Here is a 72,089-nt window from a genome sequence, read left to right as displayed (position 1 = left end):
TGGCACGGCCGCTTCTCTCGCTGGCTGGACCGCGGCCGCAATGAGTTCAGGGTGTGTGTGAAGGTGCTGTCAGTGGACCCAAGTTTGCCCAGGATCATTTGTTTGTCGGATCTGCCCTCCTGGCCCTGCAGCACCTGAGGTGGGGATGAAATCTCCCCATGCACATGGGATTTCAGAGAAGAGAGTAGTTTAATTATTCAGTGGAAAAATTTTAATTATTTCTTGCTTAACCTAGCATTAAGGTATTTTTGTACCGTAACATTGACAGAGCATTGCTAGTGTGGGTTAGTAGCATGTGTTATATTAAAAAAACACCACATGTTGAATTTTAATGGGGATCAAGGGTGAAAAAATTCTAGCAGTTTGCGAAGTCTGTGCCTCACGTTATTTTGCCATAGAGTGAAATAATCCCACACGACTAAATATTTTTTGCTGCCTGACGTTTCCTAGAGTTAACTCCTCCTGAGAACCGAAGGGATTGAAACAGGCAGGTATAAGCTCATCACTGGTGTAGACAGGCAGCATTATTGTAGAAAGCTGAAGTGGTAATGGGGGAGGGGGGGGCATTTATACTGAATTTGCTGCTCTGGCTAATAAAAGTGCTGAGGCATCGTGTCAGTTGTCAAACTTACGCTGGTCCTTCAGCAACAGTCCTGCATGATGCACACTTCCCAAACCAGCACCTGCCCTGCGCACCATGGCATTCATGAAAACTGTGTTGCTTGCTCTTCTGCAAAGACAAGACAAATGGCTTGTCTGCAACAAAATGGCTTTGTCACTTGCTGATGTGATGGTCCCGAGGGGACACTGCTCTGAGTAGGCCAGGGAAGCAGACTGCAATGTGCTGAAAAGGGAGGATGCTGTGGAGACCTGAATGGCAGGCATCGCCATGAACCACCCACCCCTGCAGGCTGCGCTGCCGGCAGAGGCTCTGGCTTGCAGCAGGCAAAAGAGACTCTCTGGCTTGTCTTCTTGGTCCAGACACAACACTTTCCCAGCTTTCCGCTGAAATAACTTGCCTTTTCTATGGTCAGTTTGTCAGCAGTGATGGCCACCTGAGGAGCAGCAGTCCCCTATCCGTCTGCAGAGGAAGCCTCAAAAGCAGCTGTGCCTTCTGGAGCCACCCCAGTTCCTTCAGAGGGCTGTACACCCAAAACCACTTGCTCAAATTACCGCAGTATTGACCCACTAATCCCAGATTAGATACACAGGAAGCACAGCGATTTTCAAGAGAATCTGTGTCTGCGAGTGGATTCAAAGTCACTTGGGAACGTCACCTCTCCGGACCTGTGCTGGTGTGGGGCCACGGCCCCACCAAACACACAAAGAGCCTTAAGTTCATTTCTCTCTGTGTCTCTGCGTGCTCACCACATTGTAAATATTGTGCTTATACCCTGCAGCTATTATGAACCTGGGGCTTTGTTCTTATGTGTAATATTTTCCTTTCCAAGGACAAACATAATAAGCAGGTTTCTAACATGCTGGAAATGTTAGGGAATAGTCTGTGCTCAAGATAACGGTCCACTTGTGTTGAGTGCCGACCATCCTAAATTGCTCCCTCGGCTCCAGGCTGGGTAATGCTCACTGATGCTGGGGAGCTCCAATGCCAGAAGAGTGGCAAAAGCAGGGGACCTGCGTGGCATCGATCCACCCTGATAGCACAGACACCCCCAAACTTACCCCACTCAGAGAACCACCTGCAAAGTCCAAACATGGCAAAGATGCACAAGTTTGAGTGGGATATCAAGAGACGGAGATGTGATGCTGGAGATCCTCCCCACCCATGTGGCCATTCAGTAAAGATGTAATCAGCAGGTCAGAGCATCTTATGTACGTAAAAAAAGGCTGGCCAGAAACAGCCAGGGTCCAGCTGCCAGACAGCTATGCACTGCCAGTTACGACATGGCCAACAACATGCCCCCGTTATCTTGCTTCGCTATCTGCTGTACAGAGTGAACACTGAAGCAGAACAAAAATTAAAATTTGGACCTCAAACTAGGAATCTCAGGAGGCAGATGGACTAAGCCTGCCAAAAATGTCGGTTGCTTTGTCTGGTGTTAAAATCTGGCCAAACAAGATAGCAATAAACTTACCAGCCATCGTCACTTGAGCTGGGGATCAGGGAGGAGAAGGCAGAGGCCCGCAGATGAAAGCCAGGGCTGGCGAGCACCTTGCTGGCCAAAGGAAGCCTTCTCTCAAACCTCATGGAAATGTGAATTCTGCCACTGTGCAGGGCCTGAAATCTGAATGTTTCCTGACATCCCACGCTGCTATTAAAAATAAACTGAAAAAGTTTTCAACAAAGCAGCACATTCTATATATGCCAGGAAGAAAATGAATTAAAAATGCATATCTTTGTTTCTTCCCGACAGTATCCCATTGATGCAAAGCAGTGAACAAACTAGAGCAACAATCAGCGCTCTGCAAAGAGGTACCCACAACCATGCAAGGAGGAGGTTTTTGTTCCCCATCCTTGCACTCCGCTTACTAATAATCTGGATTTCCAGGCACATGTCCCTCCCCACCATGGGGAAATCTCAAGGCCTATTTGCGTGCAATGGCTCTTGAAGGCAGTAAGCTCTTTAAACCATCCCTGACACTGGAAAAATCAGGAAACTTTAATTAAGGGAGCAAAACCAAAAAACCACCCACAAGGCATTTTTGTATTTACTTTCACTAAGTGCAGAAAAGAACTTCACAGGAATTTCATCCCACAGGAATTTCCAATATTTTAGTATTTGTTTCCGTTATGACTTGGGACACAATGTTGAAATATCAAAGCAGTTTCACAGAATGAAGTGTTCTGGGAAGCAATATTTTTTACGTCATTTTGACGTGTTTCAGACTTGAACTTGCACCTGGATGAGCTGCTGAGAGGTTGCCATGCAAGTGCCTCGTGGTCCCAGGATCCTTTATAGACCAGCCCCAGAACATCCAAGACTTTCCACCTAAAATACATTACCAAGTCCCACAGCACAACACAGAAATGTAACAAGGCAGAAGTCAGTAGTTCACCGCGGGATATGTAGTCTGGCTAATGACTTGGTCTGTCCAAGAAATTGGGCCATCAGCTCTCCATCCTCTGTGAGCTGAGCATACATAAATGTTGAACACAGCTGACCCTAAATGTCTCATTTCTGTATTGTTGGCTTTGCTTATTTTTTAGCGTAAAAGATGGACAATTCTCAGCCAGCTGTAATAGTGTATTTCTCTGTCAGCACTCCAGAGATGTCCCCACCTCAAACTGTGTAGTTGAACTGCACACCTGCTGTCTTCTCCATGACACAGATGGGCAGGAGAGGGGGGCTGTGGTGGCCAGCGCTGGGAACGCCTGTCCACACCACCATGTCCTTGGCTTGGATCTGTTCTAGGGGCTGGATCTGTTCATCTCTTCCCTCCATCACCATCTTCAAGAGATCAATCTTTTCACTTAAGCTTGTTGCTTAAGAGCTCTCATTAAATCTGTCCTCCTTTTGTGATCATTTGTCCCAGTCCTGCCTCACAGAGTTTCCCAGAGGACATCAGGGTCGGGAAGCAGAATAGCGAGTGAGGCTACTGGGAAGAAAGTCACCTTTGGAAAAAACTTCATTCTCAACACAGAGCTGTAACAAAAAATCCCAACAGTACAAGGGCCCTTGTGCCTTTTTCTGTTGGCCAGTCTCAGCACCAGATTTCATATCACCTGGCAGAAAAGGATGGCAGAAGTGATTGTGAGTTTTAATTTTTCAAACATGTGTGGCCTAAGAACTGCTATTGTACATTTTCCACATCTGAGACTTCCTCACATATTGTTTTGTGCTCTCCAACCATTGCCTTTCTGGGAATTCAGGTGACCTGTGGCTTGTGCAGGAGTTTCCTTGCCAAACTTCATTCTTCCAGACATTTTTGGTATCAAGAAAAATAAGCCCCACTCCACACGCACACCCTTTTTACCTTTGAAACCTCGATTTCTCCTGGAGCAAGCATAGATGAGGAGCTGGCCAGGACCACACACAGCTCTTCTAATATCCAGGCCTGATGAACAAGAGGGGGATGGAGGAGACAACCAGCACACTGTGCAGAAAGGAAGGAGGTGAAACCCAGCCGTAGCCATCGACAGGAAAAGACTGTGAAGCCCTTGCTCAGATTGAAAAACCTGTGAAAATGAGTGGAGCTTTTCACAGAATAAGGACAGACGCCCATGATCTGCGTCCTAGACCTGTGCTTGAGAGATTCCTCTAGTCATAAGCCCCATTTCGGTCAGACCATGCAGGCTGGCATGCCCATTGCTTCCTCTCAGACCCATTGCAGGTCTCTCCATGGGACAAAGTCTTATGGGCAGCCAGGGACAAAGGTGGGCTTCTCACTGCTGGCTCAGCCCCAAGGTTGGTCCAAGCTCCTTGCAGAGATCCTGGTGGGGTGGGGGGCTGTCCCCAGGGCTTGGCTAGGAATAAACAAGTGTTGCATTCCTGTGGGTTTCCTGGCAGGCCGAGCAATCACATCCTGCTGAGTTAGGATCACAACCCTTCGTTTACTGTGGACTTACCTTCTGACGTAATGGAAGGCTTGATTCCCACCGTAACTCATAAGTCAATATGTCACAGGCTGTGAGGATGCGTCTAGCCAAGGGGTGGAAACAATGCACTGGACAGAATTCTTGCAGAAGGTCTTGCAGACTGGTTTGTTGCAAAGGCAGGTCTTCACCCAGCAAAATGTTTTGCCAACAAATGCAGCTCCTTCCTGGAGCCCACAGCCCATCTCTTGCAGCAAGTACTTTCTCTACTTACAAACAAGTCTTGCTTTTCCCAGTATTTTCAGGGTGCAGGAAGATTTTTGATACACAGTCTCCATGGCCTCAAACACACTGTGCATGTTGTGGGCTTAATAAACAAAGAGAATTTGTTATGCTTTCCATCAGACCATTTCCACTGAGATATGACACATTCTCAGGTCCAATCAGTGGAAGTTTTACTTACGAAAAGACTGGGAAAGATGTCTGTTGTAGGAAATATCAGCTGATATTAATTAGGAGAGGACCTTTATCTCCTTTAAGGCTATGCTAATTCAAACCAGATCAGATTTCCTTGGACACCATGGTGGCAGGCTCAGACTGTTCCAAGAACCAGGACTCTCCATAAGAGCAGACTCACCCGACCAGACCTAAATCCTAGAAATACTGTAACCTGGCCAGAAAGCACCTGACTTGCTGACAGTGTAGATTCAACTAGTCCCACTGCTGTGAGGTCTGCCCGTTCAGATGTCCGATCCTATGTCAGGCCAGGACTTCACCTCTTTTTCCTTGCCATAGTGTCAAGAACACTCAGTCCTCTGCACTGCAAAAGGCTGTAACACGTAGCTTTCTTTCCAGCCAAGCATCAAGGAAATCATGAGTTCTCAACCTTGCAGTGACCTTTAAATAATGCACAATTTAGATAAGTTGGGACAGATCCTTTCATTTTGCATCATTGCAAATTCATCCTACAGCTGCCCAGTAGGAACTGATGATGAGTCACTCCATGTAGGGAGTAATTTGCTGGTGTCAGGGCAATAGAATTGATTACTTCCCACTCCTGCAGAAGCATGAAAATACTTATTTGTGGCATTGGATTGAGGGCTTTGGGGTCCAAAAAACTCTTGTCTCAGTTTGCTCGAGACACAGGGAGTGACTGAAGACACCAGAGAGCCAAACAATGTTTCCCAAAGCGATTCTTCAGGACTGGAGGAATCAGGATTTCCAGATGCAAAGTCCTCTCACAAACTCCAGGAAAAAATGTCCAAACACACTTACAGGCAGGGACAAGAGCAGCCTGAGCAACCCAGCCTGCTGACTGCTGGACCCAGCTTTAGGCAGGGGTCCCCTTTTGTTCCCAGCCATGCACAGAAGGGTACCATGCTGGTTGACAGATCGGGTAAAATCACTCTTGTGATCTGCTCCCTAACTATGCTTTTCCAGCAGAATTTTACCTCTCACCTTTTTTACTCTCTCCCAAACTTATTTGTTATCTACACAGTTGTTTACTACTGCTGCTCCTAGACCTTACCATAGCCTCTCTTGCAATGATGCTGAGTGCCTTCTTTGGTGCTCCATGCTAAATGAATTCTTTCCCTGGAGTCCTAAATGACACTAGGAAAAATATTTCCCAATTTTTGGGGGGAGGAATGCCACTTTTCAGATGTGCTGGCTCCACCATCATAGGGAGGGTTAGCCTGAAACGAGGAACACGTCGTTTGCAGAGGCAACGCTGAGAGGCAAGAGCAGCATAGATGGAGGGGGAATGGGAAGATCTCACAGAAATGCTGCCCAATGATTGAAGGTGGCACCAATACCTCGCAGCAGCAACTTCCACAGGTCAATGGCAACATTTGTAAGAAAACTCTGTTTCCCATGTATTTGTCACCTCTGAGTTCAGGTATGTTGGAGGTAGCCACAGTTTTACAGCTAAACAGAACAGAACATCCTCCAATAACTTTAAAAGTGGAGCCCTTTGACTCAAATATCTTTTTATCTGTCATGTCTTCCTATAACATCTGCAAAACTGAGAGTCTGTATACAGCAGCATCTACCTGCAGGTGGGTTCGCTCTCTCTGCAGCTTCAAAAATGAAAATAAAAAAATAAATTCGCAGCACAGGCACAGAAGCACCAGAACTAATTTTCCGGCAGATGCAAGAGACCGTCAACTAATGTAGGAAATTAAATGTTTAAGGAAATTATAGAACGAAAATATAAACTCTTGAACAGGAGCCAAAAAATACAAATTCCATCATTTATCAAAAAAAATTCAAAATGAGTCTGAAACGGTGTAGGGATGGCTGAATGAAAGGCTATATTCAGGCAGCAGCACTGTTTAGCTTACTTTTTGGACCTTTTCCCTTTATTGATGCTGTTGGGAGGCCCTCATTCCAAAACCCCTAATGCTGTCGTGTTTTAGGATGAGTTACTAAAAGCAACTGTTCTTCTGCATATGAAAACATTTGATTATTTGCATGTTCGGTGTCTTTAATGCCTCTTTTGTGCCTCTGCTTTTGAGGGAGAGGCAGATGAGGGATCTTGAATTTCAGCAGTATTCTGATATAAACTTCCTCTGAGAGAGGGAAGGCAAATAAGAAAAAGTCTTTGCAAGCCTGAAATGGAGCCGAGGAGGGCTGGCTTTCTTGATTTACTTGAAGGGACTGATGAAGGTGTTTATTCAGGATTTGTGGAGTCCTTCCAGTCCTTAAATAAAGACTCAGCCCTGAAGTCTCAGCATTACCTAGAGTTCCTTGAGCCATGTGATTAAAAAATGCCCGATGTGAACCATCTCAAATGGCTGCTGTAGTGGCATGAATACTGGCACTGTGCGCAGGACAGATGAAGGGCTCAGAAAGCTGCTCCATAAGCATCTCCACACAGAAAGGGGTGAGGGTGTGCAGTGCTAGGCAAGCCTTCTGGGGCAGAAAACCTGCTGGCAGGTCACAGCAGTCAAGTCCCAGCCTCCATGTTGTCGTCTTGGCTCTCTCTTGCATGGGCTAGAAGGTTACAGGAAAGCTGGAGGCACCTGGCCAGCTGTAGACATGTTACCAGCATTAGGAAATATTTTAAATACTCTCCAATTGACCTGTGAAACTCTAGTGCTGCAAGGCATTACCAAGATTCTGGGTACAACAAGATCATGGCTTGTTCCCTAAATCATTGGATGATGTTGAAACTGTCTGGTGCTGGGGGAGATCCTACCCTCCTGCAAATGCAGGTTAAACTGCTGCTGAGCTCTGCTGTGCAATTGCAAAGGGCTAAGGGCTCACAAATGGCCAGTGGCCACAGCTCAGTGGAGAAGCAGTAATTTATTGTGCCATGATAATTCAATTGCTTGTGATTTTCTTCCCATAACTAATGAATCTAGCAGGAATCCAAAAGAGAACTGCTTGCATTTATAGCTAATACGATTAGCTGGTCAGAAGAGCCAATATTAAACAAACAAAAAAAACGAGAGGTTTGGAAGAAATAAAAATCCTCAGGGCTTAAACCAGTGAATGGGGATTAGGAAGAAATTTCTCCAAGGTTCAGTTATTCCTAATCTCTTGCGGCTTGTTACATCTCTTGCCCAAGCCTCTAGCCTTTGCCCAAAAAGTACTGGCCTAGACAAAGCACTATCCTGCTTCACCATAGGCAGGCATGGGTCTGCAGAGGCCAGCTGAAGGAGAACACCTTGTCCCCATGAATTGAATCCCACGGTGGTCCTCGATCACTTGACGCCATCCCTCTGCATCCCGTTTTTGACTCATCAGCGTTTGGCACCGCAGCTCAGGATTTACCCGTCAAGGTGCTCCCACAGCTCGGAGCCGCCCTGCTTTTCTCAGTCCCTCTGTCCCTCTGACTTGCTCATTTAACACCGCTTTTTTTTTTTTTTTTTTTTTTTTTTTTGAGCTTTTATTATCGGCGAGTAAAGAGCTCGGCTTTGCTTTCCTGGGCCAGCAGCACCATCTACAGCCTGCTCCGACATGTGCACGCCGCTTCTGCCTGCCGGAACCTACCTCCTCCTTCCATCCGCAGGTGAGGGGCAAAAAAAAAAAAAAAAAAAGAGACAAAAATAATTTACACGTGTTAAGGTGGAAAAGAGAAGGTAGCAGACTGAACAGCACTTGTGAGGCTAGAAAAGCTAATATACATTCATATACAGCTGGTGTATTCTACAAAAAGAAGGGAGGTAGGCTTTGTACAGTTAGAGGAAAAAAGGATGTGATTTGTAGCTAAGCACGTTGTCTGCTGTTCTCTCATTCTCAGGTAGCACTGTATGTATTTGGAGAAGAAAGCTCTTCAGCCAGGAGGTATATGAGCCTTGTATAGTGCTTCCATGATGTAAAATTGAAGAACCAACTTGGGCCGAATTATAAAAGCAGCTGGTGACAGAGCCAGGCCTGGGGCCGCTGCTTACAATTTCCCAGCCAACAGCAGGGTCATTGCTACTTTTCTAAAGGCAAACAAAGAGGGTCACTGCCTTCAGTGTCCTAAAAACTTCCACTGGTTCAGAACAAGAGCCCATGGCACGGTCCTTCCATGCACCTTGACATGCAGTGGTGCTGTGCAGTGCTTCCAGGGGCCACTTACAGGGCAAACTTATAAACCTGCAGCAGAAAAACATGTGAAATCACTGTAACATGCCACTGGAAGAGAATGCGAGAAACCCAGGGCATAGCCCCTTGCAGCTCTCTGCAACAGGAAGGAATTTGTAAGATAAAGCTCTGAGATAATGCTGGGAAGCAGAGCATGGCCCGTGCTCACAGAGGAGAGCAAAAGTGAAAAAAAAAAAAACACTTCCCTCTGTCTTCTGGTCTAGGGGAAAACCCTTCCTCATGACCCACCACTTTAAACTCACTAGGCTGGCCTTTGAAGGACTCAGCTGGATAGGGGACCCGGTGCCCTAGAAATTAACAAGGGGTAGTGTGCTGCCTTCCCCCAAATGATCCAGAAACATCATATCCTGAAAAATGAGTTAGCCAAAGCACTGGGGTTTGTACAGGAAAGGATAGCCGCGGTGCTACAAGCCATCACTGAGGACATTACAGCAGCTGCATACATCTGCATCACGATGCACACAGAAAGGCAGGAGGAAGAGCTGGGCGCACAAAAAAAATGGAACAAAATGTCCTAATCTATCCTGTCTGTTTTGCAACAAATCTGTGCTTTGCTTTGCTGTTACAGGAGCCATGGACTAGCGAACCGAAGGGAACAGATAGATTTCTCCCCTGTCTCCTCTTCCTTCCTCTCCTCCGCAGAAGGCAGGATCTGCTGTACTGGCAGCAACTGAGCTAGAGCCCACCAGCACTCGTTAGACAAAGCTCTCTGGAGCACAGATTGTACCTTGTGGTTACATCCATACAAGTAACCAAGACACAGTCCATAGTCCCATGGGTGTCCGTGGCCTCCCACAAGATGCTGGGGCACAACAAAGCAACGTGGGCCAGGAACTGCTTTCCCGGTAGCTAGTTTGGATGGAACCCTCTGCCACTCCTGAGGAATTGCTTTAAACACTTTGGGGAAAGCTGCTATACACAGTAGGATGCTGCAGTGTCGGGTACCCAGGAGTAGCAACAACCAAGTCCCAGAGCCACAACTGCAAAGGAAAAGTTCCTGGCAGGAGGGAGCAGAGATTTCCCAGGAGAAGCTGAAGTGCCAGGACCGTGCGTCTTTGATCTTGTTCGCACTCTCTTTCTCTCCCCCTGAGTAACAAGGGACTGTAAGGGAATAAATCAGCATATTAATGGGGATGCTAATTGCAGCTGAATGTGGGATGGACTAAAATCTGCACATTCCTTTTAATTATGAATTCTATAGCCCAATTTGAACCACATTTGGAACAATTCATGAGAGCAACTATTATTTTAAAGATCAACCAACCTTTCAATGGTTTTGATATTTAGATTAAAATATAAAGGCAGATAACAGAATAGATCCCAAGCTCTATATCACAGCATAATGCAGACCGCCTGCCTTAGAGTGGAGGAGCCATTCCGGATAACTGAAGTCAGGATAGGGCCCTGTATTTGAAAGTGCGTCTTTTTAATAAGAGGCAGAAATACACTTCTGTTCCCATTTCTCCTTGGCTCAGCAACGTTGCAGCGATAAGTAACTGGCATTTCAATGCCTGTGTGCAGTGACCATGTTCTTGGGTGAGCACAGACCTGTGAAGTGTCTGTAACTACGAGCCCTATACATCGGTGTGTGTGTATATATATATTTATATATATATATATATATATGCTGCTTTGTTACTACTCCTCCCTGTGCAGAAGAGTTGGGGCTGTTACCAGTTTTCCCATTCCAATTTCCCCAGCCCAGGAGGACATCATGATGGGGTTTAAACACCTTTAGCTTTTTCTTTTCTTTTTAGGAAGCTTAATGAAGGCAGCCTAAAAGAAATGAAACGTTCCCTCACACCCACAGTGTTATACGTGGCCCAGCACCTTGTCTTGCATCTGCTACCACTGAAGACAGCATAAGCAAACCAGTATCAAAGATCTCTCCGTTGTGGCAGCCTGTCTTAGGAGGGGATGATCTACAGCCACAGTTATGAAGGTTAATGTCTCTTACAGGACTCTTTTGAGGGCAAGAGGAAAGGCGAGAAACCAGGTTCTGGATCTTGCCCACCTCCTTGCACGCTCTGCTAGTTTGTTTCTTCAGGCTGAGCCTCCAGCCCTCATGGTGTCTTGCAGCAATGAGTTCCACAGGTCACATCAGCACGCCTCACTCAGTCCAGTATTGTGTATGAATTATCCCCAAGCTTTGGGTTTTTTGGTGTAGTTTAAGTGCCCAGTCTGCCTTCACTTGTCAGGCCATTCCCCTGCCAGTAGCTTTTTCTCCCCCTTTGTTGTGACGTTCACCATTCTGCAAAGAGTGAGGGTGCACCCCACTGGAGACCAGTCAAGCCACCAAGTCTCATCTGTCAATGCATAATACCAGAATTTGCATTGACTGAGTATTTCTTGAGCTTCAGATATTTCCAGTGGCAGAGAAATTGTGATAGCCCTTAGGAAATCATTTTAATTAATCACACGGTTTCCTTTTTTTCTGCTGTCTTTCCATTAAACCTTCTGTAGGTCCCAAAAGCACCTCACTCAGTTCCTCTTCAGCCTTTGACTGCCTGAGGTCTCAGCCCCAGGCCAAATACTGGTCTCACTGGCACAAGAGCAGTATCCAGAGCTAATCCATCAAATTTCTCCAGAATGGCACCAGCAAAAGGCTGCTTCAAATACCTCCTTCCCCCACCTGCACATGGCCTTGTCTTCATGGTTTTCTGTATTTGTCCCAGACACTTCATACCTTCATCCACCCCGAAACGCTTGCCTGGAAAGGAAGCAGTTTGGCAAGTTCCCCTGTTACAGCCTATTCTCATTTCTTTATGGTGCTTTGTTCAGGAGAGACTGGAAAGCTCATGGGGCTTCTGTCTTGGGTCACAGCTCAAACCTGAAGATGATTTAATTGTGGCAAAGCCCAGGGCCCTTATAGCATCTTAAATTGTGATATTGCTCTACTACTAATAGAAAAGCTCAGAGACTAGGTCCAGGCATGCACACACTTCCTTCTATATGGACTTTAATTTATGGTGTGTTGTCATATAAAGAGCTGTTAAACAGAGCGCTGATCTTCTTCTTTAAGAGGGAGCTGTAATAACACTGGGGTATGAACAGGCTTGTGCACTTGAATCAGCTAAGTCACATCTCTGCAGGCCTTCTCCCCTGTAGAGAGTCAAAGTATGAAGTTATAGCACTGCTAATGTCAGTGTATGAAAATACGTATTTTCTGATACATTAGATATGCATGCATAGGAAAACTTGTTCTTCGGTTTTGTGATACGTAGGTATATGCAGATTCTGGCTTTGTTTCTTTGGCAGAAACCTTATGGCTGGCTGAAGCACCCAGGTGGGACCAGAGAGTTTCCAAGGACCCCCGGACAGGGGTCCTCAGTGACACTGGTGCAGGTACATGGGGCACAGTCCCATGGGGACATGAGAAGGGAAAGGCTAAAGGGCAAGAGGAGTGCTGGGATGGCTCTGGTTTCCCCACCACCAGTCTAACCTCATCCACGAACAATTTGCAGGGATGTTTCACACGATTAGGGGAGTCGGGCCTGCCTTGGAGCACAGGATTGCGAAAAACAGCTTTGAGTTTCCCCTCTGCCCTTCTGGGGTTGTGATTCATCCCATCCTAAACAAGGATGCTGAGCAGGACGAGTCCCCCTCAGGAAATGCCTTTCCCTTCCCAGTGACCAGGCAAGGGGCAAGACAACTAACTCATGTCAAGCATGTACCCCACATTAAAAAAGCTGCATCCAGCAAGATCAAACTCCCTCTCATCCTCTGTGAGTGCGGAAAGACCCTCTAAGCGAGGTGTCAAAGGAGGGGGAATGTGTCAAATTCCGGGTGAGGACACAAGCCCACAGCAGTTTTTAACACCAGGAGGGGTCTTTAGCAGTAAGCCCCAGGTCCAGTAGTCCCTACACGGCTGTGGGAAGATGTACGTATCACTTGACTCCAGCTGGAGGTCAGCAGGTTTCTCCACACTTCAGCATCAACATGGGCTGAAAAGCGTCTGAGTCCTAACATTGCACTATAGAAAAACTTCAGCTGCTAAAAAAAATGAAGCAGAAGGACCTCACCTCCAACCACGGCTTCAGGATCCAACCACGGGCAGGGCTGGAGAACAGGCTCCCTCCTGCACTCAGCCCACCGCTTCCCCCAGCCCCAACAACTCGGGACCTGTTCACAACACAGACATACCCTGAGCACTCCACCAGCAAAGCGTGGGCAGAGCTCCCCGAGCAAGTGGCTAGTGATTTAACCGGGCAAGCATGCTGTAAAGTAGCAAATAAGTGGGTCAAAAGTAAATAGTGGCTTTTATATAGTTGTTATATTTATTCTGCTGAAGTGTTTTGATGACAGATTCAGGGGGAAGGGGGGAAGAGAAGTTCAATTCACATAATGGGAGCTGGCTCCAGTATAAACATCCTTTCAAGCTTTGCCAGTCACTGTTATAAAAGAGGGTGGCAAGGTGGGTTAACATGCCAGCTTTTCAGTCCTGCAGATTTATGTTCAATTCACAGCCATGCGCTGATTCCAGCTCTCACTAGTTTAACGTGCACTTTGACATGGGGCTCTGCTCCTCAAGCTGCAACACCTGCAGTCAAGTACACAGCTTGTGACAAACAGCAACAGCTTCAAGACATCCCAGTGGGGTAGAAAGGCTCAAAAAAATACACAGTAACAACCCCACATTGATTATTTCTTTAGACTCTAGGAGTTTTTAGGTGCATCTGGAAATTTCCTGAACCTGGTACAGGTTTAAACGAATGGGCAATCTCCGCTGGAATAAAACCCCCACGGGTGAGCCCAGCACTCCTTTTGGGGAGAGGCTGAGAGAGGGTATGTATGTGCAGCGAACGCTGGTTGCATGCTGGTTGCAGCGATGGGAAATGCACGCATGTGAGGAGAGCACTTTTTCCGTAGGTTGCAATTTTAAATATTCATGGGTTGGCAGTTTTGGATTCTTCAAAGCCACAGACCTGACCAGGTGCTGTTTATAATGTCTATCAACATAAACACCCAAGAGTAATGTATTGTACTGCAGGATATTATACCTCTTTAAATGAAAGTCAGTAAAATTTCTGTCTCCTTGTATGTCTGTCCCCTGTGATGATGATCTCTGCGCTGAAAATCAGGGCTTCCCTCTGAGATTTCCACACTGCTATCATTTTACCACAGATGCACTGGAGGGGGCACAGGAATGATGCTATTTAAACACATATACATCCTATCCACCACTACTGAAAGAGAAGTACCAATATACAAACCTACCAGTCACGCAAACTTTTGCTGGTGAGGGTTTCCTCGTGACTACTGGCATTTCTGCAAGAGGAAACACAATAAATACAAACAGGCTACCATTTACTGCAAAAGCAGAGCTTTTAACCGATGGCATGCTGCAGCACACAAAAAAAAAGTCAGCAGAGCTAAAGATCCTAAAAAATGTAGCCAGGCCCAAGTCTACACAGCAAAGCACCATGGGACTTTAGTTCCGTTTAAACCTTTACCAAAGAGGTAGAGAAGCAAGTGCCTAAATTATAGCACAGGCCAAAAGAAATATGACAAAAATATCTGAAAGTCAATGGAAACACGTTGGGAGCTGAAGGGCCCCTTGCCCAACATTGGCTGCTCCCTAAGAAACGGTTTCTTCTGTTTTCAAACATGCTACAGAAGCAGCCAAAGAAAACCTGTGGATTTTCATAAAGAAAACCAATAAGAGCAAATGTCTCTCCTCTCCTTGGTGCTCTCACATGAGAAGAATTTTGCATTCAAAGCCTCGTGATAAATTCTTCACGTCAGGTGCTTCCTTCACCCTTTGGATGGCAGATCTCCAGCTGTGCTGCCCACAGAGAGATCAGACTGGCCAGACATTTGTGCCCCATGTTGTCTAAACAAGCCCTGGGTGGAGGTTTAAAAGAAGGTGCTGCTCAAGCACAGGAATAATGGGTGTCTGCTGAGCCATAGACTACTAACCCCAGTTCCTCTGCTCTCCTGGCCATGTTCAATGGACAAAAGGCATCACCGTCTATCCTGGAGCATCTACCCACTGATTGCCTTGCTGATGGCCCTCACTCAACATGCATGGACTCTGGGTGCTCCCTGCTTTCTCCTGGGTGGGTCCTTTCATTGTCTGGGCACCAAGACACATAATGAGACTCCTTGACCAGATCTGGCAGCTGTGTTCACAGCGTGTGCTTACAGCAACGGAGACACTTCTGCATCTTCAGAGAAATCCCATCAGCTATGACACATGAAGATCTAGCTCTGTGCTTTTTGGTGGCTTAAAAGACACCGTAAATGACACAGAAACACACCTCAACAGAGTCTGGTCCTGTGGGCTGCCTGACTAGGTGTGTTGCCATTGACCTGGCAGGGAAGAGGACCAACTCCACACATCAACACAACAGATCCAAAGTCTGGGAGCAAAACCCTGCGAGCTGTGGAGAAGAAAGGAGGAGGAGAGCTGCTCAGTGTGCAGCTGTGGGCACCCCAGGCACACCTCAGTGCAGCGCAGCCAGACCAACATCAGAGGTCACCAGTGTGGCAACAGCTTCCTCTCTGCTGTGACTGCGTTGTAGATGGGTAAGGGGGAGAAGCATGGGGACGTGACCCTGCTGCAACAGGTCTGTGAGGAGCGGTCTTACCTTGAAACAACCCCCTTCCAGCTCTGCAAGCCATGGGTTTTGAAGATAAACAAGAAAGATGATCTGGCAGAACCGGAATATTACTGGAAAAGTAAAAGGGTGTCACCAACTGACTGCTGCAGCAGCCTCGGGTAGCAAACGGATGGTCAGATCCTGCAAACAGCAACTGTCCACCCAGAAATGACAGGAGGAGCACGGGTTTCCCAAGGGAAGAACTCAGAGAAAGGAGTAGGAATTCAGCGTGTCCATGCTTTGAGTTGTAGCTACAGCCAGCACTTTGGCAATTAATTCTCCTTATAAAGATTTGGCAGTGTTTTTCATGGCTCCAAGTCCTTCAACAGGTATTGCCTGTAGTCATTGGCTGACTGTATCCTTGCAGAGCCCTGGAGATCGACCCGCTCCCCCACAGGGCCAGATCAGAGCTGGCCACCTCGCTCTGTGCCATGCCACCTCTGGGTGGTAAACTACCCCAAACCTGAGGAACATGGTGCAACCACACTGTGCTCCTTCCTTTTCTGTCCTGAACACGAGACCAAATGCTGCACTGTCAGAGCAAAAATATTGCTCCTAATACAGAGAATAAGAAGGAAATGAACACAGAGGCTGCAGCAGAATATAGCAATGGTGACAAAATTTTGTAGACCTACTTTTTGAGTTAGATCAAAAAGAGAGGCCAAGAAGTGCTAAGAAAATGGGTATAAGTAGAGGGAAAAGAAATGAGCTTTCCACCTCCACAGCTAGGAAAGACCGCAAAACAGGGTTAGGTCATTTTAGGTAGCCTAAGATAAAAAATTAAGGTAAAATCAGAGTGGAATCTGTCCAGAAACAGAGGGATAAATACAGCTGTTCCATATTTGGAATAACACAGCTTTATATGAGTGATGAGCAGCATCCTTCCCGCTGACCTTCTGTCTCCACACTGCAGTGGGACCTTATCTCCTCACAGCTGGACTCCTGAAACTTGAGCAACACTTAGTCCTAACCCACTGGCACCCCAGGGACAGTCCTTAACCTCTGCTTATCACAGAGTCACAGTGAAGCTCCGGCGGGAAGGAACCTCTGGAGACCCTCTCATCTAAACCCCTGCTCAAGCTGGGTCAGTTGGAGGAGGTTGTTCAGGACTTTGCTGGCACCCCTGTTCATCTCATCAGCATAAGATGTCCATGTTTGGGGATGGGATCACTCCCTCGCTGTCAGCAGGGAGTTCACCATCCTCAGGGAAGCTCCTGATGCAAGGACTGATCTGCAGACCCACACAAAGTGGTTGTACTCTGCCCAGGACACATGCAGAAAGGTGAAATCTAACCCCAGTTAAAATCTGGGTCTTCACTGCCGTTTTTACTCTCTTTCCTCGGGTTTAAAAAGAAAAATCTTCACTGTAAAGCACATAAGTTACATCAGCCTGTGTGTCTGTGAGATGTGATGATGGAGGTCGGGCCAGAGATGAGCAGCGTGTTAGCAGGCAAACCACATGGAAACAAAGCAAACCGCTGCCAGGACTCCTGGGAGTAATGGATTTCTAGAGAATAAAAAGTAATGTTCAGACCAATGTGGAAGCAAGTACAGTGTTCCTAATGGGCTGATGGTAAGATAAAGCGGAGAAAACAAAAATGCAACCAATTTTACTGTCTCATTGTGATGAAAAGCATGTGAATTGAGTGGGGCATTGAAGAATGATGTCCAAAGGAATGCAAAGGCTGAGGATTCATTTGATAAACTGAGACACCAGCAACTGGAAGAATTAAAAGAAATTCAATTGTTTGGGGTGTGGGTTTTTGTTGGTTTTTTTTTCACTTGAAACCAAGGAATGGAAGAAAGAGTAGAGAGTTCTGCTCCTCAGCTGAGAACTTTGGCATCTGCCTAGAAACCAGGAAGCACAAACGTTTCCTGGCTCAAGAGAGAGCTCTTCATGGCACTCAAGATTTTCAGGAGGAATTACTGAGGGCAGCGGAGCTAAAGTCTCGCAGAAGTGTCCAGGGAGAGGATGAAATCGGCACCCACTCGAGCTGAGCAAGTACACAGCTTGAAGCGAAGGGAGGCTGGGAATCAGGACGGAGAGATGAATGGGGAAATCATCTATCACAGGGCTGTGCCGTGATATAAAAAAGAAAAAAGTTCTTAAATTTTGGACAACAGCACAGGCGCAAAGAGGCTTACTTTGTGTCCCCAGCTAGTCCTTCCTTGCCAGAAGTCAGGAAAAAAGCAGTTTTGGTGTCTGAGGCTTTGGAGCTCTCCAGTGTAACGGCAGGTGTCCGAGCAAGTCTCAAGGCTGGGTAGAATTAGACAGGATTAGAAGATTTTCCCCTCCAGTCCTCTCCCTCTCCCTCTCCCTCTCCCTCTCCCTCTCCCTCTCCCTCTCCCTCTCCCTCTCCCTCTCCTTCTCCCTCTCCCTCTCCCTCTCCCCTCCAGTCCTCTCCTTTCCCCTCCATTCTGTTACTCCAGAAGAAGGATAAGTCAAGGGAGGGGCGATACTGACCCATGGTTCTGCAGCTGTGCTGCCTCCCCCATGGAAAGGGACAGAGCAGGACAAGCTGACCTCTCATCCCCCAGCATCCTGGGCACTGAGGGAAGAGCCTGCACCCTAAAGAAAACATAAATGTGAAGCATCTGAAGGCTGACAGCTCTCTGAACATATACTCGGAGATGACTCCCAAAGAGGTGTCACGGAGACAGTTAGGAACCAGCAAAGGATGTCCTAAGCAAGAGACCAGCCCTAAACTACTGCAACGGTGCAGGACCAGAACCAAGGACCAGAGTGGGGAAGAGGCATAAGCCTCAGTGTTTGTGGGACTGTGAAAGCACTGCCAAGTGTCAGTGAGGGCAAGCAACACCTTTCTGTCCTGGCACCTTTTGCGTAGGAGCAATCACTGGATGTTTTCAATTTTTAAGCCTGGCTTTACCCAGAGTGAGAAGTGTTTTGTCCATTAAGTTGCCAGGCAAGCGCAGACCCCCAATGTTTGTGGGCATTTTCTTTTTTGTACTTGCTCGGTGCACAGCCAGCAGCATGCAGAGCCTCAGGCAAGGATGGGGGACATCCCCATGAATGGGTTGAGTCTGTTGGTTTCATGAACCCACGTTAACTCTCCGCCATGCCAAACATGAGACACGAGCTTGGCTGACACAAACAGCCAAATGTCCCGGGCGCCGCTCCTCAGGTACCCACAGATAACCACCCAAGGAGCTGGTGGTGGCTCCCATTGCTCAGCTGGCTACCTCCTCCCTTTCTCAGATGTGCCCGCTCCAGGAGACCTGCCAAACCCCCACATTTCCCAGCACACTAGGCCAAAATTGCAGGTGCCAATTTCCCTAGCATCCCACGCTAAATAGCATCACACTGCAGAGGAGCAGTAGCATTACTGTGGTCATCCTAAAGCAAGAGTGAGACCATGCTTTGCCCATTTGCTCCTCGCGGCACATCAGCTGCAGCACGTCAGACCGAGGACAACAGTCCCCAGCATTGCTCAGCCACTTGCTGGCAAATCTAAGGCAGCCCCATCGCTGGATGGCAGGAAGCATTTTAAAGCATATTCAGCTTTGCTATTTGACAGTGGCTTGCCATGCACATTATGGTATAAAGGATTTTATTTGTTCCCGTTGTTGCAATGTTTATTCCCCCAACTCTTTTAATAGTTGGCTTTTGACAAAGTGTTTCCCCAGCAGTGGGAACGACATATACAGCACAAAGCAAACACTTGCAAGATAAATATCCCTCACATCCCATGCTGGTCCTAACCCCTTCGGAGCTCGCCATTACCTCCCTTGGAGCAATTCAGCACAACTTAATCAAAGTTAAAAATGATACTGTGTGATTTTATTTTTTGTACTTGCTCAGTGAGCTTTTATTGGCAGCTGCTGCCAGGATCTGGGACTCTGCCAAATTCCCTCGTTATATTGCTCTAGTGTGGACAAACAAAGCAAGCCCATTTAAAGTTTCTTGGACAAAAATAAGGTAAAAACATAACAAAATAAAAAACAATGTGTAATTATTTGTTTCCTTTATGAATGGCCTCCTTTGGAGTCCTTTGAAATCAGTTCTAGTTTCCACCTATGAAAGTCACCCAAGTGTACTATTCAATATTAATAGACATTCCTGAACCAGAATGTTACAACCAGAGGCACAAAATCCAGGGAAAAAGGCTATCTACCTTTGCCTTTCATATTACAATTCCTGAGCCAAAATAATAACTTTAGCTCCTTGCCTTTCTCAGTAACATTTGCTGCTTCTGATCAATCATGACTCAAAGCAACTTTGTATTTAAATTATTTAAGCACAATTATATTAATTAAGGATTTTATATGAACTAAGCATTTTATATTAATTAAAGGTTAATGCTCCCACGAACAATGCCTGCCTTCAGGTGCATGCATTGATCTCCTGACCTTTGGTGTTTCTGCATCAGGGCTGGCACCTTCTCATGCCATTTTGCAGGCAATCGCTGCTCATGCGTGACACTGAGGGCCTTGTCACCTTGTTAAGGTCACTGCCATTGCACTGGCTCCTTCAACAGTTAAAAAGTCAGAAACACAAATGGCACTGCTGAAAGCACAGGCTGAAATTCATCCTTTTGCACAGAGCAGCCTCTTGCCCCATATCCTGTATCAGAAGGAGAGAGGTGCAGAGAGGACAGGAAGGAGAAAGAGAGGGAGAAGGGGGGAGAGGGACAGAGGGAGAGAAGGAGAAGGGGAAGGGAGAGGAAAATCTCTCCCTGTTTGACAAGGCTATCTGGCAGTATTTAGGAGTCAAAGTGCCTCCTGTCAACAACACACACAATGTGCTTTTGAAAAAGCAGAAGTGTACAAGCAGTTCCTTGGCAATTGGAAATAACAGTCAATATACAGACAAACAGGTTTTGGAGCATATGTTTTTTTAACTCCCAAGAAACTGCAGCTTATCCGTTTTTTTTTTAGGTCGCCTCCGATTTATTATGCAGAGTCAGTCACTTGCTGGTGTGCACAGTCCCAAATCACAATAAGCATAAGAAAAAAACCCCACTCTCTCTCCCAACAGAAAAGTCTGACAGCAAAAAAGGGCTAAGAACCCAAAAAAAGCTTCTTGTTTCCTCACCAGTGGCCGCAAAAAGGAGATTAGGGAGGAAATAAAATCCCTGTTTTGTTTCTCCCTCTCACTCAGCAAGTTTTGGTCTGAGACCCTCTTAGAAATCATTTAAGCAGCTTGAAAATTCCAAGTCTAAGTAAAATTCAGGTCATTTTCAATAATTTCTTGGGCTCAGGAAATGTCTGAATTCCCACCTATAACAGAAAGCAGGAGCTGAGATGTCTGCCTTCCTTGCTAGACCACCTTCCCCGCCTTTACTCCGCCATGGCTCAGCAAGTCCAACTGCATGAGGACTTGTGCCTGTTACCCACGGAGAGCAGCCCCGGCCAGCCTGCCCAGGCGGGGAGCCACCCACCAGAAACTGCCTTTGCTCATGGACACACCATGTGCTTTGGACAGTCACAGGGACATGGGGACACGGGCTGGAGACCACAGCGCCTCAGATCTTACTGCAGCAATTTGGCTTCCTCTGCTCTTAGAGACCCTGATACCCTGGCACCTATGGTGTCTCTGCAAGGGACATGCTCCAGGACACACATGGCTCTATGGAGCCATCCTGTGGCTCATAAAAATGCTGCTATCTTATTCTAGCAAGGTGAGTTTCTTAATTCCATTTATTTCTTTGCGAGGAGGTGTTGGATCTTTGTTGGTTTTGTCAGGATGGATGTGATTTGGAATAGGATGGAGGGAAAGAATTGATACTTCACCCCACGGAGCTCATGGTTCATGTGTCAGACCCTCAGTCAGGTAAGAGCATTTGGAGTGAAAAGTCCTGGGTGCATTCTGCAGACCTTTAACATGGCCCCAACCTGCCAATCTTTAAAAGTCAGTCCTTAAAACCTCCCAATTCCTTCCTACAATTCATTCTCTGCTCCTGCTGTGACCCATCAGCGGCTCTAATCCAGGAGGATTTCTTGTGTCGCTTCCCTAGTTCTCTTTGTAAAGGAGAGATCACCTCTCCAATGGCCTAAAAAGACAGCTGAGAGTTGGAGGTGGTCTATTGATCCATGTGCAGAGCTGTGATGAGGGAGATGAAAAGGCAATTTGCTGTGACACCAGACTCCTGCCCTGGAGAAGTGCATTTTGTGTTGGGGGAAACGGCTGGGAGGAACATTAGCTCCTGGCCAGAGGAAACGTTTGATTCCACTGGAGTGACACCAGCTTGCTTCAGCCATACCTTTAGAATCATAAGTTATATTAAAATGTATTTCAGCAAACAGAAATTGCAGCAGAGTGCAGCTTAGTGGCAGGGGTTGATCTGACAACTGCCATCTCCCCACAGGCAACGCAGAGCATGTACAGGAGGAATAGGGCTCAGGTCTTCAGCATGAGTAGATGCGTCATTCCCATCAAAATCCATGAGAATAACATGTCTAAATCCCCTTGAGGATCTGACCTTATAGCACCAGGGTATTTCTAGCTTCCCCTGCCTGCGCATCCTGCTGAAACATCCCTTGGATTTATTTATCACTACTATTGAGGTGATGCTGCTTTCTGTCAGTGATAACTCAGTCCTACAAGATTTGCAATGGGAATAAAGCAACTTGAGAACGCACAGTTTTACAGTCAAAGCAAAAACCTAACCTTCCCGCACCTTGCTGCAGATGGTGTGGATACGCTGCCTCGCAGTTTGATCTGTCTTATCTTGATTGTTCCAAAGAAGGAGGAAGAAGCAATCTTGGTTTCACCTTTTCTTACTTGCAGACCTCCACCAGCACACCAAAGCAGGTGTGAACTAGTAACCGGAGAATCCAAACCCATTTGCAGCATGTACTTACCTCTCATGGAGCCCCAACCTTTTGCAAACCACAGGCTGAAAATCATGCTGGCTCGTTTTGCCCTATGTCCCACAGACAGCATGCTGCCAACGGCCTTCCCTCAGCTCTGGGGTCTATCACCATCGTCTCCCATGAATTCATGGCTCTGACCCCTCTTGGCATGCTTGTATAGACTTGGAGACAGGCTCGCTGCTAACACAGTGACCCACAACCCCACCTGAGCCATACCATAAGTCCTGGAACTCAAACTGGCCCATCCAGTTAATTTCTTCTGCAATCTCTGTGTTACAGCCTTTTCCTTTATATTTTACTCTTTGTTAATCAAACTAAAACCCAAGCTGGAGTTCATTTTACTCGCAAGAATCCACAATGTAAATCCCTTTTATCCATTTCTTTAACATCCTCTGGGTTTCAGTGCCACAAACCACAGCAGAGTCCAACTGAAAGATGCAGTCTGAAGTAATTACTTCATTAGTTGCCAGGAGGATAAAGTTCCCATGAATGATATTCCTTACAATGCTGAGAAACTGAATACCACTGCGAGCAAAGCAAGGAATTAAGTGCACAGCAGTTTCACACTTGGACAGGCAGTACAGGTAGCCTGATTCCTTGTCTAATCAAGCTGCTTTGCTTCCTGTCCATCCACACTAATCAGCAAAATGTTTTCCTGTCAGTGAATTGGGACTTTTGTTTAGCTACGGCAGGACTTCTCCAAGCTGGTAAACCCCAGAGGTGCTGCGAGGGGCACTCCACATCCCCAGGAGTGCAGGGCATGGGTAGCTGAGACCGGGCTGTGCGACAGGACCACTCTGATTTTGCAATGGGACCTCTGAGAAAAGGTTATCATTGCCTGCCTGTGAACTACTCTCCACAGCGCATGGCTCAAGGCTAGTGGCTTTCAGCACATGAAGATTTTGAGATACCACCTCTAGGGTCAAGAAGCTTGGCCACCCGTATAAGCTCACAAGACAGATGGACCCTGACTCTAATTATAAAACAATAAAAGTGGCACACTTATTTCTCACATATGGCTTCGAAGACCTCTGTCTTGAGTGAGTTAAGCTTCTTGTGCAAGGGGGGATAGTCAATTCTCTGCAGCCAGCCTCATCCTCATTGATCCCCCAACAAGGATACCAGGAACCACCAGCTCCAGCTTGGCATAACACTTGCTGCAACAAGTGGCCGCTTGTCCAGCTAGAGCTGGGATACAAAGGAACAGATGGATAGGGGGGCTCAAGAGAGCTGGTTGATATTCAAGTATCACTTCCTCCAAGCTCAGGATCAGTGCAACCCTAAGAGCAAGAAATCAGGCAAGGGAAGAAGGAGACCTGCATGGTTGAGCGGGGAGCTTCTGAAAAAGCTCAAATGGAAGAAAGAAGTTTACAGTATGTGGAAGAAGGGGCTGACCACTTGGGAAGATTACAAGAATGCCATCAGAGTATGCAGGGATGAAACGAGGAAAGCCGAGGCCTCCTTGGAATTAAATCTGGCAAGGGATGTCAAGGTCAACAGGAAGGGTTTCTTCAAGTACATCAGAGGCAACAGGAAAACTAGGGAAAATGTGAGCCCGCTGTTGAGCGAGACAGGTGCCATGGTGACAGACAATGCAGAGAAGGCAGAATTACTGAATGCCTTCTTTGCTTCCGTCTTTACTGCTCAGGCCAGCCCTCGGGAGTGCCAGACTTTGCAGGTAGCAGGGAAAGTCTGGAGGAAGGAAGACTTTCCATTGGTTGAAGAGGATCAAGTTAGAGATCAGTTAAGTAAACTGGATACCCACAAGTCCATGGGTCCTGATGGGATGTACCCGTGAATGCTGAAGAAGCTGGCAGAAGTCATTGCTGGGCCACTCTCCATCATTTTTGAAAGGTCCTAGGGAACAGGTGAGGTGCCTGAGGACAGGAGGAAAGCCAATGTCACTCCAGTCTTCAAAAAGGGCAAGAAGGAAGACCCTGGAAACTACAGGCTGGTCAGCCTCACCTCCATCCCTCAAAAGATGATGGAACAGCTCGTTCTGGGCATCATCTCAAAGCATTTGGAGGAAAAGGTTATCTGTATTCAACATGGATTCACTAAGGGGAAGTCATGTCTGACTAATCTGATAGCCTTCTACGATGCCATGACTGGATGGATAGATGAGGGGAGGGCAGTGGATGTTGTCTACCTTGACTTCAGCAAGACTTTCGACACTGTCTCCCACATCATCCTCACAGGCAAACTTAGGAAGTGTGGGTTAGATGAATGGACAGCGAGGTGGATTGAAAACCGGTTGGCAGATAGAGCTTACTATCAGCAACTTTGCTGATGACACAAAACTGGGAGGGGTGGCTAACATGCCGGAAGACTGTGCCACCATACAGCATGACCTCGACATGCTGGAGAGTTAGGCAGAGAGAAACCTTACGAAATTCAACGAAGGCAAGTGTAGGGCCCTGCACCTGGGGAGGAATAACCCCATGCATCGGTACAGGTTAGGGGCTGACCTGCTGGAAAGCAGCTCTGTGGAAAGGGACCTTGGAGTCCTGGTAGACAACAGGATCACCATGAGCCAGCAATGTGCCCTTGTGGCCAAGAAGGCCAATGGCATCCTGGGGTGCATCAAGAAGAGTGTGGCCAGCAGGTCGAGGGAGGTTATCCTTCCCCTCTACTCTGCCCTGGTGAGGCTACATCTGGAGTACTGTGTCCAGTTCTGGGCTCCCCAGTTCAAGAAGGACAGGGAACTGCTGGAGAGGGTACAGCAAAGGGCTACAAAGACAATTAGGGGGACTGGAACATCTTTCTTATGAGGAAAGGCTGAGGGACTTTTTAGTGTGGAGAAGAGAAGACTGAGGGGGCATTTTATCAAGGCTTATAAATACTTAAAGGGAGGGTGCCAGGAGGATGGGAACAGTCTTTTTTCAGTGGTGCCCAGTGATAGGACAAGAGGTAATGGGCACAAACTTGAGTATAGGAAGTTCCATCTAAACATAAGGAGGAACTTCTTTACTTTGAGGGTGGCAGAGCACTGGCACAGGCTGCCCAGAGAGGTGGTGGAGTCTCTGACTCTGGAGGCATTCAAAACCCGCCTGGACGCCATCCTATGCAACCTGCTGTAGGTGACCCTGCTCTGGCTGGGGGGTTGGACTAGATGATCTCCAGAGGTCCCTTCCAACCCCGACCATACTGTGATTCTGTGTTTGGCTGGGTCCTGAAACACAACCAACGTTTACTCTCAAGTATACACAGATAATTCTTCACTTTTTCTCATGCAGTCTGAATTAACATAATATTCTCAGCCCATGCCAAGGACATTTCATGGCACATTCACACCTAGTCCAACTATTGATCAGTGACACACATTTCTCAGTTACCTCATCCTACATCAACAGCTGGTGTCACAACCAGCATCCTCCTTCTGTGCGCTGTCGTTATCTAAGCTGAAAGCACAAGTGCTTTCCCAGGGCTCCTCAGATGGGCTTTATGGTAAAAAATGAGGGGAGGAATGAATAACAGAACGCTGGCGGACAAACTGACTCCAGGGTCTGCCTTGCAAAATTGTCTCTGAAAGGACCTCCAGCACCAGAAAGAGGCTAATAACACCCAGTGTTCATGTTGAGTCACTCCAAGTATTGAAATGTCACGAGTTTGAGCAACGGATTTGTTGGTGCCAGCTAAATAAATGATGCATGATAATGTGCCAGCTACTGTGGGCTCTGTAATGGCCAGTCCTCCAGGCTGCCCACAAGGTGCTTCTGACTCGCTCCCAGCACTGACCCCTCAGGGCCCTAACAGCAGCCACCATTTACGGACTACTTAGAAGCCCTTGTTTTACAGAAAACATGGGGCTGTTTCCATTTTCATTTAGAAGCAGCCCATTTTTCTCATTATAAATGGGTGATGTTTACTGTGCTGTCTCATTTAGAGGTACCATCATGCTATGAACAGAGACAGCTCCTATATCGCTTGTCATGGGTAATGCAAAAAGTACCACATCAGTTTAAATCAGGTTTCTATTTGGAAGCGGGAGTTCTTGTACATCACCTACTTTAAAGAGTTAAACTCACAGCAAGTCCTCCGGCCCTGATATCCCGGATTCCAGTGGGACTGGATCTCAGCTGGAGACTTTAGATTTGGGACCCAGATATAAGTTCCATTGTTTGGAAACAACTGCTGATCAAAACACTGTTTTGGAAAGGATTTTATTTATTTACAGAAATCTCCATAGAAACTACAGCAGAGATTTTTCAACCAGATGTGATACTTCATTGTTAATTAGTTCATTTATCGGAACAGCTTTCCTATCACGAGATCTGGGCAGCTAAAATTTGAAGTGCTAGCTCCAGGCTGCCCATCAGATGGAAAATATTAGTAACACAACTTTTGGAACTGAAAATCTCCCAGTGTGTTGTGTAAAAGCAACAGACATTGCTAATCTCTAGCCACCACCGTGGAAACAGAGGCGCAGAGCACTGCAGTGATTTCTCCAAGAGCACGCTACTACTCAGCCCTCAGATCAACTCCTGCCACCCAGACCACTATACCCTGCAATGGACTAAACCCCATCTTTACTGTAAGATGCAATAAACAACACTATTGATCGATATTATGGATTATATCCAATGACTTTCTGCATCTAGGCTCTAGGGGCCATGGTGAATAGCAGCAATAAAATCAGGGTAGCAGCAGATCATACTGGGATTGGGAAAACAAAGCAGCTGTCGCATCCCTGCCTCCTCAGCTTTGTTGAGCACAGTTTAGGAGCTAGGCTAAGGATCTATTTTTAGACCAGCATTTACCTCTTTTCCAACCCAAACATAGTTCTCCCTTGTCATACCGACAATGCTTTCAAACAGAAGGGCGAATTGTGGCGCCATGATTATAAATAAAATTATCAGCTGTCAGGCACAGGCTCCCACACAACTCCTTGGCGCAAGCCAGGGTAACGGTTGTCACTTGCGTCCCAAATGCAGTTCTGTTGGGTTTGCTAATGGAAAGAAAGGCAGGGGATGTTGTTTTAAATGCCAAAAGACAGACAAGAGGTGAAGCTTTCTGCACGATGAGATGTTGCATAACTGACTTCTCAAAAAGTGTTCAGTTCCTGGATCTACCATCCAATGGTGGATTTTTTTCCTTAATGGTACCTGTTCACTTAAGCTGTGGACAAACCCCAGACAGGAAGTTAATGTAAAACATTTGTATTCTCTCACTACTGGGGCCTGTCTGGCACCCTCCTGCCCATTCACACTGATGAATATGTGCTGCTTGGTCCCCAAAGCCAGCATCACCTTTCTGTTAGCTTTGCTCTCTTTTTGGCTGGTGCATTCCCTGGGGTGAATAATACAGAACCAGCTTGAAGAACTTGCACAAGATGAAATGGGTTGATTGAATTTGAGAAGCACAACATTTACTTGTGTTGGGAGGGAGCGATGCAGGCTCTTGATTTGGAAAAAAATAATAAAAAATTACATGGCACTGCAGGGAAACTATTTCTTTGAGGATCAAGTTAAATCAGACAATAAAAATAAGTTTGATTTCTAAAATATTAAAAGAAATAAAAAGCAAAAAGTAAAGCAGTTAACTGGGCTCCAGGATAAAATATTGCTCAGCAAGCTTGGAGAACAGAAAGAGAAGAAAAAGTTTGATTCATTGGATGCTCCATACCATCCTGCCACATTTCCTCCAGAAGAGTCTGAAGTCAACCCTGGCACTGTACAAGAGGGCGAGACACCAGGTTTGAGACTAAGACAACAGAGATGTGAGTATTGGAAGGGTCTGAAGGTCTTCCCCCTAGTCTTGCACTGCAAGTCTAAGTGGATTTAAAGAGATGCGGAGAGGAAGAATCACCACACGTTTGTATCCCCAGTGGCTCTTTCCTCAAGCCTAACAAGCCATACAACACACACAAGCACACTTGGTGCTCAGCTGCAACCCTTAACATGTGTTAGCCCCATTAAACAGTCACAGCTGCTTCTGGGCCACTGAGACCTATCATACAAACATAGTCAGACAAGCTGGTCCCCAGCTCCATGAAGTCCTGTAGTGCTCTGACAGGTGACACTAGCCAAGGGACTGTCCTCTCGCTCACCAAGAGCCAGAAGAGACTCCATATAGCTGGATAAAGTTACACCATAAGCGTCTAAAGGACAGCAGAACTTCACCACTGGAAAACTCTCCCAACTGAGAGAAAAATCAGGGTCTGACACGGGTTCTGAGTCTGCAAACTACTAGAGACTTTCAAACAGCAAGACATCATGGGCAAAAACCTGGCAGCAAGCACTGAAAAGCAAATATCCGATGTAAACTGCAGTTAATTTTACTGGCACTACCATCAAATATAGGACAAAACTTGCAAGGAACTTCCTTCCTCTTCACTTGTGCAGAGGATTTAGTTTGTCTGCATTAGGTGTACTGAAAAGGAAAAGATGCTGTGACTGATCTGATTGACAGTCAAACCACACAGGCCTTTCAAAACCATGAAAAGATTAGTCATGTCATGATCTAATGACTTCTGAAGAGACAGAGAGCTCCTCATGCAGCCAACAACAGGGTGCTGAAGTTAAATGCTTTATATAAGTTTGCTTTCTAATGGAAAAATAGTATTAATTTCCCTTTTCTGTTTTAAAATGCTCTGTTGTTTGCTGGTTTAGGTGATAAATCCATCCTCCAAACTGAGGAAAAAATAGGAGATGGTCCATTATTTCTCTGGTTTTCTTCTATACAATTTAGTTTTTTACAACAGGGAGGGGGGAAAAAAGATGAGTTATACATGCTTTGAAGGTATAAATTGCAGCCTTAGAAGTGAAGCTATATGTTTCAATGTCCAGCTGAAGTCACAGAGTTTGACTCAGCCCTTGCATGGTTCCAGTTTCACACCAAGATGACTGTTGAAATTCCCTCGTGTCAAACTGACATTTCTTTAAATACTTTCTACTGTCAGAGTAGCATAAAAGGACTAGAAAATTGGTCAGAATCTAACCCACTGACCCTAGGATCAATCTGGAGACATTCCATGAATCCAGCAGGGTTTAAGCCATGGCTTCTGAACCAAAGTCTTTAACTATGCAAGAGAATAAAATCTGTGTTTGGACCATGATGAATGTTCTGCTGAAAATTGGTTTTGGCGGAACAGGAGTGGAAATGACTGGGAAGAAGGTGACTTTGGACCATGTAAGGCAAGGTTACACAGTTATTTTTGGTTTGAAGCCCAAGAGAAGAAAAAGTCCCATTGCAAGAGAGATTGACCAATGTTAGTGCAGGTACATGGCACAGATTGCCTGAGTGATAGTATGGTCGAGAAGAGTCTAAAGGTACATGTGTATCCTGAAGACTTCCTGGCGATCCCAAGAAATGCCAAGGTGTTAAAACCACAGACCTGTGGAAGCCCTTGATATAATCAGACCAATGCTGTTAGATCATGCAAACAGGTCCTTTGATCCACCCCAACAGGCTCTGAAATAAAATACATCCTCCCATATACTTGAACTGGGAACAGGCTGCCTGGAGCAAGAACTGTCATCTTCTGTTTGTACAGCACCTAGCAATTGTTCATATAAATAATAAATAAAACCAAGCAAGCAAAGGCACCAAGCAGTATCAGTTTTCCCTCCTATTATCTGCTTGCAGAGACACCAATTCACATCAGATGAGGCTCAGTAAGTGGTAATAACAAACCAGCCAGCTTGATTCTCACATTAGTAAGCGTGCCTTAACTAATTCCCCTGAAACACACATGTATTTTGCATACAGCAGCTCACACAAGTTCATTAATGTGCATCTGGCCATCTATATTGTATGCTGTAAAGGTGAATGGGGACTATCTAGGCTTAGATGGATAATAACAAGAACAATTCTTTAAAATAAAGAAGGTAACATTTAAGTGATACTTTTCAGCTAGGAATTACAAAATAGTAAATTCATACAGATGGTGTGAGTGTTTAGTTGGAGGTACACATTGCACCTGCAGAAAAAATAAGCCATCCCTTCTGAGCAGTTTAAAACTGCAGAAGCCCCCAGCTCCCCAGCCTCTGGCAAGCAAAATACAGTTATCCAAGCAGAAAGCTGGGTAATGCTGTGAAGTTAAGCCTTGGGGACTCACACATTCAAAAACTGCTCACTCATCCTCTTCAGTGACCAGGCATTTATAGCAACTTCCATTCAAGCATTGGTTTTCACATATTGTCAGTCTTCTCATAAGTACTGACACAACCAGCAAGCAGGAGAGCCCTGAGCAGATTTCACAGGCAGTAGTCACAGATTACAGAAGAAGTGCGGTGTGCTGTCTTTCCACATAACACTGAAGTGCAATTGCCATTATCCAATATCAACAGGCAATAAGTGGCCACACAAGGCCACACCATTCTTGATAACATGTGATATCAGACCAATTAGAAATTGTCAGACACCAAGACTACTATAGCACCTGTAGTTGGTATGCTGGTGTCTAGTGGACAACTTCTTCTGTATCCACCCCCATCGGCAGACTGGGGACAGTGTGTCTGTAAGGTTGCTATATTCAAGCAACAGAACAAACCAGGTTGAAAGTCTCCCCTTCCCTTCTCCACCTAGCAGCTCTCTTCCATTCACCCAGCAAACTGCTGGACCAGATATATTCTGCATAAGTAGTCGAAAGCCAGAAGGAATAGTAGAAAGCCATTTCACCCTGAAAAAATAGGAAGGTAAGGAAGATACCAGTGCTCCCTTAAGCAGCAGTTGCCTAAAGGCACACACAGTGCAAAGCACACTTCGGCACCTGTAGCACAAAAACTCCCGACAGCATTGTCAGTATTTACACACAGTCTGTTGGCATACATCACTTTGCAGTTCTTTATCCTTTCCAACAGGAATCTATGAAAACAATTGTCTTATTAGTGTTAAGAACAACTAGAGAGGCAGTCTCCACCACTGCAATGTGCTGAAGCACAAGCCAGTCTGGTACATCCAATATTTCAAAGAGCAGCAGCTGCACCTTGTGGAAAGATTTAGCATTGCAGGCTTATCCCTAATAATGAGAGTTAATACAGTTAATAATGCAAGTTAAGCTTTGCATTAATCTAGCCAGGGATTCTGCTGAAATGCTCTGCCCTTTTCTACCCCTCTTTTTGTGCAAGATGTGCAAAATTAACCTGCACAGCACACTGATCCACTGCAAACCAGCAGTTTCATCCAGTCAGCACCCTTCCCCCTGGACCAGTTTGGCTGGCTCATCACACCGCTGAGATGATCCAACACCGGGGAGGAAAGAGCAGGTCTAACCTTTGAGATTATATGCTGAACCTTATCTAATTGTAGGCTACCGTCAGCCTGCAACCTCAGTACTCTTTAAGAGCTGTAATAGAAATCAGTTTCCATAATTAAACACACATGGACAAGACAGTTCACAAATTTGACCAAATACAAGATTTCTCATCTGTACAGTTAAATCTGTATACAAAGGAACATCCCAAGACAGTCTGGAGTAATCCCTGCTATCTGAAGTTGAGACGGGGAGTAAATTTGTTTTGTACATTCTGTTTTGTGACTATTTTTTTCCTCTGTTACTATCTGGAACTTTCCTAAGCTACAAGTTAAAGAAAACAGAGCAGGACAACTTCTGCAGGAGACAGGCATTCAATATTGTTGCTACTCACGTCATACTGACACTCTCAGGTTAGTGCAGAAATCAAAGAAAACCCCACATACCATGAACTGGTAGTTAACTGGAGACCTGCTCTGCTCTATAGGATGTTCCTACTATATTCAGTTCCCAATACACATAACAATACTGATCAACAGCTACCTAACCAAGGAGTAGACTCCAGACTCCTAAGCACTACTACTCCTTTTTCTACCTCCCCTGACAGACCACCCTTACATATAAGAGTAGGGCTCCAAGTACAGCTAAGAGCACACCCAGCAGCAACAGCCCTTCCAAGAGGAAGGCACAGCTACTAGTCAGGCAAGTGAGGGAATGACCTCCCAGTAATATTGGAAAAAGAAGCTGTAGCTTGCAGTGAGACAATCCTGTTAATGTCTGTCAGATAATAACAGCTTATCTGAGATGTCTGCTATTTCCCTCATTAAAGCTGACTTCATCATAACCTGTGACCTGCAGCCTACATCTCTCAAGGCTTTCCATTACAGGCAAGCGGCCAGGAGTTCTCAACTGGTGACTGGAAAGTCAATAGCATCAGACAGACTAATGACATTAAAAAAAAAAAAAAAATCATGGAGATAGATTAGTAAGCAATCTGTCTTGCTATTCAGTACTCTGCTTGCCTTGTCTGCAAAAACAGAATCACTCCAGCTCCTCTTAAAAAAAAAAAAAAGGCAACCAAAACACAAACACACAGCTCAAGATCCAAATTTTTTTTTTTTTCGCTACTAAATATTTTATAGCATTTGTGACAAGTCAAGTTTTATTGAAATCTTGTAACTCTGGAATGTTTTGATTTAAGTGAGACAGCAGGAAGTGAAAAATAGCAACAATGGTCCATCCTGACTCTCACTAGCAAAGCCAGGTCATGAGTACAGAACCTTGGTGTTCTGACACAGGGAAAAGACTGAGGGCAAGCCAATTAAAAGTTTTTTCCTTTAAGTGACATGTGAAAGTGTTATGCAAGACACTGCTACCTACTAGAAGTGGCAACTGAACTCAAGTTTGACATTTCCTACAAAAGATACTGCCAATAATATGCAAGACAAGTGCAAGTCAAGAGTTTTTATTTTCCCCACACATACATAATTAAAAAAGTGAGTGAACACACAAGACAGGAAGTCAGAGACTAGACATATTTACAAGACAGTTAAACTATCAAATTTTTTCCATCTTCAAGATCAAGTCATCACAGATTTTCGTTAGTTCATCATTTTCTTTAGTCTGTTGAAGACAAAAAAAAAAAAAAGAGTTTCAGGTATGTCTAAGCTATGCTACACCCATGTAGTAAGCTGAGTCACAAGTCATATTTGCCAACACATGGAAGATAATGTCCATTTACATGCTAGTGACTCGTGCAAATTTACTCGAAAGGACAGTCAGCTTTGTAGAAGGTCACATGGCAACCTAAGAGCCTCAGGAAGTGAGCCAGAATCCATTATATTGTCTCTACTTCTTCCAGACTACACCATTATACATGGAGACCAATTGATCTAGTGAAATAAGACTTTTCAGACTCAAAGTCTTTTTGTTAGATACACTGAAATTCAAGATAATGACAGTTTAGATTTTAATCTTCATAAGACAGACAACTCTGTAGGATGATGCTTTGATACTTTTACTGGCATGTGGCAATAATTTCCAGTTTGTATAATCCCTTATATGGTCAAGCGATTTTAATAAGAGTTCTTAACATAGAGTGTTACTGTATTTATAACAGGAAGAAAACTAGTTCTGCGTTAAATAGCTTGTCTCTCCAGTTACGGGCCTACTGTTTCTTCAGCTATGCAAACCTTAACCATAAGCCTGGAGACTAACACAAATACAGGAATTCCCTAACAGGAACGTGTCAGCATTATCTCTTTTTAAGTCTTCAATGCTGGCAAAGACACAGCCATACTACAGTAAAACTAATAGCATGCATTTCCAGCAATATGACTTTTAACCCTCAAAAAGCTTTTTCTTTTGAAGGGTTCCAACACAGGAAAACGATCTTTACAAAACATTCCAAGACTTTATCTATAAAACAATATCAAATACAGGGATTAACGGTCTGAACAATATTGAAAGAGTTCAGACAATACTGTATGAGTGCTAATAGTTTAACAAATCACATCTATGAACAAGCTGAATCAGACAGTCAAGATTCTTTCCCAGATCCTGTTCTGGGACATGTGTAAGTTTTAGATCACCATCTCCTTCAGTAGTTTAGATAACCTCCTGACACAGTAGCCTGTGTCACAGTACTGCCACAACCCACCTATGGGAACAAACATTTGCTCCAAACAATCTAAACATACAGATGAGTCTTGACATAAGAGTTGTGCCTTAAGTTTCAATGCCTATTTCCTAAAGCCTGCCAGGACAGCAGCCATCAAAACCAGTACAGTTCACATGACTATTTCTAGCACTGGTACAAGGCAGTTCTTGACCTAGTCTAAAGCAATAGCTTGAAGAGACTCACCCATGACATTTTGACTAACCTTTTGTTCAAGCGTCCTCTCTAAAGACTGGATCCTCATTTGCTCTTTGCGGAGACTGGCTTGTAGTGCTGCAGTCTCTGATTTAGCTTTGCTTCGTACCTGGGCAATTTCTTCATTTGCTCTAAAACAGAAGCAAGATGGTGTTTACATCCCCTTCAGAGAGCACAGCAAAACCGTTCATACGATCACACTAGATGCTTGTGCTTTGGATTAATCCCCAAACTAAAATTTTTTTAAGCCAAGTTTTGATATTAATGAAACACATTTTGCAACAACTGCGAAAACTCTGTATTTCACTCCCTTCTTGACATGATACTTACTGATGCAGCTTTTCTTCAGCATGTGCCTTCAGTGCCTGGTATCTCTGCTCCTCTTTTTTAATTCTAGCCAGGTATTCTTCAGCACACTTTTTCAGAGCTTCTTCATTCTGTCCCAAAACCAAGCAGCTTAGTTAGCTTTTTATGTGCTAGTAGATGTAAGAGTCTCTCCACTTCACAAATGGCCCATTTGACTACACCAAAAAGGCAGTATTTGCTCATCAGAATAACAGGAACAACTGTGAAGTCCCATAGACCTACATAGGAACTAAAGTTCCTCCTTTCAACTCTCTTAACTTTGCAAAGCAAGACTTATTTGCCCCATTTCCTCCCAATATACTGTTTATAACTTTAATAAACTTTACTAAAGGGGAAAGGTCACTAATCAGTTGTGGGGGTTTTTTTTGGGGGTATTTTTTTTGGTTGTTTGTTTGTTTTGTTGTGTTTTTTTTTTGTTTTTTTTTTTTAAATCAGCTTTGTCTTAGTTTGCAATTGTCCTAAGAACAGTTAGAAATCCAACTACTTCAGAGAATCCATGAAAAGATTCCGGCTTTGGACCCTGACCTAAATAAATCCAACATTAACAGCAAGAAAGTTACCTTTCAGACACTGACAACTTATTTTATTAGCTATTATAGCGAGTTGGAACTGTTTGAAACAAGTGCTAAAGACTCCCTACTAATTCCAGCTCTTGAATTTAGCAACTCTGTTTCCAAGTGATGCCTTAACTCTGTGCTCCAGAAAGGGCTTCTGAACTTAGGGTGGAAAGATGGAATGGACACAAGATGAAGGAAGACCACTGCGTTAGTAAAGCAGAAACTTAAATTGTAACACAGACATTATGCTTGTTTCTCAAACCTAGACAACCACAAAACTTCTAACAGGATACTTCTAAGCTTGATTAAATAACAGACATTAAAAGGTAACTGAAGGAGAAAAATCTGAAGGCACTTTTTTTAAACACCAACTGAATCAATTTTTATGCATGTCACACATTAAGAAACCATGGTGTATGCTCAATAGCTTCATCCTTCCAGTCTCTGAATATGATGCAGAATGAAGGCCTGACTTTACCAAGTTTGTTTTCTTTTTGGTTGTTTTTTTTTTTTTTTTTTTAAGCTAAAGAATACCCAATAAACTATTATCATTCTGACTTGTAATAGCAAATCCTCTTCAGCATCCTCTTCAACATGATGTAGGGGAAACAAGATACCATTTTGCAGCAGTTGCTACGTGAACGCCTGTCTCTATGATTGACAGAAAAATGATATGCATGCAGCAAGAAACAGCTCATTGTTCTGTTTGAAGAAACTTTAGCTTCTAACAGAGAGATCATAATCATACTTTAAGCCAGCCACTAAATACAATAAACCAGTAACTTTTTAGATCTTTAAATAAACAATAACTTAGCATCTGGTTTTAAAGATAACGCCTATACTAGTTAATTAATGGCTGCTCTAGAAATTCATCATTTCCTCTCCACTAAGCCTCGTATATCTTGGAAGGATATTAGTCACATTATAGAGTCTTACTTTACGGTAACCCTCTAACACTTCTTTCTGTTTTTCAAATCTTTTGAAGAGTTCAGAGAAGGATTTCTCCATGGAGTTCAAATCTGAAATAACTTGCTGCTTCTCCTCCACCATCCTCTGCATTTCTTTCTTTGAAAGTTCTTTCTGCTTCTGAGCATCCTCTAAAGAAAGTAGAATTAAACAGAGTTACGCTCATGATAGTTATTGCATTAGCATAAAACTAGTTCCATAGTATGGACAGATAACCCACACACCTTCAATTCTTCCTCTGAAGGGAAAAGGGGGTTTCATGATGTAGCCTCTCCTCTGAAAGGACACCATATATCTGCTTTTAAGGAAGCAGTAATTTTTTTTATTTGCTACATACTACCTCACACCAACCCTAATGCCATGAGGTCGATTATAAAGTTCTTGCCTAAAGCATTGTTTCTCTTGAAACGTAGTCAAAATACTACACCTGAGTTTACCATAACAGGAGCCTCAAAGGTTGTGATAGAAGCAAGGAATAAAAAAATATTTGTTTTTATTAAATATACACAATAGCTGGAAATCTGGAGGAGACTAGGCTAACAAGCCAAACCAGCACAGCAAATTCTTTCAGGACAAGTTTTACTTAGCATACCTGAGCTATGTTTCCCATAGGCTTAAAGAAGCACAAAAAGCTGACAATATTCAGTCTCCTTAAAGAACTACATTTAAGAAAGGCATAGATTTGGCTATTCAGCTTTGAACTAGGAGAAAGTACCTACACAAACAAGAGTTTCATTCAATGTCGTCCCAGCTTTGAAGCCACAAATATGACTGAAGCAAAGGCCAGATCTGTGCAGCAAGAACTTCTATTGACATCCTATCACTTAAATGAGGTCAGATAATAAACAGTTAAACACAAGGTGCAGACAACTGGATCTGCCAGTTTTAACAAACCAACAGCTCACACTCCACTGGAGAATAAGGAGTTAGATGTGTTCATGCCTGATTCAGGAAGTCATCATTACCTACCAAGTGATATCACGTCTGTCTGAATACACTTAAAAGTGTTACTCTACCTTGTCTGAAACCTTACACTCACCCCAGAAGCACTTGAAATATTAATGCCATCAGAAGTGAAAGAGTACTACCTTCAGCTAGTAACCTTTGGCTAAGTATGCACCAACACCCCCTACCCCGCAAGCCACTCAGTGTAAATATGGAACTTACCCATCATTTGTGTTATTGTACTTTCAAACTCAGCAACTATTTTTCTAAAAAACATGAAAAAAAAAAAAACCATTGAACATAAGTTAGGAAAAGAAGCTGGAGTAAATAAGTAGATATAAAAAAAAAATCAGGACAGATTCATACCCCATTTCCTTGTATTCCATATGAAGCTTTTCATATTTATTTTTCCATTCCTGAGTCTCCAACTGTTTCTCTTGAACCTTTGAGGGAAAAGGGAAACCTTTATTTCTTGCACAGAAAGAGATACAAGATTTGATACTCAGAACAGTGTGAAGGGCAACTTGGGTATAATTTGATATGGAAAAAAAAGTTCTAACTGCTTAACAGAATCAGAATTAGGTGCTTTATTACAAGTTTGAGTCAAATAAGATATAGATTAATATGCAGGTTTCACACACACAATTCCCACTCAATGTTATCAATCTCTCTTCAAAAGGCAAGATCAGGGTCAACTCAGTCAGCCTCTTGGCTACTCTTATTCATCATATATGTAGATCATTGCTCCTTGGCCAGTTATGTTCTCTCAAGAATTAATATTCTCTCAAGTGACATATTTCCCTTGTTATTTATGAGGCAGACAAAAAAAAAAAAAAAAAAACACGCAACACAAATCTGCTAATAACACAGGAAAGAGCAAATACCAGAAGCCTATTCCAGTCAAGATCAAATTGCTGTTTGGAATAATTTATATTCAACACTCAATCCTCCCCCTACCATGTTGCTGAATTTAAAGACACTTCAGTTCTTTTAAGAATAACCACACCTATTTCACATCAGCTGAATTAAAGCAAAGCTTATAGTAACAGTATTGGGCAGTATAAGCACTCTTTGCTAAACGCTTTTTCCTGAGGTTTCTATCAAGAACTAACACTGATAGTTGACTGCAGTGTGGGAGGACTTCAATGACAGAAGCCCAAAATACATAAGAACACCTGAAATTTTAAACAAGACAAGGTGAGAGCACACGATTACTGCTGATTTCCCCTCAAAGTTGCACAGTATACTGTAGTACGCTGATTTTCAGTATTCAGAGTAAACTCATTTTAGACATATTGTAATATTTCAGATGCGAGGAAGTGGGACACAAGTGAAAAAAAAAAAAAAAAAGAATGTACCAAAATATAAAGAGAAAGAATTAACAATAGATAGACTAGAACAAATGTTACAAAAGCAAAAAAGTGTGACAATGGAAACCGGTTAGAAACTTTAACTTGCAAACTACAGAAATGGTTCAGTAGACCCAAAAAAGCATGCTTCCATGAAGTGCTGTATTTAATCTTAAAATTTAGTCTGTCTTCCTTTCAGATTAATATAGTAATTCTAAGCATTTTTATTTGTGTAAGTGACACACAGCTGGAGTCATCCGGTCACACCTGTCTTGCTACAACTATGTTTGCATGTTTAAAATAGTTCTTTGAAACAAGAGATCACAGCACCAATTTCAAGATATTACAAGCTTTACTCCCTGTTATTACATAAATTCTTCATTTTAGATCAACGCATTAAGAGCTGTCCCCTGTCAAAGTTTCACTTGTTTTCCTGTACTAGACAACAGGCTGGGTAAAGGTGTCCTCCTAAATGACAGAAAACAAGAGCTACTCCTAGAAAAGCTAGTATCTTTGTACTCTAAAGGGAAAGAATAACTTAAGCAGCAAATAACCACAGGTCATCTTCATTTGGTGTCCTCAGTGTCACTGCCTGCAGTATAGCTTGTCAGGAATTTTGAATGCTTTATTTTCTCTTGAAGTTAATTTTGGCATGGCATGATAGCTTTAAGGACATTTATGTTAAATTACTGCTCTTACATGATTTAGTATGTGTGAGGTTACATAACTCAGAAACCATAATTAATCAATTTATTTTTTTAAGTGAGTGGACACATAACTTTTTGCATCAGTAAGAAGACGGGAGTTCACAAGCAATTTCTGTAGTGATACAGTTACAGAACGCACCTGAAATCCCACTCACTACTTCTTCCCTGATCCACTAATGTTTTTCTCCTCCACACTGAGCTCTAGATCTTACTTTTATTTTATAAGCTGGAGATACCGTTGTGCCTCCCCATCCCACAAAAAAAAAAAAAACACCAACTGATCACTGCACTGAATTGTCATTAGTTTTATCTGTGCAAAGTTCTGCTTTGGAAGGGTCACCATACCTCTTTTTTAACCAGCTCAACAGCTGCATCCATGTCTTTTTGGCTATATTTTAGTACATCTATAATAGCATCCACTGCAGTGCTTGTGGAAGCAGCAAGAGAGAATGGAGAAACATCAGCAGTAAGAGAGTCTGGAATTAGGGGATGTGTGTCCTGTGAGGAGACAAAAAAAAAAGTAGAGTTTCAATAGATTCCTATTTTCATGCCATTGATTAGCTATGTGCAGATTATTTGATGGTAAATCAACATATTTTACTTGAATACTCAAAATACCTCCGTAACTTTGTTACCATAACTTTCTTATAGCTACATAGCTCTAAAAGAGATCTACAACATCTTTTAAGCATGTAACAAAAACTGCTACCCACCAATTATAGCTATCAAAGCAGATGACACCATGCTGTTCCCCACCAGTAAAAAAGGCACCGTTTCAGGATGAACTGCTGTGTGCAGACCTGTTCATAAAAGGCTGTTCAAACTATAAGCCTTAGTTTATAAAGTATCAAGTTTAATCAAATATGTGCTCTTCATGCCATCAGTGCATTTAAAATACAAGTTTGTCTTATTTTTGTGGCTTCAGCTGCATGAGAAAGGTTGCTTGATTAAAGCATTCTTAAATACAGCTCAAATTCTCCTAGACCATGTGCAATGCCACCAGTTTCCACAAAACAAAAATTTAATACTTCATTTTATTAAGTCCATCAAAAAGTTCAACTTTGATGTGAGTATCCAGCCTGGTTTTTAAAATAACAGTTTAAATGAGCATTAAGTATTCTGCAATCCTTAGAATATCTGTGTAAGTCTTAAGTCCAGAACCCAGGCAATCCCTTTCCCAAAATATCAACACGAAACCAGAGACCATTCCAGACACCCTTACAGAAGCTGTGAATGTTCCCAGAAGATCTAGTCCTTTTGGTTTTTCTTCATTTTGAAGACTCACTGCAGGCTTTTCAGCTTCCTCAAGCAATTTACTTAAATCAGCAACAGGGCTAAAACCAAACAAACATACACCATTACAAAGAAAGGCACTGCTTGAATATAAAGTTATGTACTATAGCCTAGACAAAGTCAATACCTACCCACACTGAAGTGGAGCTCCTGTGATATTCATATTTGTTTCAATAGTACCAGAAATTGGTTTTCTTGGACTGTCTCTCAACAGAGGGTCAAACTTCAAATATAGTGACTGCTTCCTCAAGGCAGACTCTTTGAACTGAGGGGAAATAGGCACAAATTGGCAGATATGCTGCTTCATAGCACAACACATCCCACACACATAAGTAATCCTCTGGAGAGAGGGTGAGCCTATTCTTCAGTGGTCAGAGCATTGTTCTCAGGAGAAAAATTACGTAAGAAATCAGTGCCCACACACTTCAATCCTTATGTAATATCAAGTGAACTCAATCTGCTCACAGACAGAAACAAAAGGGCAAACATTTATGAACTATACAAAATGAGCAGAAGACACTGAAAGGGAGAGATAGCATCATAAGATGAATGAGCAGTGTATGTCATTCTTGGTCTTTGCTCATACAATAAAGACAAACACAGCACGATCAAAACCCGATTTCTATTCGGTGTATTCACTGTATATTTAGAGCCACTCCTGCTCCGGACCAAAGTAGAAGAAAGAATAACTAAGCTGAACTGATTGAAACATGACATGCCCAATTTAGAGACAAACTTCCTGAAACTGTCCATAAAACAGAAGAGCTTAGAAAAAAAAAAAAGTATTTTCAAAACAATGATCATACGCTTTCAAAGCATTATATTCTTGCAGTTTTGGCAAGCAGAGGGCTGAAACATCATCCATCTCAGTTTCACCACTATTAAAGAAAAATAGCACCTTTGCAAATTGACCTCTGATCCTTAGCAGAATTGCTTATAATTATTCCTTCCACCACCACCCCCTGCCCAGCCTTGTGGACATATTCGTTTGGAATATAACCTATATTTCTGTGGGCACATTCAAAGTATTTCATGAAAACATTTAAGGCTTGACAGTTTCATTTTCCTTTCCTCTCTGCTCTGTCAGAGAGGTAAACAAAACATTGCTGTCATACTTACTGATGAAGTCCCAAACTGTTCCAGATAGTCTACTTCTATGCCCATTCCTAGAACTGTAAAAGAAAGAAATGGTACAATGAAGACACAATATTATCATATTGTCTTACAGTGAAGCACCTGGACAGAAACAAATAGGTACATGTATAAAGCAAAAAGATCCCTGCTCCCATGTCATCAGTTCTAGTTTTTCATTTAGTAACAATATCGTATTTGTATCTGGACCTGAAAAAAAAAAAAAAAAGAAATCTTTGCCTGATTTTTTTATTTTTAAAGATAAACGAACTTACAGCTTCCATTTGTCCCCAAATACTTGTAAGAATACATAGAATTTAAACACACAGTTGAAGAACTTCTTCTGTTGTTTTATGGTTAAAGTGGCAAACACTCAGATATTCTACTCTTTTATACAATGCCCTATAAAAGAGTAAGGTTGGCAATCTCGCCATTAAAATTAGCACACAGCTCAGATTTGAACAATGAAGTTATAGCCATTTCTCAAAACCCTGATTCCACTTAAGATAAGTGACAGACTGCACTGCAGTCAAGTCATTAGCTCATCCTTCCACACAATGCTCCTACACAGAATAACCTTTGCAGGTGGTTAAGTCACAGCTATGAAGTAAGCATTCAAGACAGGCATGCAAGTGCAGAAAGACCATCCACACTGCAATATGAAATCAATATTCAAGTAATGCTAAGGCCTGCAGTAATCTACAAGACTCAAATACAGGCAGTCACATTGCTCTAGTGCTCTCAATTTAGAAAGTGCTTAATACCAGAAGTGGTTTTAAGGGAGCATTTTTTTTTTTTAAGTACAGAAAGCTGCCACAAACTCTAATTGTATGTGTATCAGCCTAAATTTCATTCTTCCAGGCAACTGAATGCTAATCACCAGCTTTCTGAATTTAGCTTAATCTAGAGAAAGTTAGAAATACGCTGAGGTACATTTCCCACCCCTGCTAGTCATTGCAGGTTTTACAGTCCTTTCAGAAGAGCAAAGTGAGAAACAAAAAAAAAAAAAAACTAGAACCAATGCCAAAACTGAAGCAGAGAAATACATACACAGAGGTTATTGTAACAGTAACTTTCAGTCTGTTCTAAAGAAGTGCCTTACCTTCTGATGATGGCCTGAAGAGCTCATCAGGTTCAGTGCTAGCTGTCTGCTCATCTGCTGCTATTTCAGTTCTGTGGGAACTAGGTTTAATTTCATCTGCACACATTGACTTTTTTCCACTGTCAGAGGAAGCCAAATTATCTTGAGGGGGGACATTAGCTGGAGACATTTTAGATGGGCTCATTTGCTTCTCCTGATGAGAAAACACACAACCCCTTTTACTGTTAAAATAATGATTTAAATGCAATGAAAATCACAATAATGATCAAATTGTTTTGTCATAAACTAGCTGGGCAGCCAACATAATAAACTAAGAGTTCACAGGCATAGAAACTGAACTACCAACAAGTACAGCTCATGTTATACAGGAGTCACTTTTTTTTTTTTTAAGAGTCCACACCCTTATGTCTGTCCTTATATGCAACTGCTGATCAAAAAAGATACTAAATACCAAGGTACCAATTTGGTTGTCTCTGATGTTACCTTCAAAAGACAAGTCTGCGCAGCTGAAATTCATTCTAGAGCTGCTGAAGATGCATAAAAACACTAGTTCTTGGACAAAATAACCTTGTCAAATACATGTTTGATAAGGTTAAGTCAAAGAACTCTTTCATGGAACAACTTAGTAAGAACTGGCTATCTTTCCTATACCTTACCATAGCTATCTCTCCTGGAAGTTCAGCTTCTGCTTGAACTCCCAGCTTGTCTTCTTCAGTTCTTGGCTTGTCTTCAACCACACTCTGTTTGCAGATTTCCCTGAAGAAAAAAAAGAAAATTCAAGTCACACAGACAGTTCCGAATTCTATTTATGAGATATATTGAAGCACTTTTTACGGACAAAGTACAGGAAGCTTTAAGGAGGGTGGAGGTGCAAATTCATTGTCTTGCCTGGTGACAACTTAAGTGACAGAAAGCTCACCCTCCATCAGAAGCAGTGCTACCTCAGGAGCAGAAAGTCACAGCAGTATCACTTATTCCTGGTCACTTAACACTGTTCTCCGATTTTCATTTAAGCTCATTATTTTTTAATTAAATATAGGCTTTTTGTTTAATCATGAACAGAATTACAAGCAGCCTGCCACTCTTTCCAAAGCAATGCAGTGATTATTGGTATAAAGCCCAGAACTTCGTTAGAGAAGTCCTATACTTTAGTTACTGCTGACAGCACAAACTTAACTTTTCAACTTGGTAAATAGTAGCTGATCATGTCACACAGGGAGCAAGACAGCAAACATTTCTGTCAAATGAACATCTTGTGCCAGTCTAGTTCTGGTAAGCACCTGACTGTCTACAGTAATGCTGATGTTTTAGTAGTTTGACTTTCTAGGAAAGACAACACAACATCTCCTATTCTCAAATAAAAAGTTTTATGTGGTGCCTAAAAAAACGCAACTTTAGTGACAAGCCTTTTTATTGGAGATAGCACTCAGATACCAAGAACATGCAAGGAAGAAACAGCACCTCAGAGTTCAGCCAGGACACTAAACAGAACAGCATTGCCTAGCCCCTGCACATGCTGAGTCATGTGCAACACCGCTGCCTACTTACCTGTTTTTTGAAAAACAGCAGAAGTCACTTGATCCTCCACATTTACACTAATCTTGAAGGAGTGAGGAAAGAGCCACTTGACCAACATACTAATGCTCTTCCCATAGAAGCCTATTCCCTTCCATTCCTCCAGATTTAACACCTTTTGCCCAGAGCTAGCCATCTCAGGATGGTTTCCCCAATTAGATCTTTCCTGTTGCAACGTATTGTTAAAGGTTACAGTGTGCAGACTCAGCCAGCCTTAGAGGGAGGAAGTCAAGGAGGTAGGAATCAACTAGAGACACATCTAATTATCTTTTCTTCACACATGTTCAATGTGCTTCTACATTCAGCTACAGATTTACTTACAGACTTTCAGGTTCTCGTTTCTCAAGAGCTTCACAGGTACTTGGTCTGTTATCCTGCTCCACTGGAAGAGACTCCCTTCTTGATGATGTACTGTCCTGCTCCTCTTGCAGGTGAGCTTTCTGAGGGCTAGGTTTAGAACACTTGAGCGAGCTGGAAATCTTAGAGCCTCCTCCAAACGGATTAAAGTTTGGATCATCAAGTTTGTCCCAGTCAAACTTATAAGATGCTTTGGGAACAGGGATTTCATCTTCCACATTACTTTTATTTTGTGCTTCAGTATTCTCTGGTTTTGTTTTGGTAATAGGAATTTTTTTTGAAGGTGGCTTAATTCCAGGTCTTTTACCTAGTTTCTTCGGAGGTGGCTTTCTAGTAGTGGTATTATCAAAGTCAAATTCCAGTTTTACTGGTCCAGACTTGGTGACACCTGGCTTTTCTGCAAGTTCCTCTTTGGAAACAGCCAGATCTTCTGCAGGCTTTGACTCTTCTGCAGAGGCTTTTTCTGCTACCAAAACATTCTGAAGCTTCGATTCCCCAGTTTTATAAGAATTAGTTACCTCAGAACTATTAGGACCTAAGTTAACAGATAACTGTACAGGGGTAGGTGCTTCTGCTAATACCAGTGAGTTATCAATTTGGCTTATGTCTGCGGAACCAGACTTCACATCCTGCACAGGGTCACTGATCACTTGCTTAGGGGACAGCTTAGATTTGTTAGACTCCGGCTCTCTCAATACAGATTCTTTTCCAGAGAAAAGAGTCTTCTCCTCTTCACTTGAATGTTCTGCACTTGCTGCATTTGAAGCAAAAGAAGCTGTATCATCCAGCAGAAGAGAAACATTACTTTTTTCAGAAGTTTTCTCAGGGTTGCTAGATACTCTTACAGGAGACTTTTGCAGATTTCCAGGAGAATGCTGCAGCTGCACTGAACTTTGAAATGGATTGATGTCATTTAAGTTATCAAAATCAAGATTGTAGGAGCCTCGACTCTTCACTGGCATCTCATCATCTGGGTAAGGAGCCGTGCTAACTTTCTCTGGCATTAGTGTATTTATCACTGTATTGTTTGCTTCAGCTTCAGTCTTTTGTTGACATGTGCTGCATTTAAAAAAAAAAAACCACACACAAAAAGATCACACATGCTATAGCTGCTTTTTAGACATAATTTGAAGTCATCTTTAGAAAGATACTTGCACAAGTAGCTTTGCATGCTCAGAGTAATCTGATTTTTTTGACAAAGCGTCTGACAGCAAAAGACTATCATAATATCATAGCAAGAATTCAATTCCCACCTAAACAGAAGTTAGAAGCTCTGGTACACATGAGCTATAGGGAGATTAGTCCTTGAAACTAGTCAGTATTTTTAAGCTGTCTGTTCCACACAGCTATTTTACTTTATGCCAGTCATCACTGAAGACTGCTCTACTCACTACAGCATATGGACCTTCCATTTCACTAGACAGTGAAATATATATTGCTTAAAAGGAGTTATAGCAGTAAGCAGCTCAAACACAGGCACATCTAGTAGTATATCTTCATGTACATTCATCCATGAGTCATAACAGGCTCACAAGTCTAGGACCAAACTCAGTCATGATTCAGGTTCTGCCTTTCTAGTCATTACTTTGTCTGGTCATTCTGGCAGATATTTTCCCCCTGAAAGTATGCACCAGCATGTCATCTATGAGGGCCTACATACCAAAACAGAACCTGGACTTCAGGCACTCTGTACTCTTTACAACAGCATATATGAAGAGCAAAGTGGTATACAAGAAAATACTTCTCCAGTAAGAGAAAGAGAAGATTCTCTAGCAGCAGAAACAGGTTAAATAAAAAGTTTGTGTACTCACTACTGCTGAGTATTCTACAAGTTATTGCTGTCCACTTTATTTCCCCAAACTCTACTCAACTTTTGAGGCTTAGCCTCAGACCATAGAGAGTTAAACCATTACTTCCTGAAACAGTATTTCCTCCCATTGTTTTGTCCCTTCGTAAAGTTATTTTCTATGTGCCATCCATATCTGCTGTAGAAGAGAACATGATTAAAAGCCACTCACTAAAAACCACCACGATGATAAACCTGAAAGCAAAAGCGGGAGACAAGAGTTCAGGAAGTCCTTCTCACCCGGTCTGAGTGCCTCTTCCCTGCAATAGTTGAGCCCCAGGCTTGTTCAGCTACTCAGGCCCCTCCCTTTCTCCTGCAGTGTTTAACCTCATAAATGCCAGTCAAGAGCGAGACACCTGCTTGTAACGAATGACTTGAGACTAGTCGAAAGTGACACCCTTCAGCAACACCCAGTCCTTTAGCTTATTCACTACAAACAGATCCTTACATTTTAAAAGTAGAAAGGATGTGTACAGTAAATGCAGTGTCTTGCCAGACAATTATTCCCTAACTAAAACAAATTTGGCGATAGTCCTTTTAACTCACTTGAACCTTATATGTACCAAATCTTCATTTAGTCACATGAGCAATAAGTTTGGGGCATAAATGCAATTAAGTCATTGAAAAATTGTGCTGGCTAGCTGAGAAGTACTTTTCTAAACTAGAGTACGCATGCAAGTTAACAGTTGAAGCAAATCTATACATTTAAAGAACATTTAAGTGTTCCCCTCTTTCTCCCTTCTCCCCTTCCAAAAAAAAAAAAAAAATAGGGGGTCAAACGAAAGTACTGGGTAGTTAAAAACAAGCAAAAGTATGTATGCCCTTGCAGAAGATAAACCTAAGGTCTGAGACTTCTTGCCACTGGGAATTATAGATGTCAAGTGTTTATACAAGTTTAAAAAGGAGTTAAAAAAAGTCAGTAACAAAACCTATGCATTGAGGCTTATTAAATAACATTGTCATAGTGTTGTTTTATTAAACTATTATAAGAACATTGCTAGTAAAGGAGAGTTGTAAAACCCCAAATTGGAACACTGCAGACTTTGTGGTGTTCTCTAGACAGCTACCATGAGCCACAGGCTGCTAGACTATAAAGGCACACAAACTTGTTTGTACTTGGAATTGATGTTATATTCACTTTGTGTTGCTAGATTTTCTTTAATCTTAATGCTCATTGACACAAGGTGTCAATTCAAGCTAACCCTTCAGAAGGTGTATCTTAAGGAAAAAATCTAAAGAGATAAAACTGCACTTAACATACAAGAGAAGAAGTTTAAAAGCTTGGATTTAAGGATTAGCTTCAGAATAGTTGTAGTCTCACATGAAAACCTTACTGTAGAAAACAGTTTTGTATTCTCCGCCTAATTAGTCTCTTTTCTCTTCAACTATTTATATCATAAGTAATTTCTATGTAATCAGTTACTGAGGAGTTAGAAATTGATTTCAGTATTCAACATTACAACCAAGATAAAAATTTCTTAAAAATAACGACAATTATCTTTGAAAAAGAGTTCGCGCACCAAAGTCAGCATTAATTTTGGTCCTTTTGTATTTTATAACAAGATGTAAACTGCACAAAGTTACATTTTAACTATACAGGTTTATAACGTGGAAAGATTAACTTGAGTATGTCCTGCATTGCTAATACTACTAGCGGTAGATGCATTACTTACTCAACATTGACAAGTGCAGATAAAACATCATCCGCCAAGGCTTCACTGCAATCATCAAGCGTGAAAGTAGTCTCAAGTTTGTCTGTCATAGTCGGACTTAAGATTTTTCGAGTCTGAGGATCTCTCAGAGGAGTCTGAAAGGTTACCTTTAAGAAAGGGGCGGGGGGGAAGAAAAAGGAAGAACATGAACACCACAATATTTTCAAGCTCCAAATAGCATATGCATTCAGTAGCAGAGGTCATAGAAGGCAAAAGAATACAATCAATACAAAAGCAAAAGTTTACCTTCATAGCTTTTGCCACACTTTTTGGTGGCAAGTTTTCTTTCTGGGACAGGCGTAGAATGGAAGGTCTCCCTGTAGGTTCCGGCGGAGCAAACAAAAAGCCACAGTCTTCCGCTGTTAGATCATCCTTGATGTTTCCTCCGTTTTCTCCATTTTCTGCATTTAAAATCTGCAGACTCATTCTAGAACATCAACACATACAACATTGCAGCATGAATGAGAGGGTGTGGTCAGCCAGATGCACTTTCAGATAATCAAAGAAGTTGGAAGCCTGGCACTGGCTAGCAAAGATTAGCAGCTTCAAAAGAAGTTTTAGAAGTAGTGAAAATAAAATCTTCATATAAAAAGTTAGATCTCGGAAGACTCTAAAAGCATCTAAATGCAGCACTGCACAGCCCCTCAGCCTTTGTTAGGGGTCTAGGATGTTATTACCCTTTCCACAGTTAGCATTATAACCTTACTAGTTAAGCTGCCCATCCTTTAAAGGAAGCTGTCATTTGCAAGCTTCTTCATTACCAGCCCCTTAAAGCCAGTAGTGACACAGAGTCTTGTCTTTTATAATAGGGCATCTAGCAAGCAAAATTACAGCTTTTGCAAGGGGCTGATGACAATCGTTTCTCCATTTTATTCACATGGTCTTATTATTACTACATTATACAACAGCAAAACCAAATTTGGTTAGAGTGTGTTTAGGATCAGAGCCCTGAATGAAATTATTTAGTTTTTTCCTGCACTGTCTGAGCACGTGCTGCTTTTGTAAGACACATAGTACTTAAGAATCCTTTGCAGCACAGGCATTACTGGTATGCAAATCTGAAATATAATTAAAAAGGTATTTCTTAAATATTGTTCTTACATTGGACATGCACAAGCTTTAGTAGGCCATACAGGCTGATCTAACCTTACTAGTGTTTCAAGTATGAAGGACTTGAAACTAAAGCTTATATCATATCTAAGATTAAGGACGAAAGCAAGTTAGATATGGAGAAAGAACACACTTCAAGTATCCCAGGCAAGCCAGCGCATTATAGGTACTTGAACTCTGTCTACCTTTTATTTACATTGGAACCTCCACTGTTCTTAAAAGTTTAAGATTAATACTCAGTGATGCTACTGCTGCTTCTTTAAAACAGAAACCGACAAAACTCAAAAGAGTACCAGAGCACAGAAGGCATGTTAAACAAGATCTAGGCATAACCACTGTCCATGAAGGATGACCCCCGAGAAGTGTAATTATCTCAAACCATTAACAAAGCTATTTTTTTCATAAGAACTGATGTGTTATCTTGTACCACCTACACAAGATCATCAGTATCATCAAGTGGAGGAGACTTTGGTTTTCTGCAATGGATAACCATTCCAAATGATCTCAAATGCCTGATTTGACCAAACAGCTAATCCTTAGCTTATTCCTCCATCATGCAGAGGAAGGCGCCAAATGATTGTCTCCATTGTCATAAAGAAATAACAAGAACACTCTCGCTGAAAAGTCATGTTTTCAATCTCATTGCCCTTATGTATTCAAATTTCTGTATTCAAGCCTCTGCACACATTCCATAGTCTCCACTGAACTCAGCTGCTTTGTCTGCGAGCCTGACAACAGCACTTGTAATCAGCAATGGAATGCAAACAACGGCTACAGAAGCGATGGCAAGCAAAGAATGCTTGTATTAGCTATTTCTTCCTTCCTTCTCGATTCTTCATCATATTCATACTTCAGCCCAAGTTATTTTATACATAAAGTATTTTTACATTAACAATTTATATAACTTGAAGTGAACTTCATTGCTTTCCTTCATTCCAAACTAAAATTGAGACAACAGACCTTTACAGACTGTAGTTGTTTAATCACTTCAGAAACGAAACCTAAGACATTGAAAAGTTGGCAACACCTTCTAAAACAAGCACCATAAACAGGGGAGGTGGGTTTGGAGACTTCCTCAGGTTTGTCATTGAGCTACTTTTGCATTGTACTACATTGCTAAAGTAGATTCAGATCATTAAAATACTCAATAAATTGACACCATATACACACACCATATTTGCCCAGCATTTTAGATATAAAATTAAAAAACCCAAACTCCTTTCTAGGATTAAATCATAACAAGTAATTCAGCATTTATTTAAAATATCTGCAACCAAGATTTGATCCAAATTCTATTTCACAAGTTCATTAGCTAGTAGCTGTAATAAAGTGAAAGGGGAAGAGAGGCTTTATTAAAGACATCTTTTTGTTTAAAGAGGTCAGTTTCCAGCACACACAAGTATTGTGAAAGACAGCAAGTTTTCCCAGTATGGCCAATCCCAGTTCACAAGAATGAAACTGCTCCTAGTTTTAGAGTAATATTTATCCAAGCACAAGCAGCAGTCCGTCATTCTGTATTTGAGAATGAACATAAATTCAATGACATCAGCTAATTAAAGTTCAGGTACCTATCATTTGGAAATTGTGGACTTCATGGCAACCACCTGTTGTTTAATGATCACTGGGGCACAACATCCAAAACATCACCGTGGTCTCAAAAGCCCCTGAAGAAGCAGGGAAAATATAGACTTTTTCTCCTTAATTATCCTTCTGAACTCCTCCAGCAGCTAAGATGCAGAGCATTTGCTCATGGACAGAGTAACTTAGTAAGTGCTGTGAATATTTCCATACAAACCGGCACAGAGGTGACTGCTGTATATTTATGTATTTTTTCTTTTTTTTTTTAGTGCAAACATCCCAATTCAGAACAAATAAACGCTTTTCTGGTTAACCGACTCCTTCACAATCACGGCCCTCCTCTGACTACAGAAGTCACCAGACTCAGCACACCATTTGAGGAAGGGGAATTCGCGGCAGTTTTAGCCAAAACCACGCGTGGGAGGCAGCAGATGCGGAGCCCCAGCCCAGCCGGCCTCGGCAACCCCGGGAGCGGGCACTCAGGGCCCGCAGCCCGGTGCGGGGGAACAAAAGATGTCCTTGGCCTTCAGCGGCCGAGCCGGAGGCAGCCGCTCGGGGCGGGACCCGGCGGTCTGAGGCTCCACCGGGCCGGGCCGGGGGAGAGGAGGAGCAGCGAGGCCGGGGAAGGCTCTGCAGGCTCTCCGGGAAGGCACTGGCCTTCTCCATCATTGCACCTAGCCGTGCTTTAAGTTTAAAAACAACAACAAAACAAAAAAAAAAACCACCACCCCACAAACAAAAAAACTCTACACAGACCAAACACCCCCAACTCTCCCGTCCCCCAGCCCCCCAATTTACCGGGGTGCCCCCACCACTCCCGAGTAACCCCAGCCCACAAGAGCTCCACATCACCCACCTCGAAACGCAGCGGGGTGCCCTCAACAACCCCCGGCCACCTAGGCTGCCAGAGCCCCCCTCAGCCCCTTACCGCCCCCAGGCTCACAGAAGTGCCTGCGTATATTCGCTACCCGCCCGCTCCCCCCGCCCCGATATTCAGAGGTGACCCGAGCCCCCATGAGCCTGATATCAACCACGAAACTCAAAGATGCTCCCGAGATCCCTAAATTCATGTGGGAGTCCCCGAGTTCCACCCCCATCACCCCCAACTCCCCCCATTACCCCCAAGCTCCTAGCTCCGCTTCATCCCCAAACTCATAGAAGTTCCCCCCAAGTCTTAGTTCCAAACCCACAAAAGTGCCCCCGAGACGCCTCGACAGGAGCTCCCCCCAGCCCTACACCACCCTCAAGCTCACAGAGGGCACCCTTGAGCCTGGCCTGCCCCGCCGGCCCCACACCACCCCCAAGCTCAGAGTGGGTCCCCGAGCCCCTCCCGCCCCTTCCCAAACTCAGCGGGGAGCCCGGAGCTCCGTAGACGATCGAAGCTGCCCCCTCGCCGGCGCCCCCCAAAAAAAACCCTCACCTGCCAGCAGGGTCCGGGTGAGAGCCCGCAGGACGCTCGGCTCAGCTGAGAAGACGGTCAGGACCCGGGAATCGCAAATTCCCCGCCGCTGAGCCCACCACCGCACAGCGCCCCCTCCGCCGCCGCCACAGGATTTCAAATTTCAACGGCAGCCCCGGCCCGCGAATGAGAAAGCGGCATTCGGAACGCGTCCGCCAATCAGAAAAGCCCCCTTCAGAGGGGCGGGGACAGCTGCGACCCTTCGCCAACGAGCCCTCGCGAGAGTGCGCTCCCGCGCGGGTCATCTTGGGAAGTGTAGTCCGCGGGGAGGAAGGGCGCTCGTCATGGCGCCGCGTTGACGCGAACAACGGTTGAACGCCTCAGCCCGGGGGCCGGCCGGCAGCGAAGTCCCGCTTCAGACCCACGCTGGGGGAAGCGCACACCGGCTCTGGGGGAAAAAAAATGCGTGTTTGGTGTTCTTCGGGAAGAACCGTGTGAAGTGTCTGTGGTGTTACTGCTACTCCAGGATCAGGCCCCACACAACTGCTTTGTCTTTGGGGGCTTTGTATCTGCAAATCCTGAGGTAAATAATTCCTCCCTTTGGCATGAAATTTTAGAAAAGCAAATTCTCAATACCCAAAATCCCTTTTAGTGATGGAAGGAGTGAAGTAAGAGGGCAGGGACAAAGCACTGCAAGCCCAGATGGATTGTCACAGACCCACAGACCTCCTGGGCATCGGCCCCTCTGCCCTGTTGCTTCGTGGCCAGGGGAGGGCCAGGCAGGCGCTTGCCCATTACCACTGGTCCCTGCTACACGCACATTTCCATGCAAAGCAAAACTGGGAAAGAATTTGAGATGTAGGCTCCAGTGTTCTCCTTGTAGGCGCCTGCTATAGAGGATTTGGGACTGAGGCCTATGCTGGGCCTGGCTTTGTAACAGATGTCAATATAAGTAAATCTGGAGTGTCCCCTGAGACTCAGTCCTGTGGTGAGTTTATGAAATACTGTTGATACTGTTAGGAGTCTGTAAAGGAAATGAAAGCTGCTGATGTGGAAATTAGTGCAGGATCAGCTCAGAAGCTGGAAAGCTTTTGGAAGAAGAGGGTCCACGTTTAAATTTTGGTTCCATTCAGAGCTCCATGTTGATAAATTAATCCATGTGAACTTCCATCACCTTCAGGACTTTTGCACAACTTTCCCATGTAGCTGTTAACAGCATTTTGCCTCTCTTTCCCCCTCACAACATAAACCCATCGGTCCCCTGTAGCCTCGAGTACATCCACAGCCTCTCAGTTACCTGCTTCAACAATCTTCTGAATAAAACCACAGAAAGAAAACTTGCTGCCTTACAACCTGATTTTTATTATTTAAGTTCAGAGTCCATTCTGCAAATTAAAGCAGTCCTTACAGTTGAGGCATTAGACAGCAACAATGAAATGATTGTTAAAAGAATAAACTTGCAAACAGTGATGTCTTTTAGAATGCAATATGATGCCCGTAATCCAAGCGTAATTTTACTGATGCCTCTGTCTTATTCAAGAGTCACTAAACCACCATGAATTCTCGATCTCCATCAACAACAGTAACACATCGGCCATCTGCCAGCGTAAGATTTCACATTCCAGGGGTGGCATTTCCTATTTACTTAGCTCCCTGACGGTAGTAGCATGCAACATTGGATGTTGCTTTCTGTGCCGTGCTTCTCCAATTATGCAATTTCCCCTTTCTCTAAAAGAGACAAATACTGCAGTTTACGGTTTATTACAGGGTGCAAGCAGGGGTTTTGTTGCATTCTAAGAGAAACAGCGATTCTTGTGCCAGTTATTATTTGCATTTCAGTGGTAACCAAAGATCCCAGTCAGGCCTCTCCTGTTACTGTGTTTGAGAGCATACAAAGATATTGTAAAATCTGACTCACTTTAAGGCCTTTTAAGACCTTATGTCCCTGGCTTGATTGTTCTTTGAAGAAAATACTACGTAGAATACACCAGAAAAAAAAAAAAAAGTTTTTTCAGATCCTGAAGTAAGACAGGCCATTTGCCTGCTTCAGAAGGATGCTGCCCCCACCCAGCAGAGCTCTGTTAAGTTCAGAACCGAATTAGTTTCCTTCGCCAGGCCCGTGAACACAACCTTAGAAGCTTATAAAGCCGGAAGCCACGGGGAGAGTGGGCTACTGGGAGATGCGAGCCCTGGAGAGCCAGGGGCGGAGCGAGATGGTCGGTAGCCAGCTGGAGCGGGGCGGTGGCCACGGGGGAGGCGGGGATGGCGGGGCTCCACCAGCGGCAGGTCCCCGCCTTGCACCGACATCCGCCGCGCCGCCACCGGCTCCGCCCCGGCGGAACCGCCCGCCCGGCAGCGCCCCGGCCGGGAACTACCGCTCCCAGGGAGCCGCGGGTCGGGTCGGGTCGGGCCGTGGCGGGCCGCGGCGGGAGCGGGGCCGTAGCATGGAGAGCCCGGCGGTGACTTTCACGCTGGCTTACCTGGTGTTCGCCGTCTGCTTCGTCTTCCCGCCCGACGAGGTGCGCTCGGCGGGGCTGACGGTGCAGAGCCTGCTGGCCGCCTGGCTGGGCAGCGAGGACGCGGCCTTCGTGCAGTACCACCTGCGGCGCAGCACCGGCACGCTGCTGGCACACTCCCTCCTGCCCCTGGGTGAGCCCCGGCCGGCGGCGGGGCGGGAGGGCCTCGGGAAGGGGTAGGGGGGTCCCCACGGGCGAGTCACCCCGCTGGGGCTGGGGAGGGCAGCCTTCAGCCTGGCGGGTGTGAAAGGCCAAGGCCGCTGCCGGAGTGACCCTCGGGCGGGGGGGAGCAAGGTTCATCACCCGTGTCGGCGGGTCGGGTGAATCAGGTTACGTGGTACATCTTGGAAATTATTTTTGGGATCGCCCGAGTTTCTTTGTAGTGTACGCCCTGAGCTTTGTAACTAGTTGGCTGTATCGGAGTACACGCGATTACACAGGAATAACATTTTATTTAACCAGCGAATTCCAATCAGCTTCCTTTAGCCATACAATTCTGCTAAAAGTGTTGTCTTACAAGTAACTTTGTTTAACTTGCAAATTCACATCAGCTTCATTTAGTTACATAGTTCTGGTAAAAATCAGTGACAGATAAGAATTTACCTCAGATTGCTTAGGACAAGGTACTTCATCCAGAAGTACAATAGCTCTCCAGGAGGCAAGCTCGCTGGTTAGATAACTATAGAGTCAGGGGTATGTGTTTAAGCATGTACTTAATTGCTTTCTGAAAGTAAGTCTTTTTCTTTGCAGGTTATTACCTTGGTATGTGCTTTGCTGCACCTGAAAAACATCTTTGTTTTTTCTACCTGGCTTCAAAAGGATGGAAAACTTTCTTCTTCTTCGCTGTTCTCTTTCCAGCGGTCACCAGTGCCCTGGCATATTACTGGTCACGGAAAGGTTGGAATAATCATCCATTAGCCCGAACACTTGCTCTTCATGCTCTCCCACAGTCGGGTTGGAGGGCAGTAGCTTCTTCCATCAATACAGAATTTAGGAGAATCGACAAATTTGCTACCGGAGCCCCAGGAGCGAGGGTGATTGTTACGGACACGTGGGTTATTAAAGTGACCACTTACTGTTTACACGTTGCCCAGCAGCAGGACATTCATTTGACGGTGACAGACTCCAGACAGCATGAACTCACCCCAGACTCAAATATGCCTGTGCAGTTCCTCACCATCCGTGTGGCCAGTATTAATCCCTACGTGAAGGCATTTGATATCCGGTAAAACAACTACCCTGTTATGTAATATGCATATATGCTCTTTGATGGTGCTAATGTGGGGTGCTTTTCTGGCAGATCTGAAGAGTCCTTGGGTCTCATCCCTTCATTTTTGCTCCCTGCCTGGTGTTCAGAGATGCTGTATGCATGGTTCTGCCATGCAGTGTAGTGAAGAAAGATTGTTCAGAAAGATTCATATGCCTACGGTATTGAATGTACAATGGTTAAACAGAGGCACTGCCCAGTTTGATCCATTCTTAGGAAGAGGATTGTGCTGGACGCAGGAAGAAGTAACTGGAAAAACTTAGGTGAAAGATAGAGAACAGGAATGAAAGGGAGAATCTTTGGTCCTCCAAATTTTGGGGGAGGAGAGGGAAATAGTTATTTTTATAAAACTGCCTGTTGTTCAGCTATGACTTTTTTTGCCGCCTTCTGCTCAAAGCTCATAATTTTGCCACTGCTCAGAAGAGTTCTTGCTAAGCAACTGCAAGCTAACTGCCCTTAAAGCAAGGAAATAATTTTGGTCCACTTCTGGTTTATATATTTTTGTAGCAGTAAATCATAGCAAACGTGCTGTGTGAACTGTTAGGGCTTGTTTTCCAAGGGCCCATGCTATTTTTTTCAGCAGTCTCTCTGTATAGCTAGGCAAAAGTACAAGTTCTGCAGAAACCTGCAGCACTGGTGCTCCAGTCTTTGTTGGGGTGTCATTAGAAGGAGTAAACAAAACCATGCTAGTGCTCCTAAAACTATATATTTGAAAAGCATTTGGGTATCTGTTTGCTGTAAATTTGTATGTCAGCAGCAATTTTTTACTAGATAATTAAAAGCGGGTGGATCACTAGACTTCTGGGTGAGCAGAGGGGTCCTGGCAAGCATAGAAGGCATAGAGGTGATTGTGTTAGACATCCAGGTGAACAGATCTCAGAATGACAGGTTAGTTAAGGTGAGCATGACAATCCTAAGAAAAGAGGAGACTTTTATAGACCTGTGAGAGTGGTGACCAAATAAGTATTAAACAACTAATGATTTTCTTTCATAAGTGCTTCAGTGGCAGAGTGATAAAACTACATCCCCAGCTGAGAAAATCATGGCTTCTTTGGCAATTCCTTTTATGGAAAAAACAATCCAACCCCCAAAATTTTATTTTGTGACTAAGCAGAACAGCACTGAGAAGAGTGTTTAAAAGTTCTTCTAATAAGATGTGTCAGGAATAGCAAATATATGCTAAAATGCAGCCATGCAGGATTTAAGAAAAGTACCATAGGATAAAATTCCCCCATTAAGGATATAGGATCATTGTGTATATCCAGAATCAGAATTAGATACAGTGGGATGTTTCTGGAAGAAAAATGCTTCTGTGTAGGCAGGCCACGTTTGCCTGTGTGTTCAGGGTGAGTTTTTCCTCTGGATACAAATGTCGCTGTTATTTGCACAGATTGTATCTGTTAACAAACAACATTATCCTATAATAGTTTAAACAATGGAGGCCACTGGGAGCTAAAGCCAAGCTAACGTTTCATTGTACTGGGCTCTGGGAAGTCAGCAAGTGGTAGGAAAAATGAGGAATTTCAGGGCGATGTTCCCAGGGCTTCTCCGTGAAAGCTATTTAATGAGTGGAAACATCAAGCTGGGGAGTTCTGAATCTGCAGTTCAGAACTGTTGTATTAAAAAGGGGTAACAACAGTAATGTGTCACTACAGGATCTGTACAAGGTCTCATGTGCCACTTGAGGTTTGCGTGCCTGACAGAGACACTTACTTTAGCAGAAGCAATTTAGTATGAAATGCAGCTTGTTAGAGCCTTAAACCAAAGTGTAAGTCACATTCAGCAGCTGTTTGTAACCTTTGTGAAATTTCATGTTTTATCTAAAATTGTATCATAAAATCACAGAAACTGATACTGATTGACATTCTTCTGATACTTACATGTACTATATAACCATGTGATATATGCCACATGATACAACTCTAATTTCTGTCCTCAGGAGTTGATAAACTAGAATTTGGATATGGTATAAGTAAATCGGCATTAAAAAGGTAGACAAATTGCACATGCAGTACTTCAGAGTTAATGCGTGATTTATGTACCTGTATTGCTTTTTTTTATGCTGATTACTTCAAAAGCCTTTTTTTTTGTGTGTGTGATATTTTAGCTACTCTCTGGCATTTCCTGTCAGCAGTCTGACACACAAATGGAGGACAATATGTTCTGTTGTCTAAGTTGTGTCAAAAACAACGACAACTAAGCAGTGAAAGAAACCAAAATGCTCACTGTGTATTTATTCTGGCTAGTATGTACCAACCCAAGTAACTTTTCTGTGGATTCACTTCTCTGATGTTAATCTCTGCGATGTACTATCAAGGTATTTGAATGGATAATCAAGGTAATATTTTGTTCCGTTTTTTCTTCTTCAGGTTGAACTCCGCAGAATACGGGGAGCTCCGAGAAAAGCTCCGTGCTCCCATCAGCAATGCAGCTAATGTTGTGATCCATCAAAGCCTTAGTGATTTATTTCTAGAGACCTTTACATCTCTAGTGGAAATTAACCAGACATATCCTGTTCCAAGGACTCAGGTGAGCCTTTCTATCTGCTGTAATATTTATACTTTTCAATATAGGTGAGCCTGTGATTACTGTGTAATTGATAACTGTTTACTTAGGGCTGTTGCAGGTGAATTATTAAGAGAAGTCATTGTGGGGTTAACCAAAAGGTTTTATTAAACACTGATTAAATAATGAATGATGATTAAATGATAATTATTAAATGATTATTATTAAACAGTAATTCAACAGTATTAAATGGTAATTAGATGGTCATTACATAGTAATTAATAGTAATAGTAATAAATAATAGCAATTAGTAATTAATAAACACTCTACTGCTTACTGCGCTTCTAATGATTAATCAAGTTTGTATACAGTATGCTTCAGATCTAATATAAAATCTCACTTACCTCGCTGTAGAAACCAGATGCCAGGTAAGGGATCTCTCCACCTTGAGAGGCATCCTGCCTAAGGGGAGATGACCACTGTGCAGCCCTCTGCTGTGCAGGATTGCTCGGTGGGCTTGGGGAGGGGGTGGGGCTACAGATATTTATAGCGTAAAGTGAGTGACTTGGTGTCAAACTCCCCTTTGTTGAGGGTGTGCAGCTGTAGCAGTTTCAGTTTTGTCTAGTTCCAGTTCAGGCTGCCACCGTAACTTCCTTATAAGACATGCCCTAGATTCCTTAGTTCCTGAGAAGATATGGCCTAGCACAGTTTCTCAAGGTCCACACAGCAGGCCTGTCTTTAGTCAGACCTCCTCTTCTGTGATGCCTGAACCATGATGCCGTTCACTCAGGGTGGGTGCAGCCGTCATGCTGTGACTACAGTCAATTCACTTTACTGCACAGGGTGGTGGTACGGTCGCCTCTTGCTCTGTGCTATAAACACCCGGCAGTAATAGCATCATGTTGTCTACTGGAGGATTAAGCAATGAGTACAAAATTGAAAAGACTAATTATAAGATAGTTCCACACAATCAGTAGCAAGATAGTCTTGTATGTTTTACAATGAGATATACTGATCAGGCCAAAAACCAGACTTGAATATATAAAAAGACAATAATAGCAATGCAAACTACCAGAAGGGCAAACGTTATTACTACAGGATGTAACATGGCGTTAACCAATTATGTGAACTGTTGGCAGAGGAAGCTAAAAAGAAAGAATGAGTAATATTTCAGGAGCTGCTTTTAAAAGGTCATCAAGATGAATTATATAAATCTGACCTGACATTTGTCAAGGGAGGTCATCTTTTCATGGTGGACTTAACTGTTAGATGTGAGAGTAAACTGTATTGGGTTTGCATGGCAAGGTTTTGGCAGCGGGGGGGCTACAGGGGTGGCTTCTGTGAGAAGCTGCTAGAAGCTTCCCCTATGTCTGATAGAGGTAGTGCCAGCCAGCTGAGCCCATCTGCAACAGCGGTAGTGCCTCTGTCATAACGTATTTAAGGAGGGGAAAAAAAATCCTGTGCAGCAGCAGCTGGAGAGAGGAGTAAGAATATGTGAGAGAAACAACTCTGCAGACATGGAGGTCAGTGAAGAAGGAGGGGGCAGAGATGCTTCAGGAGCTGGAGCAAAGATTCCCCTGCAACTTGTGGTGAAGACCATGGTGAGGCAGGCTGCCTCCCTGCAGCCCATGGAGGTCCACAGTGGAGCAGATATCCACCTACAGCCCGTACAGGACCCCACACCAGAGCAGGTAGATACCCGAAGGAGGCTGTGACCCCATGGGAAGCTGGAGCAGGCTCCTGGCAGGAACTGTGGCCCCAAGGAGAGAGGAGCCCATGTTGGAGCAGAGTTGCTGGCAGGACTTGTGACCCCCTGGGGGACCCACACTGGAGAAGTCTGTTCCTGAAGGACTGCATCCTGTGGAAGGGATCCACGCGGGAGCTGTTTGTGAAGAACTGCAGCCTATGGGAAGGACCCACACTGGAACAGTTTGTGGAGAACTGTCTCGCATGGGAGGGACCTCATGCTGGAGCAGGGGAAGACTGTGAGGAGTCCTCTGCCTGAGGAGGAATGCGCAGCAGAAACAACGTGTAACGAACTGACCACATCCCCTATTCCCTGTGCCTCTGCACCACTCAGCAGGAGGAGGTAGAGAATTTGGGAGTAAAGTTAAGCCTGGGAAGAAGGGAGGGCTGGGGTGAAGGTGTTTTAAAGATTTGGCTTTATTTCTCATTATCCTATTCTGATTTGATTATTAATAATTTAAATTGAACTTTTTTTCCCCAAGTCAAATCTGTTTGGCCCGTGACGTAATTGGTGAGTGGTCTGTCCCTGTCCTTATTTTGACCCATGAGCTTTTTGTCGTATTTTTCTCTCCCCTGTCCAGCTGAGGAAGGGGAGTGATAGAGTGGCTTTGGTGGGCACCTAGTGTCCAACTAGGTTCAACCCACCACATAAATCATCGTCACTTGCTGATGCAGTGGCTGAGAAAGTTAGAAGATACCAATATCTTAAGGAGCAAGTCCAGAGGGTGACAAATGGCGCTAATATAAAATTAATTGGATTTCCTGGATGGTCGCATCCAGAGAATAGTGGTCAATGGTTCAATGTCCGGATGGAGATCAGTGGTGAGTGGTGTTCCTCAGGGGTCTGTAATTAGGACCAGTACTGTTTAATATCTTCATCAATGACAGAGACAGTGGGATCGAGTACATTCTCAGCAAGTTTGCCCAGGACACCAAGCTGAGCGGTAGGGTTGACGCACTGGAGAGACAGGATGCTGGGCCTGGACAAGCTTGAGAAGTGGGCACATGTGACTGCCATGAGGTTCAACAAGGCCAAGTGCAAGGTCCTGCAGCTGGGTTGGGTCAGCCCCCCATATAAATACAGGCTGGGGGATGAAGGGATTGAGAGCAGTCCTGCCAAGAAGAAGGACTTGGGGTACTGGTGGATGAAAAGCCGGACATGACCCGGCAACCTGCGCTCGCAGCTCAGAAGGGCAACCATATCCTGGGCTGCATCAAGAGTGGTCAGCAGGTCAATGGAGACGATTCTGCCCCTCTATTGAGCTCTTGTGAGACCCCGCCTGGAGTACTGCGTCCAGCTTTGGAGCCCTCAGCACAGGAAAGACATGGACCTGTTGGAGTGGGTCCAGAGGAAGGCCACAAGAATGATCAGAGGGCTGGAGCACCTCTCCTATAAGGACAGGCTGAGAGAGTTGGGATTGTTCAGCCTGGAGAAGAGAAGGCTCCAGGGGGACCTTATTGCAGCCTTTCAATACTTAAAGGGGGCTTATAAGAAAGATGGGGACAGACTTTTTAGCAGGGCCTGTAGCAATAGGGCAAGGGGTAATGGTTTTAAACTGGAAGAGGGTAGATTTAGACTAGATATAAGGAAGAAATTTTTTACAATGGGGGTGGTGAAGCACCAGAACAGGTTGCCCAGAGAGGTGGTAAGTGCCCCATCCCTGGAAACATTAAAGATCAAGTTGGACGGGGTTCTAAGCAACCTGATCTAGTTGAAGATGTCCCCGCTCATTGCAGGGGGGATTGGAGTAGATGACCTTTAAAGGTCCTTTCCAACCCAAACCATTCTGTGATTTGTATAGGTGCACAAGGGTAGTGGTATGAGGGCAATTATGGACTACTAGCAGAATTTGGACTCTGAAGTTTCCGGCAAGAGAAGGTTGCTCATTGTCATTTGAAGCAGGCTTTATTTACATCTGTGGACATTGTACATATATTTGCAAGCCAAGCAAGAGCTATTGTAAAATCTTAATTGGCTGCAAATAAACTGTTTTGTTTGGTTGGTTGGTTTTTTTCCCCTAAGGCAGGGGCTGGGCCCCAATGAGGAGTGAAGGAGAGAGGTGGGAGGCAACTGACAGTAGGTAGGGATGAAAAGGGACTCATTATCATAATGTGTCATAGCTAGGATATATCTAACTAGTGCTAATATGATATTTAGCTCCATTGAGCTATAGTGGGTGAATGCTTATAGCCCTGAGGAAGGCTAATAAAAATAAATTTTCTTTTATCCTTCTCCTGCAGTGACACCCTAAAAAATCATATCTCTTAGATCAAGTACCACTATCCAGGGATGAGCAGCAGCCTGGAGGGTGGTGGTTAACATAGCAACGTTCAAGGATGGTGACCGTAAAAGGGGCAGTGTTTGCAGTTAACTTCCTATAGTCTATGGTTAAGCGCCACCTCCCGACTGTTTTTTTAACTGGCCATACTGGGGAATTGTATGGGGGGTGCGTTCAGGAGATAATGTGTCTTTTTTTCTTGGTCACCTATGACCTCCTCTGCAGTATCCGTCTGGGCATCAGCTGAGCTAGGATATTGAGGGAAGTTAATTATTTTTGAGTCAAGCAGCATGGGTGCAGCTCACAGTAAGTTCACCGACACCCACGGGTAGCTGCTAATTTTCGCTCACCTAACCAAGGACACTCTGGGCAGCCAAAAGACCAAACACTACTGTCAGGCAATTTCCATCAAAGCCTAACATATTTTATTTCCCTGAAACTACTGCTAATTGGTGCCTTGATAGCCTTTTCTGCCCTGGCAATAACAAGTTTACGTGAGCTATGGGGCATGTTTTACTTTTGCAGGCAAATCTTGTTATTTTTAACCCTCCATTGACTGGGCTTAACATAAGTTATTTGGGCATCCAAACTTGAGATTATTGAAATTTGAGATTCTGTGTCACTTAAGAAATTTACTAGCTGTCTTTGGGGGCCAATTGGGACATAAATGTGAAGGCTGTCTGTGTTATCCCATTGATTAAGTTTCAGTCCTCCAGACAGGCAGTCCAAGTTGCCATCCAAGACTTACTCTTTTTTTTACTTTAAGGTTTGCAATTCCTCCCTAAGAGGTCTAAAAGTGTTATTCACAGGGCCTTTGGGGGCAGACAGCTGTTTGACTTGTTCCAGATTCCTTAATACCCCTTGTTTTTGGAAAGCCTTGATCAGACTGAGTGTAGTCCTCATCGGTTGGTCCTGTATGGCTACCTGAGGTATGCCTAGTGCTAAGACTTTTCTCCATAGTTCATTATGGCTTTTTGGGGTGCCCACTACCTCACCAGGGGTTTTATGAGGTCAGGAAAGGTGTCAGGAGTTTTGGGAAGTCTGTTTTACTTGCCAGAGCTGTCTGCTTCAGCTTGGGATTGCCCAGTTGCTGTTGGTTTGTCCCACCCCATCTCTCGGCCGTGACTGACAACGCTGTGCAACAGTTCTGCCCATGTGGGGATGGTTCAGAGGCAGAGTTGGCTGTCCTCACCCTCCTGAGTGTTATGGTCTATATTTTGTCCTATTTCGTCCCTTTTAGCAATGAGGTATGGTTTTAAGATAGCAGGGGCTCCCCCTATCAGTGGTTTCATGGCTTGAGGGTCTACAGGGGCAGTGGTAGGGTAATTACCATGTGCAACCCTGTCATTTATAGCCTGAAGGCAGGCTGCTTTTGGATCACTTAATGATCTTATAGGTATAGCAGTGGGCTCCCCTCCATCCCAAGGATCTATACCCACTATGCCACTCGTCGCATGATAGTGTGGCTCAGTGTTAGGTTCTGGTCCCTTGTTCAAGAACGCTCCTGGTCCCCAAAAGCAATCAGCTTCACCTTGATCTAACATAATACAGTCTCCTTCAGTTAAGGAGACACTCCACAGATACTCAGTCTCGCTCTCACCAGGCTTCCACTCATATTTTTCTTGCAGATTGGCCAGCTGAAGGCAGTTCTATAGAATGGTCCTTGTAGCGTTTCTCTGGTTGCCCCCTTGGAGTCCAGCAGATGCCTTAGTTTTAATATTAGGGGCTACCTTAAAAATTCACTCTTCTCACTAAGTTCTTGGTTGGGGTCCTCCCAAATATCTCCATCCCAGTCTTCCAGGGATATGATTAGTTTACAGATTTTTACAGGATCGGGGGGGTTCGGGGCCCAAGTAATTGTCTACCCTCCTTCTCTACCCTCCTTCATTTTTCTTTTTCCTCCCCCACCTGTTTCAGCAATCAGTCTCCTTGCAGAGATAAGAGCATTTCTCATCACTTTCTTTGTTACACCTCTTCTTGTAACATTTGCATTTCCCTTTCCTTGTATTCCTCATAGTGACAGGCTGCTTCCAAACGTGTTCCCAACATTTTGCATATTATTTTCTTTTCTTTACTGTCTTTCACATTCCCTCTTGTGAGGTGTAACTGTTCCTCTATCTTATTCCAATTATCCCAATTTTCACGTGCCAAATCTGAAAATTTCAGTGAAGGGTTAACTCCATGCCTTTTGTAAGTGACCAGCAATTGAACTCACCATCCTGCTAACTGTGCCAATTTTAGTTTCATGTGAATTACTAAGAAAAGTTGTGGTGTTAATCAAGGTTTAATAAAACCTTCTGGTTAAACAATAATTATTAAATAATTATTATTAAATGGTAATTAAACAGTAATCAAACAGTAGTTAAATGGCAGTCAAACACTCTACTACATACTGCACTTCAAATAATTAGGCCAATTGGTAAGCAGTATGCTTTAGATCTAGTATAAAATGTTGCTTACCTCGCTGCAGATAACATGCTGGGTATGGGATCTCTCGACCTTGAGGAGTAACCTTGAGAGGGATCCTACCCAAGAGGTGATCACTGCCATGCAGCCCACTGCCCTGCAGGAGAGCTTGGGGGAGGGGGGTGGAGGTAGGGGTGGTGGTGTTACAGATACTTATAGTGTAAAGTGAGTGACTCCTCGTCAAACTCCCCTTTGGTGAGGGTGTGCAGCTGTAGCAGTATTAGTTTTGTCTTGTTCCAGCTCAGGCTGCCACCGTAACCTCCTGATAAGACATAGCCTAAATTCCTTACCTTCCTGAGAAGATATGGCTGAGCACAGCTTCTCAAGGTCTGCACAGCAGGGCTGTCTTTGGTCAGGCCTCCTTGTCGGTGGTGCCCAAACCATGATGCTGTTCACTCAGGGTGGTGGGTGCAGCTGTCATGAGACTTCACCTTCCATTTCACTAAATATGTAATAAATGTAGTTCTGGCTGCTGCTACTTTTCCTTCTGTGAGGAGACGAACTGTATTGTGAGCATTATGTTTTTGAGACATGAGAAATAGCATAGTGGAAGAAAGTCCCCTAAAATAATTTCTATAAAAATTATGCTTGAAAATATTTGGAAATTATGAGGTTATGTTTCCAGAGTTTCTGGGAAGCTAGAATCACAGCTGTTATTACTGTTCTTTAGGCAGTTTGCACCATTGCATCTTGCTTTTCTAGACAGCCAGGTTTTGCTGGATCTTCTGCTGAAAACAGTTAATGATTCTTAATTAGGGCTTGCTTTAATTGTAAGTACCGCCCCTGGAGTCCTTCCTTCAGTAATATTCACAGAGACCTGATCATTATTATACTTGTGCTGCAATCATTAGGTGTGACTAGAACACTGTTCAATGTACCAGAGGTAACTAATTAAACTAGTCCTGGTGACCTTGCAGTGAGTCTGTGTCAGACGTTCCAGCTAATGAGTGAGTACTTGGTATCTTTGGTAGTGCCATGCAGCTTATATGGTGTCTTCACTGTATGGTTACATGAACTAGCTAAAATAAAACTGGATCAGATAAGTCTGCACATAATGGGATTGTGCGTTCTGATTTTAGTGCCAGCGTATAGTGAAAAGAGATGTTCAAAATAAAGAGAAGATACTATTCATTTGAGAGAGTTGCTTTCTTGCAGGGCTTTAATTTTGTGATGCATTTAAGTGTCAGCTGAACTACTGAATTTTGGTTTGACATTGAATGATAAATAACATCAGAAATTATGATATGAACATTAAAAATACAACATGGGGGTTTTCCCTATTCTGTAACTCCATGAAAAAGTTGTAAAAGTTAGTTAACCTTTCTGTGCTAGAGTTTTTCCAGCCTAAATACTAAGATAAGCCCTAATCTCACAAGTTAAAGCTGGTACAGTTTATGAAAGAAGCAGTCCTGCTTCCTGCACTCATCCCCCTGTTGACACAAGACTGTCTGCGGTGAACATGGGTGGGGGACATCATCAAGGTGAAAAGAGGCAGGGAAAGGTGAGTGATTTTCAACTGGATCCACTCCACAGTCAAGCTGCCAGTGTAGTTGAAGAGACACTTGGGCTGACAAGGGAAGAGACGCTGGAGGTTGTAACTACAGACCATGCTTTTTGTGACCCCGATCGCAGTATGAATAGGATTCAGGTCTCCATGCCTGTTCAGTGTGCTATCTTTTGAACTTTGTCAAGTTCTTGGAGAGCTTTGGCTGGAAGACGTGGGAAATGCTAATTATTGTTTATTAATTGTAAAACACTTCATAGCAAGATGATATCCATATATGCAACTGCAAGTTCATATGGCATAATTAACGGTGGAGAAATATCAATTATTCCAATATTATCCAAGAAAAATGAAGTAAATTTCTGGTCCTTCAAGATGAGTGCCCATTGTGTTCAGTAGAGCCCCAATTTCCTCTGTTATTTATGTCTCTTACTTACAAAGATGGAAGATAGGAACAGCCATTTGCTGTAATTACTCGTAAGAACTGTTTGCTTTATTTATGTTCCTTCCTTTATATTGGTATGTTTTTTGAAAAATAGTATGTCTGAATGGTAAAGATGGCTGCTTGCTTACCTTGCTCTGGCTGCTGTGCTCTGGAAGCAGGTGGAGCTCTTCAGAGAGAGACAGAACATTTCAGTCATTTTTGTTTAATCAGTCTCATGCAGCAGTTCTGGGTTTTCTGTTTAAAGAGATACTTTGCTGTCTTTCATTAGAGGGTGTTGTAATAAAACATGGCTCTGGAGATTGAAACCATTTGCTCTCTTCTCGTGGGGCAGTTCTGCCTTGAGGCTCTGCCCAACTCAGGTTCCTGCTATGCTTACGTGATGGTAATTTTCTAAAAGCCTTTGAAGAGCAATAACAGAAACAATTCTGTGCAGTTCATAATTTTGATGTTTTTCTCCTCCTTTAGGAGCTGGAGCCATGCATAGGGTGTATGCAGACTATTGCTAACATCAAGCTCATCAAGAACTGCCAGGAGCCAAATGAAGGGGAATGCCAGCAATGCTACTGTCGTCCCATGTGGTGCCTCACCTGCATGGGCAAATGGTTTGCCAGCCGACAGGATCAGCAGCACCCAGAGACATGGCTGTCAAGCCAAGTGCCTTGTCCAACTTGCCGAGCCAAATTTTGCATTTTAGATGTTTGCATAATACGATGAATAATACTTCGGTATGTTTTAACTTTTTAAATTGGAATGTATTTCATAATGGATTTGGTTAAAAGGCCTGTTTGATTTCTTTGAGATGTTACATTCTACAGGGGTGCAAAATCCAAAGCTTTCTTTTACAGTGTTGAAAACAGATGTAAATCTTTTCAGTTCCTCTCCGCTTTTACCAGTATCTTTGGTTTTTATTCACCAGATGTCAGTTTCTGGATCATTATTTTTTAAGACATATTTTGCTTTCTTATGTCTTGGGTGGAATAAGTGTATCCCTCTATATTTGCAGTACTATTCTCTTTTCAAGTTTTAATGTAGGTTAAATTCATTAAATTTTTCAATTTAACTTGGGGTTTGATTCTTTAGTAAAGGGCTAACTGAGAAAATTACATTGATTGGACTTCATTTATACTTTTGTTCTTCTTTAATGCATTTGTAAAGTTCTTACTAGTCTTTGCAAGTGTTTACCAAACAAGTAGACCAGTTGTGTTCCTTCTGCTGGTCCCCTCCACTTAGAAAAGGGATCAGTTTCTGTAGGCTAAGGAATTTAATCCCTGTAGGGACTCTTTATTCCATTAATCTGCCTTTAGCTTATTTTTTGATAGGTGTGTTTATTTCAGACAACGGAAGTATTCAGAAACATACCCCATTTACCTACACTGCTAATGCTATGCATCATTAAATCTGTTGGTTTCCAGGACCTACATTGCTTGGGGTTTCGGTGCTTTTTAGGTAATGGGGTTGTTTTTATACATTTGAAGGGAGTGCAGCAAACATATGAACTGTCTAAAAGCTCTGAAAGAATGCTCAGCTATTTCAAAGCCTGCGAGCTTTTTCTTTCCCCTGAGAGAGATGCCAGTATCACAAAGGTACAAATTGCCATGGTAGATGCCCCAAGAATGACCACCGTTAATGAAAGTTTTTCAGGCTTGCAATTCAAAGACTGATCATGAGCTGCACTTGCTGTTTTAATATTCATAGGGTACTGATGCACACTTCTTGATCTGATCTGTATCAGAATATTTTGTGTCTAATAAAATCAAAGCATTTTACAGACATTTAATAAAGCCCTACTCCTAGAGGTAAGGGTAGTGCTTGATGTTCTAGCTGTGCATCACACCCTTCAATGAATGATTATTTGGCATACAGCTTGATGGAAAGCCTCAAGCTGTTGGAGAATGTGGGTTTGAGTTCTTACATGGACCTGTGCACTTCCAAGACTGAGCTGCAGGTATTTGTGTGCTTGGGTGCATCTTAGAGGGGTATTAACCTCAAGCAGACAGGTGGGTCAAAGAGCCAGAGAATGGAAGATTTTAATGCTTCGGTCTAGGAGAATAAAAGCTGTAATACTTCCCACCTGTATAATCAGAAGGATCTTATCAGTAATTCACTTGCGTAGCTGCTATGCCAATGGTTAACTGAAAACGTCTTGATTACCATGATAGGCAGAACTGCTTTGTGCAGGAATAGGTGTCAGGATGTTAAAAACGGTACAAGTATTGGAATCACAACCATGAAAGATTTCACTAGCCTCTGCTTAGCTACCAGTTGCATGGCCAATGCACTGAACTGCAGTTAGAGCCTGCCAGCCAGGAAATGTTTACAAATGTCGCTGCAAGCCGTATTTTGGACAGGGATAAGGAATCGAGAACAGATTTAACAGCATTATTTAAGAACTAACATATATGTTGTATTGTCGGTGTTGGGTTCTTTGTTTGGGCTTTTTTAATAATATGCACTTAGAAAAGTCCAAACTGTTTGGGTTTAAGGATACTAATTGCTTGAGCATATCTCAGTTGTTATATATACAACATTTACTATGCAATTATCTGTGCTGCCTATTAATAAGGGTGATTGTGTGAGCTGACACAGGCAGGACGCAGAACAACCACAAAAACACAGATGAAAGGCAAAGAGCAAATTTAATCTCAATACCTCGTGGACCAGGGGATCTCTGAAGCAGCAACTGTGCAGAGGCATGCAAGCAGGGGACGCAGGCACCGCGGAGTGAGAGTCCTTGTTACCGAGAGAGTGAGAGCCCAGACTTGCTGTTCTTGCTGTATTTCAAGGGTTTAAGCAGGCAGTTTTTCACTGTGCTTTGATCTTCTTCAACAAGGCAGTCGTCTCATGTATGCCAGATAAGGTGTCCCTGAGTCCATCACAGGCTTATGTTATCTAAGTGCAGATGTTCTACTTGCAAGCACATTAAGGCTGAACAGTGATTAGTGTGATATATGTGTTGTCCAGTTCCCCAAGTGCGAGTCATTCCTCACCAATCTTCCATTACTTTCCCACAGTGATTATTCTGGTTTTCATTACCTATTGTTTTGGATTGTATGGAGTGAAAAGTTGACACCGAGACTGGATTTGTCTCTCTTTCCCGAAGAAATTTTAAGTGGCATGTCCCTCTTTATCTGAATAGGATTAAATAGAGTTCTTGAGTTTCAGAAAGATTTGTTAACAAGTCTGAAAATGAATAAAAACTCAAGGAGCTGATCAGTGATTGAATTTAAAATATTTTCCAATACTTCTGTGGGAAAGTTATTTGGAAGTTTGAAATAGTCTCTGCAGGATTTTTTTAACCTTTGGAAGATTCTTACAGGGCTGGGTGGTGTCATCTGACATGTACCTCCTCATTACACAGCAGCCTTTACAAATAAGCATTTTGTACCGTTTACTTCTGGAAAGTTTACATAATGTGGCACAGGTGAAAGGGACGTGGTCCTTCAAATAGTTGCAGAAGAGAGGGTAGGATTTTGGAGTTGGGGTTTTGGCACTGACAGTCATTCAACTCTTTTCCTGTTTGGAATAAAAATATTTATTCTAAAGATGTGTGAAGTTAAAATCCTAAAGGCTGTGAGAAACTTAAATAATAGATACATGTAGTTGCAGATGGTTTTATACAAGAAAAGCAGGTCAGTTGCCAATAGCATCTCATGTAATAAGAGCTTTAGTCTCCTAACTGCTTGTGCAGTGGAGTTGTTCTTGACACTAATCTACTTTGAATTGATTGAAAGTTTTCATTTCAGTGGAACTTTGCTTTTATTCATCTTACTTCTTTTGCCAACATAACAGTATGACAAAATAACTGTCATAAATGTATAATACTTGTGCATCTTTTAACGGTAGCGGTCTATCCACAGAAGTGCCTCTTAGAAAACTTAAATCATAATTTTATTTTGGTAATTATTACTATGTTAATAATAGTGTCTGGCTTAAATTCCTTAAAACAAGCATTTTTTTTCCCCAAGTTTAAATTCTCAAAGTAATCTGGCATGCCTCCAAAGTTTGTAGGCTTCTTAAAGGCTGCATTAGACAACCAACTTGTTAAAAATCCGTATGACGTATTCCTCTTAGAGACAGTAGGAGGAGAAACTGTGACCTCTCCCTGCACAGTCATTTGATATCTCATTTGTCTTGAATAAATCACCGAACATGAAAATAATAGAGTACAAAAATAGGCATTTTTCTTTGTGATAGCTTCAGGTCATCATCCAAAGAACCACGTGCACAGATAGGGCTGTTTCTAGAGATCTCTGTTTGCAGTAAAAAGAAATACATTGCCTCCCACCAAATCTTGATATGTTTCTTAAACATAAGGATGGGGTTTAGTCTTTTTACAGCACTTTTCTAGGAAAAAAAATGAAGCAAGTAATATGACGGGATAAAATATTTACTTAAAGAATTTTCTTGAATTATTAGTGATTTTGTGTTGCATTTTCAGCTGTGTGTATGCTTTTCCATATCACTGACTTTCTGAGTAGGCAATGTTAGTAATCTGAGGTACGTTATATAAATGTAATGTCATTATAGTAAGACAATCTATATGTGGGTGCACTGTGTCAGTGTAAATAACCCATATGTACATATAGATGTATAGCCCAAAGTTCCTTCTGTGCTGCATCTGAACAGTTGTTTCCGAAAACATGGGCTGTGTCTATATTATTTATTTCCATAGTTGTGTTATTTCTGTAATTGTAACATTCCAGAAAATATTGTCAAAATGTGTTATCTGTTGATTTTTTAGGATAAAATAATTTGCTAACCCAAAAAAGGCATTTT

The 72,089-nt window shown here is 43.5% G+C and overlaps 2 protein-coding genes across 2 annotated transcripts; one reads left to right on the top strand and one right to left on the bottom strand.

The window, feature by feature from the left end:
* Nucleotides 1–33,169: 33,169 nt before the first annotated feature.
* Nucleotides 33,170–48,924, bottom strand: TACC3 (transforming acidic coiled-coil containing protein 3; the record flags this gene model as incomplete). Its single annotated transcript, XM_082482971.1, has 15 exons — nucleotides 33,170–33,343; nucleotides 34,603–34,723; nucleotides 34,923–35,029; nucleotides 36,452–36,612; nucleotides 37,649–37,692; nucleotides 37,793–37,869; nucleotides 39,828–39,980; nucleotides 40,705–40,816; nucleotides 40,907–41,040; nucleotides 41,895–41,947; nucleotides 43,009–43,201; nucleotides 43,665–43,764; nucleotides 44,905–45,999; nucleotides 48,460–48,605; nucleotides 48,745–48,924. The coding sequence occupies 15 exons, from the start codon at nucleotides 48,922–48,924 to the stop codon at nucleotides 33,278–33,280; spliced, it is 2,742 nt and encodes a 913-aa protein (XP_082339097.1). The 3' UTR covers nucleotides 33,170–33,277.
* Nucleotides 48,925–55,029: 6,105 nt separating this feature from the next.
* Nucleotides 55,030–68,134, top strand: TMEM129 (transmembrane protein 129, E3 ubiquitin ligase; the record flags this gene model as incomplete). Its single annotated transcript, XM_082482880.1, has 4 exons — nucleotides 55,030–55,234; nucleotides 55,852–56,326; nucleotides 58,738–58,897; nucleotides 67,779–68,134. The coding sequence occupies 4 exons, from the start codon at nucleotides 55,030–55,032 to the stop codon at nucleotides 68,025–68,027; spliced, it is 1,089 nt and encodes a 362-aa protein (XP_082339006.1). The 3' UTR covers nucleotides 68,028–68,134.
* Nucleotides 68,135–72,089: the final 3,955 nt, after the last annotated feature.

Source organism: Vanellus vanellus (assembly GCF_965231255.1).
Source record: "Vanellus vanellus genome assembly, chromosome: 4".
NCBI classification, from domain to species: Eukaryota; Metazoa; Chordata; class Aves; order Charadriiformes; family Charadriidae; genus Vanellus; species Vanellus vanellus.
The sequence above is the reverse complement of the archived record's forward strand: the minus strand, read 5'-3'. Positions and strand labels throughout refer to the sequence as shown.